The sequence below is a fragment of the Carlito syrichta genome, unplaced genomic scaffold (assembly GCF_000164805.1).
Source record: "Carlito syrichta isolate Samal-C Ts95f unplaced genomic scaffold, Tarsius_syrichta-2.0.1 Scaffold302623, whole genome shotgun sequence".
In the NCBI taxonomy this organism is placed as follows: domain Eukaryota; kingdom Metazoa; phylum Chordata; class Mammalia; order Primates; family Tarsiidae; genus Carlito; species Carlito syrichta.
The window spans coordinates 311,636-383,724 of record NW_007246719.1 but is presented as its reverse complement, the minus strand read 5'-3'; positions in this window follow the sequence as shown (position 1 = coordinate 383,724).

Genomic DNA, 72,089 nt, shown 5'->3' with positions numbered 1-72,089 from the left:
AATCATCTTGCCTGTCATGAATTTGACATAAACCAAGTTGACTGAAAAAATTGAAATTCTGTTTGAAGAAAACAAAGACTTTCTTTGTGGGGGAACTCTGTCTGCCAAGCATCCTCACATTGTAGATAGAGCCTTAAACTCCACCCCTCCCCCCCAAAAAACCTGTAGGAGCAGAGGCCTGGATCTAGCCCCAGAGACTGGGGATTCAGCTTCCTTTCTTTGTCCTGGGGTGGAGACCAGTATTTTGGGTGATTTTAGTACACAATTTTTGCTGGGCATAATCTTCAAAAACATTTATCTGCTTATCATTTGTATAGCATTATTAATTACTAAAAATTCCCTCTCAAACTTTTCTCATAATTATGATTGCATCTCAGAATATGGCCAGGGGAGTCTAATTTAGACAGATAAAACCGATTCACTCATTTAATCTTCCTGGTAAGGATTTATTCACCTTCTCGTCCTCTAAAACACCGAGCCTTCTTTTTAAGTTTTTAATGCAGCAAACATTATCCTACCTGCCCTCTTCCGTTGGGATTTCTGCATGGTTTACTCTAATTACTCCTGATGCCAGACCTTGTGTGCTATGAACAACTTCAAAGAAAAAAACTAGAAAAGGAACAGTGTGTTTTTTTCCTCTTTTTTTAAGACACAGTATCAAGGAGACAAGATAGGATTTTGTTCTCATAATGTGATGGACAAATCATATGGATAATCTATTAGGATGATGGATGGTATAAATTTTAATATGAAACATCCACTGTAGTGAATTTCTCCTAGAATGTCTTTGAAACTGAACAGTCTCTGTTTGGTCCAAATTTATAGCCAGTTCTCTAAGTTTAAAACTTCTCTGTATATAGAAAAAATGCAATTAATTTAATTATGTTCATGACAAGACCCAGTAAAATCTTAGTTCAGAACAACTGTTACAGGAGGCAGTACCTGAAAATAATGAAACCCATTTCCTGCCTACGGCCTGAGGAGTATCTTACCTTCAATGTCTACTTACCTGACCATCCTGACAACATTTATTTCCCTCATCTCTGGTTTTGTTTTTTCATAAAGTCAAGTTAAACTATGAAATCGCTTTGGTCTTGTTCTGTTTTGTTTTGCTATATACTTCTTATGTTCTTAAAATGTATTTTGTTCAAAAGACATTTCTTATGTGTCTACTATGTGCCAGTGTTTGTAAGTCTTGGCCTTATAAACAATGATTCTTGTCCTCAAAAAGCTCACTGCTGCGCACCAGAGACAAGTAAAACAACAATTAAAGTAACAAGACATGACGACTGCTTTGCTAGTTATATGCATAATGTGCTTTAGGAACAAAAACAATGGAACAATGGACTCATATGCATCACTTTATAATTCTAATCAAAATAGGATTTTCATGGAATTACAGAGCTTGAAAGTGTGGTACTGGTTAAAAGTTAGACAGAACTAGTTTCAAAATCTGTTACTTTTTAGCCAAATGACATTTCAAAATTGACTTAACTTCTCTGAACTTCAGTTATCTCTTTTATAAAGCATGAATATTAATCTATAACTTTGTAGGCAGTGATTGTTAAGTTAAGGAGCTAGTGCTTGGTCCCAATTCTACTGCCACTCCTACCACTGGCTTCCATGTTCTTCCAAGATGGCGCCATTTTTGAGCTGTGGCCAGTGCCTTACATATATAATCCAGTCAGCCTTCGTAATGACCCTCTGAGGGTCAGATTCCTTAGGCTCTCACTTTACTGGTGAGAAAGTTAAAGTGCCCAAGGTCACAAACAGCTAGTTTCAAGAACTCAGAACAACTTCAGGGTCCTATCTATAATAATGCTGGGTTAGGTCAATGAAGCTACTATTCTCTCTCTTTCTATAATCATTGCTGTAACTGTTATTATTGAAGAAAATCTAGCATCTTCTAGTTAAAGCCTTTTGTTTGTAAACTAAAGATTAAGGGATAGTGAGGTTGAGACATTTGGAGAAGCACAGCCAGTAAAAAACTGAGACTAAATTTAAAATATATATTTAAATATATATGTCTCTCTTTGTGCTGCTGTAACAAAAGACCAAAGATTGGGTAATTTGTAAATAAAAGGAAGGTATTCCTCATATTTCTGGAGACTGGGAAGTCCAGGATCAAAGTGCTGGCAGGTTCAGCTGTCTAGTAAGAGTTTTTCTCTTTGCTTCCAAGACGGTGCCTTGTTGCTGTATCTTCTGGAGCAGAGGAATGCTGTGTCCTCACATGGCAGAAGGCAGGAGGGCAAGCCAGCAGAACTCTGAGTGAAGCCTTCTTATGAGGAGCCTTCATGACCTAGTCACCTCTTATAAAGGCCCTACCTTATAATACTATCACATTGACCATTAAGTTTCCACACCTGAGACTTCTGAATAAGTTAAACACATCATATTACCACCTGTTTTCATACTGAGCATTGCTTGTTAAGTTATAAAATGATATTATAATTGTTTTAACCAGAAAATCCAAGTCATGTAGCTTGCTTCACATGAATCCTCTGAAACAACCTGAGATTAACTGAGGGTTATTCTCTTTCCAGAGGCTGACTGAGGCAGTGTCTATGAACATTCTTATCATAGGAGATTTTTGTGATCATGAAATAACATAAATGCATGGGAAGAAGGGTCTTTTCTTGGCTTCAGAGAACTCAGGATATATCTCCCACGAAATCATATGCCTTTGGCAACTAAGGGGACTTTGAACCTCACCCTGAATTAACCCCACATATTGCAGAGGCTTAAAGTGTGGCTTCATATTTGAAATGACAGAGTCGAGTCTGAAGAACTGATTGGCATTCAAAAATTAAAAACAAATTGCTACATTTCCTGAAGTGCTTATAATATCCAACAATTTAATTTCCTTACTATCTCAGTCAGTGTTTGCATCAAAGAAGCTGAGAAATTGATTTAAACTTCATTGTTATTTAGCAAAAAGAGAAAGCATCTAAAAACCAATTTTGCTTTTTAAAATTTTTTCAGCGTTATTGAGGTATGATTGACACATAGAAATTATATGCATTTAAGATATACAGCTTGGTATTTTAATATAAGTATACATTGTAAAATGATTACCGAACTAAACCTAATAAACACATCTATCATCTCACTGCTTCCTTCCTTCCTTCCTTCCTTCTTTCTGACCCTTTCCTTCCTTCTCTCTCTCTTAGTGAAAATACTAAAGATCTACTTTGTTTGCAACTCTTAATTATATAACACAGTGTTGTTAACAGTAGTTATCATGCTGTATATTAGCTCATCAGAACTTATTCATCCTGCAGAGCTGAAACTTTGGTATTCTTTGATCAACTGCCCGTTTCTTGTCACCCCAATCCATCCCCACCCCTGGCAACCACCATTCTACTCTCTGCTTTTATGAGTCTGCCTATATTAGATTCTACATATAAACGAGGTCGTGTACTATTTGACTTTCAGGGTCTGGCTTATTTCACTTAGCATAATGACGTCCAGTTTCACACATGTTCTTGCAAATGGCAGAATTTCCTTCTTTTTGGAGGCTGACTATTATTACATTTTATACACCACCCTCAATTTCTTTATCTATCCATCATTGGTAGTTTCTATATCTTGGGTACTGTTGAATAATGTGAGGAAATGGAAATGCAGATATCTCTTTGAGATCCAGAGTTCATTCTGGATATATACCCAGAAGTGGTATTGCTGAGTTATATGGTATCTCTAGTTTTAAAGTTTTGAGGAACCTCCATATTGTTTTCCATAATGGCTATACCAATTTATATTTCCATCAACAGTTTAAAACTATTCTTTTTTCTCCATGTCTTCACCAACACTGTTAACTTTTCTCTTTTTCATAATAGAGAATATCTATTTTGGTTTTAATCTAACTCCTATTTTATTAAACAAATAATATTTCCCAAGACATTATATCCACTGGGGGGAAAAAAAGATATCAGATCACAATCCATGATGTCTTTATTCATCTGCTTATGTTCCTTTATTATTATAATTGGGTCCCTACAATGTAAGTTGTACTATGCTAGACACTATTTTTGTGAAGTTTAATTAAATCCTTACCAACAACTCTATGAGGTAGGCTGTCTTATTTCCATTTTCCACTTAAGAAATTCGAATTTCCACAAGATTAAATCCTGTGCCCAAGGTCTCATGCTAATTGTCTTATCTGTGCCAGAGTCAGTACCACAACTAGGGATTTTCTAGTCCAAAGCTGGTATTCTCACTACCATGTTAAGTGGTCTCTGAAAAGCCTCTGAGTTTGAGTACTGTCCAAAAGAGAAGAAACATAACTAGGGAAGAGAGCAAGTTGTGGCTAACTCAGGAATAAAATCCAGGCTTCTAAACCCTCTTACCTAGTGATTGTGGACATTAGCTTCCCTCAGTAGGTTTTGGAGAATAAGCAGGACACAAAGCAGGACGGAGGCAGAAAGCACCTATCAAGAGCGACAACAGGTCTTTTAAACCCATGTTTCTTGGAAAAGCCCCTCACTATGGATCACTGTATCTTCATCATACCTTCCGTCTTGTAAGTCAGTAACGTAATACTCAAATATTTCTGACACCATCAGATCACCTCTGCTACTTCTGCCCAGGGAGAAAAAAAGTTGTTGATCTTGCCTTTGGTTGGTGATGTAAAAAACATTGTTCTTCTCTCCAGTCTTTGAGAAACAAAGCCCATTCTCTATCCAATACAGGTCAAACATATTCTCACTGAAATAAATTGAAATATTTCACATTTGAGGCTGCCGTAGAAAGAGTTTTGGGGTGTGTTCTTAGGTCAATTAAAGAACGTATAGGCCAGATCAGGGATGGCATCAAGGTTAATCAATTGGCATTTCTATGTTTGTATGATGAGTTTCTGAAAATGATGGATATGCATCTCATGCTGTCTAAAAATATTTTTGAACTTACAGCTGGAGGAAAAAAAAAATTTACCCCAAGTCACTGATTCTATGTTTCATGGATCAGAATTAAATTGTCTAAATATTGCTTAAGGAAGGTCACCTAGGCTCTTTTTTCACATGATGGCTCTTTAAATACTCCACCCAGTATCACAATTTTTTTAAATTATAGAAATTCAGTAGAGATGCCAAAAGGTCTTTAAGCAAAGAAGAAGTAGAAATCAATGCTAGAATTATTATTTTGAGCAGGGTATTGACAGCTATAATAAAGTTATAGCAACTGGACCTGGGAATGTAAAGTCAGTTAATGGACTTTATTTAGACAACATCAGATAAGGACATTAGTAATAACTGTTATCTTGATGGATAACCCTAAATTCAAGAAAATGTTTCCCCAAACACAAGTTGTTGTGAATTCCTTTCCCTTTTATCTTACAGTAGGCCGAAGATTGCAACCTCCCATTATGAAATAGCTTCATAAAATGCAGAGCACAGCTACCCTGACTAAAACCACCTTTCTCCTCTGCTGATACAGACAAACTAGCAGTAAATGCTTTTTGAGCTCCTGGCGTGCAGATAAATTCCTGAGGACGTCCCCAATTGGGCTGAGAGATTGAGAGACACAAGGGAAAGAATAGCTGAGGCCAGGAGAATTTAACATGGCAATTAGCAACCCTTCGGCTTTGCTAGACCTCACACCACAACACAGGATGGAAGTAACCAAAAACCTCTCCAGCAGAGGAGATGATAAATTGGTTGGGTCCCAGGGGTTGCTAGACACAGTTATTATCCAATGGCAGGCCTGGATGCTATGAAAGTCTATGTAGTGAGGTCAGAAAATGAAACAGGGCTTTAAATTCTCAAGGAAAGTTCCTTTGCTTAAGTCTCCACTGGTGTGCCCTTTCTCTTCATTCTGGAAGACTACAAATCACTTCACATCATCTGTATTATCCTCTTTATCAGAACAAATCACTTCCAAACATAAAGCCTATAAAACAATTTTAATCATTATCACCAGTGATTCTGTCCTTGAAAAGTTAGAAAATTAAAATTGAACATGAAAATATTTAAAGACTTCTAAATTTTTCTTTTTTTTAAGGCATAGGAAGGGAGTGTGGGAGAAGAGGAATTTAAATCTTTTATATCAATACCGATAGCTGGTTTTAGGCATTATTTTAACCGTCACTTACGGTTTGTAATAACTTTAGTATTGTATTGAAATTAACTCTTAACATTTCTCAATTTCTCAGGGTCTCAGATATTTCTTCAGAAAAGTGAGGCCAGTATTATAACCTATTCACAACCTTGCTGGGAAGAGTAAATGAACTAAATCATGTAAAATGCTAGAAGAGTACCAAGCATTGACTAAGCTCTCAGTATGTGTTAGTTGCAATGATGATGATGATAGTTTTTAAATGCCACTCTAGCTGGATTTTTTTTTTTTTGAGTTGGAGTCTCACTCTGTCGCCCAGACTGGAGTGCAGGGGCCGCTCCCAGCCACCGCAGCCTCGACCTGCTGGGCTCCAGCGATCCTTCCGCCTCAGCCTTCCAACTACAGGCATGCACTACCACACCCGGCTCGTTTTTTGATTTATTGTAGAGATGAGGTCTCACCAAGTTGCCCAGGAGGGTCTCGAACCCGCGGGCTCAGGTAATCCACTCACCTCAGCCTCCCAAAGGCGTGGGATTACAGGCTGAGCCACCGAACCCGACTTTAGCAGGATTTTATAATCCATATGTCTGCCTTTTTTTATGGCTAAAACTCTGGCATCTAAGCACACTGCTTGAAATGCAATTAATATTTATTGATTGATAGAATGAATGATTACATGAGTTTTTAAATGCTGAATTCCACACTTGTGTTACAATTGATTTAACTTAATTATGAGGATTATTAGGCATCATTAAAAAGGAAGTGGGAAATGGATTCAGCAAAATCGATATCATCAGGATACATTTATTGAGAGACTACTATGTGTAGGGCGTAATGCTTTGAATATCAAATTGTAATGGATATTTTTTTAAAAACTCCAAAATACAGAGGCTAGTCTAATATAAAGACAATCTTATACATGATGTATTAAAAGTGTTACAGGACCATTCTACAGTCATTTCAATTCAATTTTTATTGTAAATTTCTTTCTTTCTTTCTTTCTTTCTTTCTTTCTTTCTTTCTTTCTTTCTTTCTTTCTTTCTTTCTTTCTTTTCTTTCTCTCTTTCTTTTGCATAGGGGGTCTCAATCTGTTGGCCAGACTGGAGCTCAGTGGCGCACTCATGCTTCACTGCAGCCTCAACTTCCTGGGCTCAGATGATCTTTCCACCTCAGCCTCCCAAGTAGCTGAGACTACAGGTGCACACTACCACATCTGGCTAATTTGTGATTTTTTTTGTAGAAACCAGGTCTTGCTTTGGTTGGCCTCAAACTCCTAGGCTCATGCAATCTTCCTGCCTTGGCCTCCCAAAGTGCTGTGATTATAGGCATGAGCCATTACACCTGACCTGCAAATTTCTAATATTCTTTAAAATATCAGGGTCAAAAGTCTCTCTTTCCACTTTCCTCCTTGCCTCCTTCCTTTCTCTTTTTCTCTCCCTCACTTTCTCTTCCTTCCTCTCTTCTTCCTCTCCCTTTCCCTTCCCTTTTTTCTTTCTTGTTCCCTTCCTTCCTTCTTTCCTTCTTGTTCTTAAATACCATATGTTTTAAGCCAAAAAAAAGACCTGAAAATGTCAAATTTTTCTGTTAAATTGGCCCTTGAGATTTCCTGCTTAGATGCTATTTTAATTGAAACTCAGAGTCAATTCTATGGGAAAGGAGATTAAAAAGCCTGCTCACATTGTTCTTCCTTTCAGGGTTCTACAACTTTGGTTGTAACCTTTTTTTTTTAAATTGGAATCTCACTCCGTCGCCCAGGCTGGAGTGCAGTGGCACGCTCACAGCCACCCCAGAGGCGACCTGCTGGGCTCTGGAGATCCTTCTGTCTCAGCCTCCCAAGTAGCCAGAACTCCAGGCGTGCGCTACCACGCTCCGCTCATTTTTTGATTTATTGTAGAGACGAGCTTTTACCATCTTGTCCACGCTGGTCTAGAACCCTCATGTTCAGACAATCCTCTCGCCTCGGTCTCCCAAAGTGCTGGGATTACAGGCTTGAGCCACTGTGCCCTGCAAGCTGTAACATTCTTTACTGACATGAACCTCAGGTTGGCAGGAAGACTCTACTTATCTAGTTGTTGCTCTTGTCTTCAGAGGCCTAAGAGAAGATTTCGTAAGTTATTTAGCAATGCCAATGTTACAATTTAGTTTCTTGAGCGTTTTACCTTTTGTGACATTTTGTTCTACTACCTTTCTTTATCTTCCACTGGCATTTCAAAACACTGAATCACTAGTTTGGGAAACATTTAAGAAGTTGGAAGCCAGCCACGGATGGCTGAACACCGTCTGGTCCAAACTTAATAGTCCAGTGTCTATGTTTAAATTTCTCTTGAACTTGTAAAATTTTAGTTCTGTGCAATAGTTTCAGGAGGAAATGCCTGAAAATGAATTGCATTTCCTGTTCTACCAGAGAGTCTGAAGTTTAATGGCCATTCTTTCTCGCCTTGACAAAATGCCATTGGCCTAGCCATGCTGGTCACAAAGCCAACTAATTTTCAATTGCTTTTTGCCCCTTTCTGTTTGTTTTTGTGGTTGCTTTGTTCTGTCATGAATACGTGACTCGACCATTGCTCTATTTACTTGACAGACATTTATTAATCCATCTGGGGCTAGTTGCCCAGAGACACAAAGTGAAGCTAGCCATGATTTCTTCACTCTGCAGGCTCTCCTGGTAATCCTACAGTCTGCCTTGACCCTTCTCCCCATGTCTGTTAGCCCGCTCTTTTTTTTTTCTTTTCATATCACACATCTGCTGACGTGTTATGTATTTATTTGCTTATTGTTTGTGTTTCCACTACACGTAAGTATGCCTAGGGCAGTGTTTGGCACTCAGTAGGGACACAAAAAGCATCTGCTGAAATAATTAAAGGATATTAAAGAAACACTTTGACATGACTTGCATTCTTTGAGCCTGGGAGTGGCAGTCACAGAGATGTTTGCTTTGTGATAAATCATTGTGCTGTATACTTTTGACTTACGGGTTTCTTTGTGTATATATGACACTTTCACAATAATGAAGATTTTAAAATATCCCAAATTTATTTTAAGCTTAAAATCATATTAAATTACTTACTTCTTGGATACACGAACTAGTTCTTAATTGCCAATGTCAACATACATTGTTTAAACAAATCTCTACATTTTATATTGCCATAACTTAACATAGGTAGCCCAGTGACCGTCTAACTAGTCATTTACAGGGGAAAGTCTTTATTGAGTGCTTACTCTGTTTATTTCTCCCTATGTAAAAGTAAGTTTAGGGGCAGAAAATTATTTAGAAGATAATAGCTCCTCATAGGCCAAGTGTTATAGGGAATACTAGACTAGCAACCTAACTTTCCAGGCCCTGAGCATACATACCAAGATGTAGATTTTGGAGAGTCTCACTAATCGGAGGGAGTTGTATCCTTCACAATAGTTCCCAGAGGAAACTGGGTAGGGCAAATATTTAGTCTTTTTTATTTTTATTTTTTTTGAGGTAAAGTCTTACTCTGTTGCCCAGGTTGGAATGTGCTCTCAAGGTCACCCCAGCATCAACCTGCTGGGTTCAGGCCATCCTCCCACCTCACCCTTCCAAGTAGCTGGAACTACAGGTGTATGCTACCACGCCTGGCTAAGTTTTTGATTTATTGTAGAGACGAGGTCTCACCAAGTTGTCCAGGCTGGTCTCAAACCGCGGACTCAGGCAATCCCCTCACCTCAGCCTCCCAAAGTGCTGGGATGACAGGCTTGGACTCAAATACTTAGTGTTAGTGGGACTGATCTTTTTTCAGACTGGGAGTAGGTGCAAAACTATATCCAGATTCAAAGTAAAAAGTCACAGATGCAATGAAAGAAAATCCAGTGTGGCTTCAGTATTCAAAATAAATTCATCTGATACACGTGTGCTGCATTTTAGAATCTAAATCTGCTTTATAGATAAAATGTGGCTGGCAAAGTTGGTGGGCATGCAGCATGGAGAATGAAGTGGCACATGCTTTGAGCATTCTCATTTCGTGATGTTCCTCTTCAATGCGTCTCACTAAGAGACGACCACCAACTGCAGCCAATGTCTCCCACGGGCCTGTGTGCCAATGCCAGGATTCTATGTCTAGGGCCGTGGCTATATTTGATAAACAGGTCAGGGTCAGTTGCATTAAATAAATATTTTATAGCTTATGAAAGCCAACGTTTTAGAAACCAAAGAAAATAATTATGTCCTACTTAAGGAAGGTTTATTTCAAATCCTAGCTAGGGCCCCACGGTGGCCACTGCTTACATTTTTCAAAATTGATTTTCCACCATATAAACAGTTACTCTGAAGTTACGTGTGGCATTTCCTCTCAGTAACAATGATACAGTGTCTTTGAAACATTTCCTGGTATTTCCCTCTGCTTGCTTTCTGCGATACTCATTTCTTAACACATTCTTTAGAGGAGAATTGGTTCTACCACACTGTTGCCTTGGATGACCCAGGCAGATAGGAAATCGGGAAACTTCCCAAGCAGAATTTTACTCACTCCTTGGAAATGAAGGCTTTGCTTGCATTAGTCTTCCCTCAATAAGTCTTATTCACTTTCACATCCAGAGCATTAAGACCTGTGCTAATCGGTTCTCGCTGTATTGCTCCCCAAGGCAAACTTGGGAAGGAGAAGTTGGGTCTTTAGAGCTTATACAGGCTTTCTTCCTCTCTCCTCTCTCTTCTCTTCTATATTAGGAACATTTACTCTCTGCTTCTTCCCCGAGGCCCCATCCACTGACTTCTTTAGGTCTGGAAATCTACCCGGTCTTCCCCCATGACTTGATGTTATGGCCTAAGCCTGACTTGATGTCATGGCCCAGCTTCCTTCAAGGTTCATCTGCCTATGCCCTCATGTGTGAGACCTCTGCTGCCGATTCCCCAAAGTAGCTATGAAAAGAATGAAATAAAGTTGTTAATATCTATCCAAGGACCTATATATGTTTTTGGAAGCAGAAATCAAAGGATTTAGCCAGAGGAGGTCTCAATCTACATTGCAACTCTCTCACATCAGATCTGGGTGACAAATCTCATCGTTTATAACCTTGGTTCACTCACCTATAAAATGGGGTTGGCAATACATGCTCTGCAGTGTTACGAGGCTCACATGAGGTGAAATGGGTGAACTTGCTTACAAACTGGAAGTTTTGCAGCTGTGCAATATTGTTTGAATTCATGGTATTTGGGGAGAAATTGAATCTCTCTACTGTTAGTGTGAAAGCTGCGACCCACTCCACCTGTGGCAGCGTGCAGGCCTCTTCCTGGAGAGCGGAGGGCGGTTGGTTTTCTTGATATCAGAAATGGACACTCTGTTTCTCTATTTGAACCCCACATCCAGTTCTCTGCCCTTAGTATTTCCATCCATAAATACCTTAGTCCTAGCATACCCTCAGTGTGAAAACTCTCCAAGAAACTCAACCCTCCCTGGGTAGGTGGTTTACCTTGGGAAATCAGTGCACACACACAGTGATCATGTTTATAACCGGGAAGTAAGGACCCCACCTCTGTTCCAGGCCTATAGCCTCACTAAATAAATTCAGGGCAAGTGGCACTTGAGAGGAATGGAACACACCTTAAACTCATTAGGAACCTCTGGTCAGAGAGGCCGAGTGTAACTGAATATTGTGTGGGGCTATGGGACATCTTGAAGGAGCCAGTCGTCAAGACAGCACTCTCTATACAAGGGGTCAGAGGGAGTCCGATCACTCATGTCTAGGCCTTTCTTACTAAGATCTTCCAAAATGTTTAAGTGTATATTTTGAGATGCCAACAAAAAACAGAGAAAGGAAAAGAAGGAATATTTTTAAAGCTAAAACACTGAATGACCCATACATGATGTAGTCTTTACAGCCGTACCTCTGAATGGTACAACACATATCATGTCAGAGAGGGCAGAAACTGAGACATGTCTTCATACCACGATGCTCAGGTCAGCCAAGGAGGTTACATGGTCAAAGCTCTAGTGTTCTGCCAGGAATTCCAGTTTGAGTGGGCTTTCTGGCCTCCTGTCATATAGAATTGGCTCTGTATTTCAATTAAAAAGGAATCTACAAGGAAAATCCCCAAAGGCCAATTTCAGTAGGAAAAAAATACTTTCAATGATTTTTATTGGCTTGAGACTTTGTCACTGATACTTCTAGCCTTGTCTTGATATGATTTTGTTCTAAGAAATAAATCAGAATGCCTCAAATCTCTAAGTTGAAATTTCTTCCCATGGGTTGGATTTAAAACACATTGATATAATAAGAGCACCGTTTAAGTTTATCATGAAAGAAAGATTCGTAGAAATAGAGAATCCTGCATATCAATAAAATGATTGCTTACCAATGTATTTATTGACTTGGTTACCATCAGCGTATTCATTTCACATCACATAAATCTGTGGCAGTCTTATGGTTATTAGCATCAGATAATGGAAATAATGTGGGTAAACTCTTCTCCTGAGCTCCAAGGATTGTCAGGAGACTTCCTAACCAACTTTTTGAAATACTATGATTCCTAGAAAACTTTATTTGAGAGGCATGTGAGCAGGACAGTTGCCTCTGTTTTTCTAGCATTACTGCAGCTTCAGAGCAAGAGCTCATGGGCTCATTTGAAAATTCTTTTAGTGTTTTCTTCTGGGCTCGTGGCATCACATTATACTCTGGTGTGCAGAAAGTACAGTATGCGAGAAGGCTAATATCAAATCAAAAAGAACCCTGGAGATAGCGGTAAAGTATACCAGTTAGCAACTCGGCAGAGAAGCTTCCATCAAATAACCTGAAGTGAGGTTGCTTTGTTCATTAAACTGACCTACATGAACCATTATTGCTATTTGGCTCTGAATTATTAAAAATCAGTAGCAAGATTTAGCACACCTCTAACTCTAGGCTCTCCCGTTCTTCCAGATAAAAACAGTCTCTCTTTGTGCTAGTTAGAAAACATATGCGAATGTACTAGCACTCAGCTTCTAGTGATAACCTTGTTAGTGTCTATATAACTGCATGTAACCACTCAGCATGACATCCTTTTCCATTTCTCTTTATGAATAATTTTGTTATACCTCATCCATTTTCTAGTGCTCTTTATTATAGCATGCTACTACATTTATTAGAGTTCCCATCAGCGAATTCTTCTTCTTGTTATCCTTAATAATGCCATGTACTGCCCTCTCTTGACTGTAAACCTGGCACTGTTCAAAGCACATTTATTAGTTTATAACCCTTACATTTTAAATTTCTGCCAAGAACTTCCTAGGTGAAGAGTAAGTTTGCAATAGATATTCACACACACACACACACACACACACACACACACACACACACACACACAACCCACACACACCCCACACGCTATCACTACCACTATCACCACCACTATTGCTTCTATCAGAATTATAGTGCCAAGAGACTGCTTATTGGCCCAGAAAACACATGGGTTAATAACTCCTTCATTTAAACCCGTTGTGACCAGATACTTCAGCAAGCTCTAAAAAGCAGGTGCTTTCAACTGATTCTAGAACACGCCCTTGGCTTTGAAGCTTTGAGCTGAACTGGGGCATGTTGGTTTTTGTGCAACCACATTGCTCACTTAGACTTTTATCGCATGGACCACCTCACCTTGAGTAAAGGCAAAAACAGACTGAGGTAAATAGCAGCCTTGTTTACGATGAGTTCTCAATAATCTAAGGCAAAACCTATTTGAGATTGGCCAGATTAGTTATATGTTGGCTGCAACTTGACTTCCTTGGGTTTCCTGTAAGATCACCTTTGAAATACAGAGATATGGAAAGTGAGTTGGCATCCTGTCACTTTGCTGTTTAATCACTTATAGGTGAAAAAAAGTTTCCTCCCTAAGGGGCAGAATGGTTAACCTCTGTTTATCTTCTGATCTTTAGGAAGGGTTGAGTAAAGAGGTTAGAAAGAGAAAAGGAACATTGCTAACAGGAATAAGAAAAGTGGGCAAGATAAAGAGAAAAACAGGGAATGACCACTACTACCATCTGTGGAGTTTGCCAAATGCATATTCACACATAACCATAAAATCACTAAAAGCTTTCACCACTTTTGCTTCAAGTGGATTTACTTCTTTCTCCAAACACTAAAATACATTGTTACAGGAAGATGTTAGCACAGAGATGCCAAATATCTTATAATTTTTGCAGCTTCCAAAACCCTTATTATGCAGCTGGCTCCCCAAAGTCCTAATGGATAGCAAGAGGCAGCCATCACCAATAATGGGACCGGGTCACCAGGGGAAATTTGCTGGGCTTCAGTCATAATTAGGTTCTGTTTTGATTCCCAGAGATGTGTGTTCTCTATGACCAAGTCCAGAAAGTGCTGTACATATTATCCACGGCAGTCCTTGAACACACAGGCAGCGTGTCCTCTCTGCCTCCTGTGATTAGCTGTTATTATTATTCAACACTAAACCACCCTTTGCTGCCTTTTAACGTTTTTGCTCTTTTTGCTGTTGGCATCAAGAAAACACATGTTGTTTGCTTTGTATGAGAATGTATACCCACTGGCCTTTGCCACCGTTAATACCATTTCAAGATCCCAAGCAGAGGTGGCAGATTTAGAGACAAAATACCCAGAGGTGGGAGGAGCCTGAAACTGGATGTATCCCAGTAGGCTATTTTTATACTCATTTACAATGCCTGTCAAAATGGTGGCAGTTTTTCTTTCTTTTTTGTTCCTTGGTCATCCACAAGAGACAAACAACACTTCATGCTCCTTTTCCTTCCCCTTCCCCTACCCATCTGCTTCCTGATATTGAGTTCTCCACAACTGCATCCGTAAATACCAAGTGCGTGATGTGTTCCATTTTCTGCAAACTGAATGCAGTTTCTTAACTGTCCAGTTAAGAGAAACTGCTGGCTGTATATATCTGTTTTTTTTTTAAAGAAGTATGTCAAACATGCTCAATCCAATCCCTGCAGCTCTTAAGACATGAAATCTGGAATGTGCTCATACACGGACCTTTTGTGATATTGTAGAAGAGAGGTTGATATTGGTATCTGAGGTGCAGACATAAGAACTGGCTCACAAAATCATGGTGTCAGGAGACTTCTTTGACTGGAACTATATTGACTAAATGAGAGACTAAGTGACAGGGATTCAAGAAATGCAAGGAAACTTGAACACCTTCTACAAGATTGCTGATGCCAGTGAGAACAGAGAAGGAGAAGGCATAAACGTCAGGAAGATGAAAAGACTGGTCTTAAGATAAAAGAGCAGCCTGGGGTGGGGAGGATCAGACACTGGGGTTATACCTAGGATTCAAAGCAAAAGAAGAACCAGTCAGTGAATCGGCAGGAAGTAAAGAAGGCCAAGTACAGGTAGTTTTATTTTTTTTTTTGAGTTGGAGTCTCACTCTGTCACCCAGACTGGAGTGCAGTGGCCGCTCCTGGCCACCGCAGCCTTGACCTGCTGGGCTCCGGAGATCCTTCCGCCTCAGCCTTCCGAGTAGCTGGAATTACAGGCACGCGCTACCACGCCCGGCTGATTTTTTGATTTATTGTAGAGATGAGGTCTCGCCGCCCAGGCGGGTCTCGAACCCACGGACTCAGGCAATCCACTCACCTCAGCCACCCAAAGGCATGGGATTACAGGCTGAGCCACCGAGCCTGGCTGGTAGTTTTATTTTTAACGTATTTCATTCTGTGAAGGGACTGTTGGTATGAGTAGGAAGTGGTGACAAAGGTAAGGAGGAAAATAGTCCAAATTTCAACACAAAGTAAATCACAGCCAATTGCCACTACAAAATGGTTCAAGATAGACTGAAGATGAAATTGATTGCTATTTGCCTAAAATTGATTTGCACGTAAAGCACATTTTTCACTAGACTCACAAACCTACCCCCTGATGGGCGTGAGTTCCTTCTCAGATAAATGCAAGAGGCCTTTGACACCCCAAGGTTGTTTTATCTGAGGCCTTTTTATGGGTAGCCCTTACCACTTTGACTTCACTTTCCCAGCATGCTCAAATCGGACTAAGGGCTTCCTTCCTCTGTTTTACTCCCATCTCAACTCATTTGCTTATATGCAGAGTTTTTAACCCAGCAAAGCATTTTTTTTCCTTGGTAAAAATAAGTGTAAATACCTGTGGATCCATATTTGGCCCAGTGGCTAATGTTCTCCTTGAATGATAATTTCTCCAGGTCCTTATTCATGCTATTGGACCTGCCCAGAGGTGAGTTTGGGTCCTTAAGAAAATGAAGTACAAATTATAGTTTTGCTAGTTATTCTTTATTTTGAGAGATTGTTTCCCTCTACTTCTTGAGCCAATTGGGAAGCAAGTTAAAAAATTTTATGCTTAGATAAACATCTGAATTCCTGTGATGATTGTAAAATTTTTTCCTGTAACTACTTGCATGTGTCACTGATAGTAGTTAATTATTAGAATGGGCCAGAGAAGGTGGTTTCTCAACATTCTTACACTGATGAGTTTTGTAAGCATGACCCAAATTCTTAACCTCATCTACCACAACAAACAGATCACAGCACTGCCATATCCCTTCTCCCCATTGAGACTTACCTATCTTTTGCCAAATCCACCAAGAATCTTAAATGCCAAAATATTTCTTGTAATATGCCACACACCAGGCAAATGTTATTTATTTTTATCTCTAGTTTTCTAGAGTTCTATTATTTTTTTCTTAAAAAAAATACTTATTTCCTTAAATGAAAGCCTAATTTACTATATCTAAATCTCTTTAAATTTTATAGTAATTTCATTTATCAGTAGTCATCTTATTCTTAAATGTTGTCATATATGCATAAGTAACAGTTCTTGAAAGTATAATCTTGGGTTATCTGAATGTACTGTCACTATTTTCTTTTAGTCTTTAACATCCTGGGAATTGCAATCCATGAAAGCAATTCAAGCATTGAAAGTAAATGGAGTTTGCACTACAGTTCCATTTTAGATTTACCCTTATAAACCTTTAGCTAAGATTCCTAGTGATGACTGTGTTCTCTGATCATCCAGAGCAAACAGAGGGCTGTAAGTGGAAAGGGCCGATTCATGAATCTTCAGGATGACCAATATTCTGGCATAACTGTCACAGCTTGCAATATATAGCTATATTATTCATGGGAAAGTTTGCATGATTAAATGGAGGCATATTGACAAATATGGGATGAATCAACTCTTCTTCATGGATTTCTTATTATGAAAGTCTTTTATGTTACCTGAATCAAATAAAATAGTCCAAACAGAAACAGTTGTTTGTTTAATGGTCTGTGAAACTAGGACCAATGATTGCACTTTTAATTTCTGGCACTTAGGCTCCCAAACATTGAATAAAATCAGCACACTGCTAAAGTTCCTTCTTTTAGCTCTGCACCCTATTATGGCTCGGAGATTAAATTTCAATAATGTAATCAATAGTGTGATGAGGAGATTGTGGCTTTCTTTTCAGTATGTATTACACAGAGAAACACAAGGAACCACTTTCTCAGCTAGTATGAAAAAGGGCTGGAAGCAACAGCCATCCCTTCTCACTCTGCATAGCACTACTCAGACTTCTCCACCCCTCAACTCAGCATTCTCCAAATCCTGTTGATTGCTCACTTCTATCAGAAAAACCTCAAAATACCAAAAAGTCAAATTCTCTATATGTATTTATCAGTGCTATTACCTCATATTCTCTGAATATATTGCATATATTAAAATACATGCACAAAATACAAGTATTTTAAATGATCACCAATATCTTTTTTACTTTTATTATTTTATTTTAAAGATGTGGGGTACAATTCAGTGTTAGGTATACAAATGTTCATTATGCAGGTACCCTTGTTGGAGGTGCCCACCACGCCCCCAACAGATTCCCACTACTGCCAGTCCCACCCCGCCTTCTCCTGGCAGTTTCCCACTACTGCCAATCCTTTCCTTATAGTATTACAATACTTGTTCAAGGTCTGCTTATAAGTGAGAGCATGTGGTACTCAGTTCTTTGTTTCTGTGATAGATCTGTATTATAGATTCTAAGTCCATCCAGGTTGCTGTGAAGCCTTCTTTATGGCTGCATAATATTCCATCATATATGTGTAGCACATTTTTTTTTTTTATCCAATCCTCTTTCAATGGGTAGCATGGTTGGTTCCATGTTTTTGCTACTGTGAACAATGTATACGTGTGCAGGTATCTTTTTCACAGAGTGATCGGAGTTCCTCTGGGTATATTCCCAGTAAGGGGATTGTGGGGTCATATGAAAGGTTGATTTCTAGCTCTTTTAGGAATTGTCAAACTGTTTTCCACAGAGGTTGTATTAATTTATACTCCCACCAACTGTGTAGAAGTTTTTCCTTTTTTCCACATCCTCTCCAGCATCTGTTGTTTTTTGAGTCATTGAAGATGGCCATCCTGACTGGAGTTAGGTGGTTTCTCTGTGTGGTTTTAATTTGCATTTCTTTAATGACTAGCGAGGCTGAGCATTTTTTCATATATCTGTTGGCTGCTCGTATGTCTTCTTCTGAGAAGTGTCTATTCTTATCTTTCGCCCACTTTGTAATGGGGCTGTTTGTTTTTTCGTTTTTGGCATGTTTGAGTTCCTTGTAGATCCTAGATGTTAGGCCTTTGTCAAACATACAGTTGGCAAATATATTTTTCCCAGTCTGTGAGCTGTCTCCCTGCTCTTTCAGTGGTTTCTTTGGCTTTGCAGAAGCATGTCAGTTTGATGAGATTCCACTTGTCTATCTTATCTCTTATGGCATGGGCACTTGGGGTTTTGATCAGGAATTGGTTGCCAGTTCCAATTTCCATAAGGGTGTCTCCTGTATTTTCTAAGAATCTTATAGTTTGAAGTTTTACATTTAGGTCTTTGATTCACTAACTAATATCTTACGTCATATTTTTCATTTGGGGCTTATTGTTATATTATTGGGTGATACATCTATATTCCAAGTAATTTTTCTTGATTTTAAAAATACAATTTGGAAGAAATATTAAAAGATCCAAATATCTTCATTGCTTTTAGCTCATAGAAAAAGTTTATTCTATAAGTGGAGGTGTCAGCTTTGTACTTTCCCCATATTCACTTGGGCTTACATTACTTCAATCAGCACATTTCTTAGCCTGAAAATGTGTGAGCCATTTGTCCACTTTGGGAGAGTTAGTTCAGTTACAACCTGATGACATAATTTCTAAACTTACGTCATTGGCCATATGTAAACTAGAACATACATAATATGCTGAGAATAAACAAATGAGTTCAAGGCGACTCTAGTAACCATTTTGTCTTACAGAGTGACTACCTTCTCCCAGGGACACTTGTAACATATGGTCCTCTGAAGCATAGGCTGAGTGAGAGTCATTTAAATCTGTTTTTTAAAATTTTTGTAAAGGTTGATTGCATTCTTATTATTAACGTGGACAATAAGAATACACAGAAGAAGCTATAATATTATTTTCTTGAAACTTAATGGATCATCTTGTACAATGGGTCATATGTCTACGTGTCCAAGTTTGGAGACTACTGTCCTAGCTGATAAACCTGAAATTTGGTCTCACACATTTTCTTCTCTGTTTTTGAATACTCTCTCTGGATGATTTTACACACCTTGAAGATGCCAGATGTACCACCAGCCCAGACTTTAGTTCTGAGTTACAAACCTGTATATGTAATAACAATCTACTGGACATCTCCATATGCGATCTCTAATTTTTTGATCCATGGTTCTACCATCCATCCTTTACTCAGGCAAGCACCCTTGGCTTCTCTTTTGCTTGTTACATTCATGTCAATAGGTTCCTTTTATTCCACCTCTCAAAATCTCTCCAAGATGCCATGGCTGACTTTACCTTGGTTCCTATTTTACTGTTTCTACCCTAAATGATGGGAAGTTACCTGCTGATTTACTCCAGTTTTATTACTATTCAACAAATTCTCATACTATTGCTGGATGACCTTTTGAAAAGGCAAACATTATATTACTTCCTTTTAATAACTCCACATTGATGGTTCTTCTTTGTCCCCAAGATAAAAGTTTGCTTCTCAAGGACATGGGCTTTCTATGAGCTGGCTGCTACCCTCCTTGTCCCCCTCACTACCTGATACTCCTCTTTTGCACCATGTATTCTGACCATCCCAAGCTATTTAAAAATTCTCAAGGCACCATGGTTTTCATAAATTCATACATTCTGGCCTTTCTCATTTGCTTAGAATGGCGATCAACTTCTACCCTTGCTCATCTGGAAAGCTCCTTACTCTTCCCTGAAAAACCTAAATGCTCTATCTCTACTACTTTTCCTCCTGCAGGTAGACCTGCCTATATACAACCCCAGGTATATCTCTTTCACTTTATTTTAATTGATTTACTTATTTTCTCTTCCACTCGATGGTGAGAACCTTCTTAGCAGGAGCCATTTCTTCTTTATGTTTATAGAATCTAGCACAAAATCTAGTATATAGTAGCTAGATATTTCATTAACAACATGTATTCGCAACTGTTCTAGGTGCTGAGGATTCAGGGATGAATGAAATATATAAAAATCTCTGCGTTCTTGCAGTTATATATTATAAATTACAACAGACGTTACCCATATTTTATTTTATATAACAATATACCATTATTTATATCACATGGATTTGCGCTAAATTGTACCAAGTAGTAAAAAAAACACTTTGGTGTCACTGAGCTAATCATAGACTGAAAATTCTCTCTGTCTTCTAACAAGGAACTCATTTCTTATCATCAGATCAAGGAAAGATTTTATTTATTACACACAGTTTACATAGCATCAATTTTTTTTTTTTTTTAGTTGGAGTCTCACTCTGTCGCCCATACTGGAGTGCAGTGGCCACTCCCGGTCACCTCAGCCTCGACCTGCTGGGCTCCGGCAATCCTTCTGCCTCAGCCTTCCAAGTAGCTGGAACTACAGGTGCGCACTACCATGCCTGGCTAATTTTTTTATTTATTGTAGAGATGAGGGCTTGCCAAGTTGCCCAGGCGGGTCTTGAACCCCTGGGCTCAGGCCATTCACTCACCTCAGCCACCCAAAGCGCGGGATTACAAGCTGAGCCATCGAGCCCGGCTGGCATCAATTTTTAAAATTAAAAAGTAGAAAGAGTGGTATAAAATGAAATGCATTATCTTTCAAATGTCTTTTCAATAATGTCTGCTAACCCGCACCTTTGGAGACTAATTTTTCTGATAGATAGCCCCTGGGTAAGAAGTAAGTAGTTTGTAGTTATTTGTGAATGTGACTAAATGAGTGACAGCCAATTAATTTAGGTCAAGAATCTATATGATTTTTATAAGTTCACTTCATGAAATACAACTGCATTATAGGTTGAATAAATGAGATCTAATGCCATTTTCCTCATGTACATTTCATACAATACTCAGTTCTCCATGTTAGTCTTCCCAAATCATAGTTCCACAGGCATGATGCAGCTGGCTTTAACAATTTCAAAGTTTTTCTAGATAAAATAATGATGGGTGATTGTGTGTCAGATCCTGTATAAAGTGTTTCAGGTGAGTTGTCTCATTGAGTCTTCACAACTCCTTGAGCTAGATGCTCAGAGATGCTTAATAATCTCCCTGTTATCCCATGGTTAATAAATAATGGAACAAGAAACTGAACTCAGGGTTCAAATATTGGCCTTAACCTGAATGGACTTAGAGTCTGTAATATTAAGTGATGTATCACAGAAACAAAGAACTGAGTATCACATGTTCTTACCCATCAGTGGACCTTGATCAATTATCATAATACTGTAAGAAAAGGATTGGCAGTAGTGGGAATCTGCCTGGGGAATGGGGGGCAAACCTCATCAACAAGGGTGCCTGTATCATGAACATTTGTATACCTAACCCTGAATTGTACCCCACATCTTTAAAATAAAAAAAAGTAAAAAAAAAAAATGGCCTTGAAATATTCTAGGTCTATTCTGTGCTTCATTGAGACTCATTCAGGGCACTGATGCTGAAAATAAGGACTCATAGTCAATACAACCACCAAACCCTATCTGCTAACATACCTATAATCTACTGAGATTGAGGGCTGGGCACATATTCACAATCAAGGGAGAGAACGGAGAAGGGAAGACGTGTAAAACACAAGCTGAACATGGATGTTGTCAGTCTTTGGTTTCGAAACGTTTCAGAGAAGAACTTGTCGTGGACTCAGGAAAAACGAAGAGGAAACAGTACCCAGCGGTCATTGTTGAAATTGTTTATGGGGAAATACGTAAGCAGCTTTCTGCCTCTGCTTCATGTCAGTTTTAAATTCAGGCTGGCTGGCAGGCTCAATGTTAAAATGTCTTGATGGTGTTTGGAAGCGGCAGAGTAGATTGGATGGGAGGGCCAAAAATACATCACGCTATTTGAGATTAATGTATTTAGCATAAACTGGTCTATCAGGTTAGCTCTATTGCCAAGCATAGCCACGATGAATGAGCCTTAGACAGTTAGGTTTTGAAGGAATATTGAATTTGAATTTGGTGAGCTTAAGATAGAACTAGAAACATGGAAATCAAGGGAGATGATAAAGGACAATGATAGGGAGATGGATGGAAGGAGAGCCAGAAACAAATTCTACTTGCTTCATCAATTTCCTATTGCTATTTCTACAACTTAACAACTTTATAAACTCCTAAATCTATTCACACCTCAGAAACAAGTTCTTCAAGATGACAAAGATCATCACACTTAGAGTCAGGCTTAGACTCAAATCTAGGTTTCATTTCTGACTTGCTCTGTAAGCTTACTTACCTAAACCTCAGTTTTCCCTTCTTTTACATGGGAATAATAATATTTATCTCAAAATATTTGTGAGGATGAAAGAGATAAGGCATAATGTCCTCATGCCAGGCCTGGAAGCCTTAGGACATAGTAGGCACTCAGTATATTTCAGATCTCTTTCCTCTCACTTGGTGACCTCACTATAAAAATAAATCTGTCATCTACATACAGATTCACACACACACAAATCACTGGCTTAGAAGAGGGGAAAAAAAAAGAATACAGGCACCATTCAAGGGTGAAAAATATTAGCATTATACCCTGATTCTGTTTCTTCCTATATGTCTAAAAATTTAATGTGATCTTGAGTAAAGAGGATGTTTTTCAAAAGACACAGAACTCAAAAGGCAGCTATTCTTTTGTAAAAAATTGTTTTTAATTTTAAAGATGTGGGGTACAATTCAGGGTTAGGTATACAAATGTTCATTTTGCAGGTACCCTTGTTGATGAGGTATGCCCCCAACCTTCCCCGGACAGATTCCCACTACTGCCAATCCCGCTTCCCCGCCCCCTTCTGGCAGTTTCCTGCAGAAGAAGAAATAGCTTCCTAGGGCAGCTATTCTTATAGGAAGCAGATTGCCAAGGGGCTACAAGAAAAATGCCCTGTTTACCCACTAAGCTGGCTCTTATCTTTGGGAAATGTCATTTAGAAGAATCTTTGGATTTTTCTTTGGAATCAAACACGCCTGATCTTAAATGACAAGAGCTTTTGGTAAGTAAGATTTAAGGGTAATACCTGCTTGAGAGTTAAGTTAACCAAGATCAAACCCATGGCCACCTTGCAGTCCAATGTATATCTACTATCCCACTTCGAATTCAATTTTTTCTTTATTTCCCTTTCTGTAAGTAATATAACATTTCAAAGAATTCTGCTTCCTGTCCCTAGACTGTGACAAACAAAACAACAAAAGTGAGGTGCCCTATTCACACTCTCTGACTATACATGGTGTGTAATGACTATAATAGTCACATTTTATGTTAATTTCTAGATATTTCAGAACACTACTTCATTATCAGAAGAATGTCTAGATAAGAATTTAGAGAATTTAGCCAGCTCTCTAAGAAAATATTAAAATAGCAAATACATAGTTTTTTTAAAGAAATGTGTCCAGCACTGTTCCAAGTGCTTTCTATTCATTCCTCCAAAGATCGTTAAGTGGAGGGTAAAATCATTATCTCCATTGTGCAAATAAAGAATTTTGCACCAAAGAGGCTAAATAATCGGTCCAAGGTTAAATAGTTGGTAAATGTGGAAGCTTCTCTGTGTTCCAATCTACTGTAGTATATGACACTATTCCTCATGGTACTCAGAACCCTGGTACGATACAATTCCTGCCCCGTTCCTCCCTTACCTTAACCCAATCCCTTGAAGATGGGCAAGCAACTTTCTTACAATATGGAGGGAGGGGTATTATTGCAAAATTTACTGCCAGGTTGAGACTTTGCATGCCACACTAAATTTTTATGACAGTTATAAACACCTAAAAAATCTAAGTCTATCTAATAATAACTCTCTGACCAAGCAACATCATAAAGGAATCTAGTGACTAAAGTCAGGCAAGCAAGAACAAAGATTTGGATGATTTCTTTGGTTTAACACTTGACTTTTTCCCCTGTTCTCTGCAAGATAGTAAAAGAAAAGAAAGGTGAAGAGAGGTGGGGAATAAAGGAGGCTTTCCACAGGAGCCCAAGTAGAACAAATATTCTGAACTCAAGTTTTCTTTTAAGTAAAATGGTATTCAATACATTGTAAAGTTCTTTGGAGTTCTATTTTACTAAATCCGCTCAGGATTTAGGAGGCCAATTTAGTAAGTGATTGTAGAATTCCCACCATTCCACCTGAGCACTGCCTCAGGAGATATTCCCCTGTTGTGTGTTTCTTTCTAAGTATTGGAAGGCCTGGGGAAATACTAAGCAGAATTACAAAAACGAATTATACAAGATGTGACTTTAAAGTAATGAGACCCATTCTACAAGGCCCTCCTGAAAATCAATGATATGATCAAAATCACCCTTGCCCTTTTAGTCAGGAAGACACAATCAATGGAATTAGGAAACAAAAAGGGAATGAAAGAATATACACAAACTCACAATAGTGGTTGCCTCTGAAATGAAAGGGGACGCTATTTTATAATGTTCTATAATTTTTAAGCACTATATGTGCCTACATTTTTAAAAAGCATCTAGCTCATTTTGGACAAAAGAACACTTAAGTGAACTCAAAAAAATTGGTTGTTCAACTCTTTTTTTCCCATGAATTTTCTTTCCTTTTTATTGTATTTTAAAGATGTGGGGTACACGTCAGAATGTTATATAAGTGATACATTTTCAAAGAATGATATTTAATTCTTCCAGAAAGTAACCATTCCAGGGCTTCAATTCTTAGCCAATGCTGCATTCTCAGAGTCTTTTCATTTGAAGGTTGGCGGTGTAATTTTGTTTACTAAATAGAAATAGAGTAACTGCCATAAGTCGGATCTCATTGGTTTCTCTGACGTTCAACTAGAACCCTGTCGTATTTATCACTAGATTTCATTCGTTAATTTATTCAGTCTCCAATATACTTAACAACCCTGTCATTTGTTTCATTTATGCCAGTTGATTCATGATATTATCACCCATTGGATTGAACCTAGTGTTTGGGTATTACACACATTTCTCAGATATCCAAGAACAAAATTCACTTTCCCTTCTTTGAGAGAAGAAGCAAAGAGAAAGCATTTATTCTTACACTTGAATTTTTCATCATAAGCAAGTGCTAATAAGTGATGGTAGGGAGAACTGTATCTTCAAACAAAAATGATCTGTCCATTGGCCTGACTTTGAAGAAGTTGGATCTACACCCCAGAATACATAATTTTAAAAATATGTATCTTGGTCAAGACATGAAAAAAAAATATTTCTTCAGGAAAAATATTGGTTAACGTGAAATTAAAATAGAGCAATACTTTTCCTTTTACACTCTTACCTCCTCCCAAAGTAATTACACATGTCTACAAAGTGTTTGAAAATTTAAAAACCCACATAATTTTATGTGTTTGTGTTTTTAGATTCTATTGACATTTAGATTCTACTTAGATTCTATTGGCATTCACAACATAGACTTTTAAAAGGGGCAAATTGAAAGTTATAGTATGTCAAAGTGCTTAGGGCTGAGATGGCAGAAGAATGTTCATTTTTCCATCTCTCATATAGCTAGGTACTGTCTCTCTCATATAGCAGGTAGAAACAGAGAGCAGGAAAATAAACTTTCTTGTTCACTGATCTCCATAATGACTCCAAAACAAAAACAAAGCAAAACAAAACAAAAAATTAAAAAAAAATTACTTGGGAAAATAGACCTGAAGTACTTCTCATTTGGCACAGGAAGACATCCAAGAATATATTTACAAATGCAATTATTGCCAATAAAATATGGGTACAGTGGGCCATAATCATTGATGAGAACTTATCAAGCCCACTGCCAGTGAGTATGAAGTGAAAGACAAACCCCTGTAGAAGGACCTGGGATAAGTCATTCTTGACTGTTTATCAAATAGTGAAATGAACTCAGAATGCCTGGTTCGACTGTGCTCTGAAGCCAAATGATATTCATATGAGATATTTCTGGGTTAACACTCCAACCCAGGGAATTAAGGTATAAATACTAGCTTTAATCCTTCCAGCTGCTTGCTCCCATTTGACAAGAAAGTCTTGCAGTATTCTGTGCAGGTAGGCGCAGTATATATGCATTAGATATGAGATATCACAAATGAGATATCACAGGAAAATTAACTCCTTAAAAAAATCAAAAGGATGTGTTTTTAAATACCAATTTTGAGTTGAATTTTTTTAACCAATGAATTTTAAGAGTCAAGAAATACAACGCTTATTATTAATAGAGGTCAGAAGTATAAGAAAGAGTGCTCTGATGGTATTAAGACATCTCTAATGCTTCAGCACTTCTGATGTTGTATCTACTCTTAACAACCATTTGTCTAAATAGTAATCTACTGACTGATATGTGTGGACAGATATAAAGAAAAAAGGTTTTGGAATCACTTTTAGCTTCGCTTACTAGCTACATGTCTCTGTTCTGGTCATCTAACCTCTCTAGGTCTTAATTTCTTCATTTGCAAAATAGAGATAATGAGATTTACTTCATGAAATTATATAATACAGAGATAATACATTATTCAACTGGGACAAAGTAGTTCTTCAATAATTGACAACTTTTCATTTCTATTATTTGTAAAAGAAATGCCATTGAATAAAAACCTTACCTTCCTCCAGGAGTAAATCACATAAGGCACTAACAAGAGCAGAAAGAATACAGCACCTATTCAACTCCTAGTATATGCCAAGAATTTCATTTTTCACTTTATATACGTTATCTCATGAAATTGTCCAAGTAATCTTAAAAAGTAGGTATTCTTAGCTCTGTTTAAAGATGAGATGGCTGAGACTGAATAAGATTAGGTAACTTCTTTAAAGTCACACAGCTATAAATGTCAAAGTATCATAAAGTGAGGATTTCTGAAATGCTGCTTGTTCGTCATTGCTTCGCTAATTGAGTCCTTGTAACTTTCCAAATTCATTTTTAACCAGGAGATTGTGTCAGGTGTAATGTCTATGATCATAAAATTATAGTTCTCACTAAAGTTGTCTTCTGGCAAGCTTTGCAAAGAGCTGCAAATATGGCTTAGCGGCTCTGTGACGATGTCCAGAAATCTTAGTAATGCAGAGCTTGGAATTTCAACGTCAGTGTTCCATAGATCTTCTCTATAAGGGAAAGGTTTATTTTTCTTCATCATGGCAAAAGAGAAGACCTTGCATTTTCAAGGTTCAAAATAGACCCTCTATTTCCTGTATTGCCTTCAAATCGCCTTGGGTGACAGTTGATCAAGTATTCTGTACTATGTCAAAAACTGTTTGTAGAAATGCCCCAGGAAACTGTAAATTTCAAAACATGTAGCCTTGATGTCTTCAGAGTACAATAGCTAATAAAGTCATAAGGGCATCAACGGCTTATTTTTATCCTGTAGACCCCCACTTACAAAAATCACGATGACACACGCAAATGCACACACAGACAGTCACACATGAGCTCCTGGAATTTGCCGGATCACTGGAATATTTGTGTATTCAAAAGTATGAAGAGATTTTATTCAAAAAGACTAAACTTAGAATTGTCAGAGTGATTGTAAAACAATGTACAATATACAGTTGTTTTGTTGCTCACTGGTTGTTTAAGAACTACTTGATGGAATGAGTCATCATGAAATGTGCGCAGTGTAGCACCTTGCATTAAATTACCTTAATAAATACTTGCCCAATGAAAAGCAAATTAATTCAAAACCTAAACACATTGCAATCCATTTTCCCCTTTAAAACGTATAAAAATAATTTCTTGGTTAAGGTGGCCAGATGGATCATACCAAATACATGCTTTCAGGATGAACAAATTTATTCTCACATAACTAATTCTAAAAGAATTTATGCTTAATAGTCATACCTAGAATACATAAATGTATATGGAAACCACAAAGGAGAAAGCATACACAGTTAGTACTACCATGTATTTATAAGCATCCAAGTCTAAGGAACAATTATTATTTCATTTTCCAGATATAAGAGAAAACCCCCTAAAAACTCAGACTTATTTTCTAGAGAGTGTGCCCCTTAGAGTACAGGTTTCTCCTGCTAGGTGTGTGTTCTAGAAACCCATCAGCATCGGTATACTAGCTAGTGCTGTTGTGAGAAGCTACATTTGGCTTTACTGAATTTTTTTTTTTTTTGAGAGTCTTTCAACATTTGCCCATTTCATAATGGGTGATTTATGAACACACCTGCCTACACTGTGCTGAATGTTCAGTAGGTTTTTTTTACCAAAGGGGCATGACCCCCATGCCACCATGCCCTATCTCCCTACTCACCCAATCTAGCCACAGTGACTTTTTTTGTTTGTTTCCCCAGATGAAAAAAGTCCTCAAAAGGAAATGTTGTGCTGATGTGGAAGAGGTGAAACAAAAAATGACAGAAGCCCTAAAAGGCATCAAAATCAACAAGCTCAAAAACTGTTTGGAAAAAGCATCTCAATAAGTGTATTGCATGAAACAGAGAGTACTTTAAAGGTGACTGAAGTTTAAACATGTAAGAATAAATACACAATTTTTTATAAATAAAAACTGGGTTTTTGGGACCCCTTCCCATATAAAAAAGAAAAAGTATTGAGAGTGCTAGGAACTCAATATTCATTCATAAGCAAAATTAAGTCATTTGAAAAGCTATATTTACTTTGATAGCAATAGGAGGAATAATAACAGTCAACAATAATATCAATTTTTACTGCTGCTGCTCTTACTGAGGGCCACTTGTTTAACATTATTATCTCTATGAAGAATTCTAGATTCTTATTAAGTTGGTAGGTTAGAATTTCCAAATGTTTTGGCAAGTCCCTTAACCATTTCATTCATGCTACTTTCATTATTATAATTTTTTACTATCTCCAAAATAAAGTCTGAATTTCATAAGGTGGTCTTTAAAACCTTTTCATAATCAGCCCTTGCTTTCCTCTGATATCAGCTAGAGAGCTTTGATTTCAATCAACTGACACTGAGTATGACTTATTCAACTAACTATGGAATTTGTTAAAACGATGTGCAATGTGACATGTTGGAAAGGAAGGCTGTAGAACCAGACTCAGTGCTGGGAGGAACCAGGCCCTTCTGGAAGAATGAAACCTTGGGCGCTCCTCGACTGTTCCACATGGGGATGCTTCTGGAAACACAAGGACCTAGGAATTTTCAGTCTTTCTGACACTCTTTTTGAATTCAGTATAGTAGAAAGCAAGGCACTTGCTTAGTTTCACCCAATGGTATTCAATGGGAGAGAAGTCATTCTCTCCAAATAAAATCAAGTTCCTAGTACCATAAGGAAGTGGAATGAATGGTGGCAAATATCAAAATTGTCCACCTTTCCTTTCCAACTTATTTTCTGCTCCTTTTTTCTGTCATTCTTTTTTAAAATTTCTTGGGCACATGGAAGAAATTGCAGTTCCAAAACTCCCCTTGATTCTTCGGCACCCATTTTTCTTACTAAAACGCCCTCCTTTTTACTTTTTATTTTTCTGCCCTCTAACATAATTTTGACTCAGCCTCCAAAACTCAGCTTCTTTTCCAAGAGCATTTGCTAACATCTTTTTATTCTAGTCTTGTTCCCCAGCTGAGCTGGCATCCTTCTGCTTTTCTTTTTTTCTTTTTTTGAGTTGGAGTCTCATTCTTGTCGCCCAGGCTGGAGTGCAGGGGTACGCTCACGGTCACCTCAGCCTCAACCTGCTGGGTTTAGGCAATCCTTCTGCCTCAGCCTTCCAAGTAGCTGGGAACTACAGACGCACACCACCACACCTGGCTGGTTTTTGTGACTTCTTATAGAGATGGGGTCTCACCAAGTTGCCCAAGCTGGTCTCGAATCCCCGGGCTCGGGCAGTCCTCTTGCCTTGGCCTTTGGGAGTGCTGGAATTATAGGCTGAGCCACCACGCTGGGCCCTTCTGCCTTTCTGTATCATTCTCTGTTTACTTCCATCATACCTCTCACCACAGGTAGCATCTTAACTGCAGATTTCTCCATCTTCCCCTCTCAGCCTTGTCCCTACATTTGCCTGGAGCTCCCCAGTCTACTCCCCTCACCCTTGGTGTGGTGAGTCCTGTGCCCTTGGGAGATGAACCTGAGGAAGAGGCACTTCACACACCCAGAAAGTAGGGCTTCCCCACTGGGTGGGAAATTCTGAGTCTCAGTACTTGGTTTGTGGTCTAGAGACACAATCGAGGCACGGGGAGAGTAGGATGATCAAATTTGGGGTGAGCAGATCTCCTCAGCCTTACAGAATCCTCACCCCAGTAGAGAGAACAACAGTCACAGAGGACCAGAGAGGCCCTTTAAAGCTCAGTGCTTAGTGCTGAGTCCCTAGTGGCCTGAGGCCAAGGGCAATACTGCCTCAACTAGGCTGTAAGTGACCATGTTTAGCTTTGTAAAAACTGTAACTCCTGTAGGTCATGCGTAGCTCATGCTATAGATGAATTTTGATGAGATCTAAGTAAATGAGTTTATGAATCTTAGTATCCTCCAATAAAAAATAGAGGTTAAGTTACTTGTCCTGTCTACTTTCCATGCTTATGTGAGGGGAAAGAAATAATTGATGCAAGAGAGTTTTGGAAGGAATCAAAGTATTTTAAATATGGTGCCTACCAGGTTCTCAAACAGGTTTATAGTTTCTTTTCCAAGAGCCTTTGCTAACATCTTTTTATTCTAGTCTTATTCCCCAGCTGAGTTGGCATCCTTCTGCTTTTCTTTTTTTCTTTTTTTGAGTTGGAGTCTCATTCTTGTCGCCCAAGACAAGGTTGCCCTCCCAGAACCAGAGACAGTGAAATGATTTGCCAAGTCAGTTAGAAGAGAATTTAGGATGTGTGTGTGTGCAACATACACATGTATATATGGAGCTCAGTACAGAACTTAAGAATTGTTTTGTGATTGGGCTCAGTGACTCAGCCTGTAATCCCAGCATTTTGGGAGGCCGAGACGAGTGGATTGCCTGAGCCCGCGGGTTGGAGACCCGCCTGGGCAATTTGGCAAGACCTCATCTCTACCATAAATCAAAAATTAGCCGGGTGTAGTAGTGCACACCTATAGTTCTGGCTACTTGGAAGGCTGAGGTGGAAGGATCGCCGGAGCCCAGTAGGTTGAGGCTGTGGTGGCCAGGAACGTGCCACTGCACTCCAGCCTGGGCGATAGAGTGAGACTCCAACTCAAAAAAAGAAAGAAAAAGAATTGTGTTGTAATTGTGAATAATAATATAAATAGAATCACTAGTGTTTTCATTTCCCGTAATTTATACTTCTCTCTTTCCCTTTAAAAAATGGTAGAGAATCTATAATAAAGTCTCTCAAACAAAAAGAATAGAAACTTACCAGCTGGCATAGGACACTAATTTTTCTTAAGACACTCAAGTTCATGCAAGCTAATCACCTGAATACAGTAATTTTAGAGCTGGACTTTATTTTGGGTGTGACTATAACATGGTTTTCTTTTCTTTAAGCTGGTTTAAATAGGAAAGATTGTCATCTGGGGTATGAAGTGACCTCAATAAAGTGAAAAATGAAACAAGCAAACTAGGATTTAGTGCAAATAGGTTTTGCTTTCTACTAAACTGTATTCGTTCATTCATTCTTTCAATCAATCAGTCATTCAGTCATGATTCATTCATTGTGAAACCCATTACTGAGCATCTATCTTATTGTGGAAGTTGTGGAAGATATGGGATAAAAGACGGAATAAGACGTAAGATCTGCCCATAGGAACTTGCAGTCTTGGAGAGAAAGACAGAAGTAAGCCACACGATGCTATAATGGTAAAGATAAACCTAAATCCTGGTACAGAGATAGACATCTACTTACTCTTCTTACACTCTGAGGATTCTAGAACCTTCAGTATTTCCGACTTGATGATATAAAAGAAATCAGCCCATCTAATTTGTTCTATGCTTTATGTGTGATTAACTTTCATTTTTGCTTTATACTTCTCATTCAATTGTGTCAACAGGTTGATCAGTAGCAACTATGTCACAAGATGAGGACAACCATGGCTTATTCAGCCATGGCTTATTACATCAGCAGGGCTGGCACAGGCCTAGAGGTCAGGGGCAGTGTATTTACTTTACATCCATGAGATTGTGTCACTCAGACTCATTTCATAAGTGTTACTGGATGAATCAGGCATCGCTATTTAGTTCTTAATTGTGTTTCCAAAATTCCTATTCTATAGCCAAGAGCTTTGAAGACCATGTGATATGAGAAAAGTGGGGTTAACAGAAGCTTAGCTCATAGGCACCTTTATCCCCACCCTGAGTTCACATTAGTGTCAATGAGTTGCAAACACAGGTTGAGAGAAAAACGATAACTCATTGATGTCACAAGATAATATTAAAAAGTAACATGACTCTAGCAGTTGAATCAAATTTGGGAATTAAAACCAACAAAAACTGAGGAATAATAAGCTTTATGATATTCAAGATATTTTTCACAATTGTAGGACACCATGCTAAAAAAAACCTTAGCAAAAGAACTCAAGGAATTTCAAAGAAGAAGCAAACACATAGCCCTTTAAAAAATGATTGGCTTTGATACCCTGGTCTTTGACACTTAATGCCTGCAATGATCATGAACTCTGCTGGGCCCTTTGTCACATTGTATATGTAATATTTTCTGAGTTCCTGATACTGACCTATATTTGTTTAACATCAGTCTGCATTTACTTCCCTGCAGCCAGGGGATTGCATGCACCAGCTGTTTACACATCTTCTCGGGGAGGAAGGGGAGTGGCTAGCTTGTTCTGCACACTGTCTCATGTCAGAAAAGTTTCCAAGTCACTGAAGGATGTGTGAGACCACAGAGTTGAAGGAAAGTTCGGTCTTTAGTATTTCCTCTTCTGTCTTCTTACGTTAAAAGTACTAAACACAGGCTCATCCAGGCTTCCACTTCAAGAGCCGACTGTACTGCCTGTTTCCTGATGACCGGGACTGAGGGACATTCAATTGTTAAAACAGTAATGACTCCAAAACCTTTCATAATCTCCTCAAACTGTCTAGGATATAACTTAATATGCAACCATCCCTGGGGTTTTCGTTTGGGCAGCTTGAAAGATTTCCCCGGGGGGAACAGGAAGGAGAGAAAGAAAACATGTGGATGGCAAAAAAAAGCTAAGGGTAAGATGAAAATTATACAAAAATGACACAGTGGTGTATGGAGAGTGACCTTTAACATTGACCTCCTGGATGGCCATTCAGAGATCTTTACCCACTGTGTTCTCTTTAGGACTCTCGTCCAGGAATCACTTTTTAAAATGCCACTACTGAAAGATAGGTCAATTGTGAAAAGACAGTGCTTTTTGTTACTTAGATGGCAGACACAAACTGCGTGACATGAAGCCCTTTCATTTGAATTTAGTTTTTAAGGTCATTTTGATAAGTGCAAGATATGTACTACAGACAAAATATTGAGGTGTAGGAAATTGAAGCTGAATCTATGCACCCTGCAGGAATGACAGGTGCAGAAAACCAGTTCACCCAGACCCCACTGGAGAAACCTTGGCGGTGTAGAAGACCCTATACACTAAAGTGCAAACACAATGATGACCCTTATGCTTCAGGAGTTTTACAAGCACGTGCAAACTTACGTTAGACACTCACTTTACAAAGGGCATTCACAAAAAAAAAAAAAATATCAGCTCACGTAATCCTCTATGAAGTGGAGAGTGCAGGGGAAACAGACCCTTTACATTTAAGTCATATTTCCCAAGGCCATGAGAGTGAAATACAGGAGAGTTTCATCTGTCTTCAAATTCCAGTTCCTGGGCTCCTTGGGCTTTCAGTCAGTAACACTGAGATGTTTATACTCAGGAAGGGAGAACAAATATGTAACTACTAAGCAAACGATAACTGGATGATAAAACCCTAGGGACAGGGTATCCCATTTTGTTTCTTTTTTTCTGTTCATCTGTACAATAATGTTGACTGATTAGAAATAAATGTTAAAGGGGGAGACGGGTGGAGGAAGAAAAAAAAAAAGAAATGAATGCTGCTACTTCTATTATATAATCACTGTCTTATTTGGAAGGGAGAATTTCTTGACACATGTTCACATGCTTAGTTTTGCTCTATGAATTAAAATGATTGGGTATTTACTGAGCCTTTTAAATGTATTTATTTATAATAAAAACATAGGACTACCATCATGAATCTACAGAAGCATGTCCCGTGGAAGACATTCGAAATCCAAGGAAAAGATACACATAGGGACACACACAATCCCATAATGCCTTGCTAACGTCCTGCCAAATTCTTCTACAAGTTATGTGCTGAAGATGTAAACTCCCCAATAGCAGAGGATAAATCATAGTTCTCTGCCTGTTTTCCATTTGGTATGCCTGTATTCGCAAACTTGATGGCAATAAGTAAACCTTCTGTTTCTTTTTCAAACATTTTATAGGATGCTCTCATGTCCTTTTCTTCCCCTATTCCTCCTCCCACAATTCAGCTCCCTTGGAAAATGCTATAAAGTTTCAGAGAAGAGGTTTGCTCAAAGCAACTACAAATAAAGTGCATGTACATAAATAACTTAGACTGACTTTTTGTTTAATGTCCAAGATGATTGGAACAGATTGTATCATGAACTACTTTCCCTTTGGCTAATTAAATAGCAGTCCCCACTTACCATAAAGCATATTCTTATTAAAACAAGTATCTATAGTCACTCTGCTGGATAAATTACTCCCAAGTAAGTGCCATAAAGCCCATTACATTCCTGCTTTAGGAATGGAGCAGATCCAAACAGACAATCAAAGGATTTCACTGGGATTATTTTAGATTAGGAAAACTAAGGGAGACATGCAGCACTGACAAGATCGTAAAGGCATAAAGGATAAATTAGCGGTTCTAACCAAACAAAGTGCTCAAGAGGTATCACAGTATAACCAAAAGTAAAAAAAAATTCCTACTGTATTAACCTTCGCCAAAATGGAAATCTGTTTATGCAGAAATAAAAATGCCATGAACAACTGTTATCTCCCGTGCAAATCAAAATGACTGTTTTGAATAATAATTTTTAAAAATCCTTTCAAACCAGCAACTATGGAAATGTGCCATAGGAAAGAAAATGTCTTCATTTCAATAAATTTCTTTTTATATTTAATAGAAAAGGTTATGTTATGCTTTATCATATTAATAAACCATTATTGCATAACCATATTTTTATTGCAATATATTACCTGCTAAATGATGCCTTTTTTTCAGGGGGAAAAAAAATTCATAGAACAGATTCTATGGGAGTTTTTCTTGCTGCCAGTCGTTAAATCTTTCAAAAGCTGTCAGCAGCTTCAGAAATCAAGTTCAGAATACCATAGCCAACGTGAGCATAGACATAGGCTAGTCTATTTTTAAATTGTAATACAAAACTGCCAGAGAAATACCTAAACACAAACGATTATTTAAAATGGGACCATCTTATCTAACTTGTCAATGTAAAGGACAAAGTCAGTGAAGTGAAATTTAACCCACAACTTCTATAAATATCACTAGACATTTGAGAGTCATGTGATTTTTTTTCAGGCTAATTTTCCTTAAACTCATTATGTGCTAGAGACTTCGTGCACTAATCCCTCACAGACCCTGTCCAGGCTGGCCACAGGGAGGGCAGGACACTTGCCATCCCAGGCAGTCAACAGACTCCATTCCCTACCTTGCCTCAGTCAAGCAAGCCCTTTTTCCTTAAGCATGAATGGATGGCAAGACATTGACATTTGCCCTGGAAACTTCCACAGGAAAGGAGCTGCACTCGTTTGTGCAAGTGGCATTCTGGGTTTATTCTGTATCTGTAAGCAAACTGATTCCCCATAATGCTTCAGAAGGACAAGTATGTCCTTGGCATTGCAACCAGAGCAGCATTAGCTGGGACCCCTGAGACTGTTCCAGGCTGTGACAGTGAACTAGTTATCTGATGGAAACAGAGGTGGAACATTTGGGTGTATTTTCCTGCTCAAGCTGCTATTGCTGTCATATTTTTGGTGGTGAAGCCCTGAAGAAACAAAGGCATGTGTTGTCATTTCTTAAGGTGCTTTCTGCCTTTGCTATCAGTTCATGAGTGTGCTCACCTTTGGCTGCTGCTGATAGATGTTACAGCCTGTCATTCATTTCACACATATTTTTTTAGAGTATAGTATGTGACAGCGATGAATTAGGTGCTGGAGACAAAAGGGAACAAGACAGGTGAGGTTCTTACTCTCAAGGAACTTTAAGTCTAGGGAAGGAGACAAACATTAAATAAGTATTCAAAGAGATTAGATATTTGGAATCTGTAAAAATGTGATTGAGAGAAAATTCCTACCCAATTTCCCCTTAAAAAATTATACAAATAATATACAAATGCATGTATGCTGCAAAATACCTAAAAAATGCAATATTGTGAAAATTCTCCTTCTTCCTCCCTGTAACCTTCACCCTTCCTGTAGGTAACTATTGTACTTTTATTTGACAATAACATCCAGACAAATACCTAGCTACATAGTTGTATGTATACACTTCAGACTTACTTCTATTATTTTTACATAAATGAGATTAAACTATAAATATTAGGCAACTGCAAATTATGTCTGAGAATATTTTCCATATAAATATAAAGACACACCACATTTCATGGAATTATTAAGTTCCCGTATATGAGCATAACAATTTATATAACCAGTTCCCTTTGGTGGGTTTATTTATTTGGCCACTCTAACAAACTAGAACAAATTATATGCAGCAGAAATGTATTCTTTCACCGTTCTGTAGACCAGAAATCTGAAATTGGTATCTTGGGGCTGAAATCAAGGGACTGACAAGGCCACCCTCTCTCAGGAGGCTTTACGGGAGAATTCCTTTATTGTTTCTTCCAGCTTTTGATTTTCATGTCTTCCAGTATGCCTTGGCTTGTGGCTGCATCAGTCCAGTCTTCAAGGCCAACGTCTTCAAATCTCTATCTCATCATCCTTCACATTGTCTTCTCTGTGTGTGTCAAATCTTTCTTTGACTCCTTATAAGAACACTTGTGATTACATTTAGGGCCCACTTAGATAATCTGAAATAGTCTCTTCATATCAATATCCTTAAATTATTTCTTCAAAGCCCTTTTTTAAAAATTGAAAGTAACATTCACAGATTGCAGGGATTAGAACCGAATAACTCTGGGGGCTATTTTTAAGCCTACTACAGTAGACATATAAGCTGTTTCTATTTTTTAATGCAAACAATGAAGCTATTATGATCACGGAACATTTATATTTGTGCACTTGTGTAAATATTTTGGTAGGTATGATTTCTAAAATGAAATTTCATAATCAAAGAATCCATTCAACAATTTTTTTTTTTTTGGAGTCAGAGTCTCACTCTGTCGCCCAGGTTGGAGTGCAGTGACACTCTCACAGCCACCCCAGTGTCGATCTGCTGGGCTCAGACAATCTTTCTGTCTCAGTCTTCCAAGTAGCTGAAACTACAGATGTGCGCTACCATACCCAGCTAATTTTTTGATGTATTAGTAGAGACGCGGTCTCTCCAACTTTTCCAGGCTGGTCTCGAATCCCTGGACTCAGGCAATCCTCTTGCCTCGGCTACCAAAAGGGCTGGGATTACAGACTTGAGCCACTGTACCTGGCCAAAATGTTATTAAATAATGCCAGCATGTTCTCCAAAAAGAAAATTTACCACCTCACTGTATACATTCCAAAGCACATAATGGAGAAGTTCATTTTCCCATATTTCTGTTGACATTACATATTTTATCTTTGTTTTTATCAATTTGAATATTAAATTCTGGCAGCTTATTGTTGATTTGAGTTGACTTCATTATTAATAGGACTTAAAAATTCCTATTTGTAAAAAGGGGAACAGCAGGGGAAATAATTGAAAGATGGATTCAGAATAGCTGAGCAAATTGTGCATCTTCCAACCACTTTCTCTGCTACAAAGAACACAGAAGGCAGTGATTTTCCTTCTAACTCCTAGAGGAAAGGGAACAGCTCTCTATACAGTGTATCATCTTTTCAGGGTTGGGGAGCACAGAGTGTCAGTGCAGGCAGGTGCAAGTCATACAATGAAGCTTGAGGTTTCAATTGACCTCCATATCAGATGCTGAGGAGACAGGGGCAGAGAGAGAGTCAGCTCTGTCTAGCAATTAATTAAGTTCATAGAACTCTCCGTCCACATGATTAGATTGGTCCTTCTTATTCAGGCTATTGTAATATTCTAATAACTTCCTATCTCTAACAGTCCTTGCCTGGTCAAGGTCCATGGCCAGCCCTCTCTCTTAAGGAAGAAATCTATTGGGAAATGGATTTCTACAAATCTAGAAGGAATCTTACACAAGCTACCTATACTAATTAGTAGTAACTCACTTATAAGAATAATCCACAAGCAAGAAAAAATAGTCAGTTGAGAAAAATGAACACATGATAGAAAACATCTAGACTGAAAAAACAAAAAATAATTGTTAGTAGAAATGGCAGAGAAAAATGAACACATGATAGAAAACATCTAGACTGAAAAAAGAAAAATAATTGTTAGTAGAAATGGCAATAATCCAAAGAAAAGATGAAAAATTTAAATAATTTTCTAATTAGAATCCTCAGAGTTTTCATTGCAATGTATCTGTAAAGTAATATGGATCTGATAATGCCATAAATTACAGTAGGCCTAATAAAATGGAAAAATATGCAGCTGCTGAAAAGTATAAGATGCACCTATTCTTACTGACAGGTAAGAAGTCTAAGACTTGGTATTAAGTGAAGAGAGTTAGTCGCAGTATGTTGTGGAATGTATAATTCCAGTTGTTGAAAACCTGCATATAAGTGGAAGAAAGTGCGGAAGATATGCACCAAACTGTTCAATATAGGGCAAGGAGAGAGAAGAAAACTGGATTTGTTTCACTGTTTCTGTGTAGTTTGAATTACTTTGCAATGTGTATTGATTATTTTTGCAGTTAAAAATTGGACTAAAAGTTAGAAGAAATCATCATATTTTTCATGGGTAGATAGGTCACTGTTATTTGATAAATTTGAATGCACTGGAAAGCACGGAGACTTTGAACACTGGCTTTCATAATAGCTTGTAAATCACAATGAACTTAGTACACAAGAGATTCTCCATTCCTCCTCATTCATTTGAAGCCCTTTCAATCATACATATGGGTGTCATGGCAGGGTACAAACAAGACTAGCAGCATTGATGACACCACACCTCTACTTTCCCCTTTTTTCTCAAACAACTTCATCCCCACCTGATAAAGATAAATTAGTGGGAGTTCAAAGATGTGCAAACAATTGATCATCGGTCTGAAGGAAGTGACTTATGAGGAAAGATTAGAATGACTGAATATGTATCTGGCAAAGTAAAGAACAACTAGATGGGGTGGGAGAAAAGAATGTGATTAGTATTCAAAGACTCCTTGAAAACAAAACATTCCAAAAAGAGCAAGTCTGAATTCTGAACTGGGAGCCAGCAAACGATTAACATGCTTAGGTGAAAACCTCCCTCTGTATTCACCCGTGGTAGACCTATTTATTTTTAGATTCTGCCTCAGGTTGTTGGCAGGAGATATTCTCAGAGATCATCTCTGAAAAGGGGAGAAGCAGGGTCTCCATGACCAGGAGCCCCAGCGTGTCTGAGTGTTGGAGCCCTGCATGAGTGGATTGTCCCCAGTGTTACCTGATAGGATGACTGGTGGATGGCTCAGCCTGAGAATGGGGCCAGCCAACCTGTGTCACCACTTCTGGAAGCTTTTCCCCCTGTCTTTCCACCAGTGCGCCCATAGTGCTTTCTTAGGTTGCAAGTGTAGCACTTAGCTTATCATATTATTCTGTTTTCATTTCTCCCATGACTAGTAGGAATTTTTTTCTTAAATATGGCCACATCTGAAAAACATCAAGCTTAGAGCCAGAGCATGTAGAAAATACTCCCCCAAAATGTTTGTCAATTGAAGAAGCCAAGTAAAGTTGACTGCTTGCGGCTTTGAATAAGTCAAAGCAGAATAATGGCAAAAACAACTTATGCAGGGCTTGGCAGGCAGGTTTATTCTCTCTTTTCAGACCTGTGGCCTCTGTTACAAACGTGCTCCACCATATCCTCGTGAGGCCAAGAAACATCCAAGCTTGACACCACTCTGTATTTATTGAAGCTGTATGTACTGGGACAGCACTGCAAGTCTTGAGTCTGCCATTGTTCAATCCAGATGTTAGTTGAGCAAGACAGAAAAAAATAACCCAGAACTCTGGAACAAACTGGGTCCCAATGACCAATGTAAATTCTCCTCGATGGAGGTAGATTCGAGTAAACCAAAGAAAGACGGGCCAGGATTCTAAATGAATGTTTCACTCTGATATTGCTTACAGTGAAGGCCTTCCAGAAGCCATCCACACAATTTTCCATGTAACAGGAAACATTTCTCCTCTAAATGCATGAGACCATGTTGATGCATTGTGTTGAAGATTACGCTGATTAATACATATCTAAAACTTGATTTTTAAGAAAAAGCAAAGGATAAAAAGTAGAACTATGAAAGGATCTATTCTAGGACAGACAGAAAATGACCAAAAAGTTTTCAGGAAAAAAATGATAGCTATGCCAATGGCAATAAAAAGAGTGAAATATAACCACTTTAATTTGAAATACACAGACACATGGAATCATTACAGCCTATTGTTTTTGTAATCTATTTTTCATGTCTTTATTTGTATATAGTGAACATCTTAGCGCAGTGATTAAAAACACAAGCCCAGGGTCAGGCTCGGTGGCTCAACCTGTAATCCCAGCACTTTGGGAAGCTGAGGCAAGTGGATTGCTTGAGCCTGCGGCTTCGAGACATGCCCCAGGCAACTTGGCGAGACCTCGTCTCTACAATAAATCAAAAATTAGCTGGGTGTGGTAGCGTGTGCCTGTCTTTCCGGCTACTTGGAAAGCTGAGGCGGAAGGATCGCGTGAACCCAGTGGGTCGAGGCTGCGGTGACCGTGAGCCTGCCACTGCCCTTCAGCCTGGGCTTAACAGAGTGAGACTCCAACTCAAAACAAACAAACAAACAAAAACTAAAAAAAAAAACCAACAAAAAAACCCCCCCAAAACGCCAGCCCTGGAGCTAGATAGGTTGGGTTCAAATCCCAGCTCTGCTATGTACTGTGTGGCCTTGAACAAGATACTTAATTTGTCTAGGCCTAGATTTCTCATCTGTAAAACAGAGATTAATACCAATACCTATCTCATGGAATTGCTATGAGAACTTGATGATAATAGTGAGTGATCATTAAATAACTAGAATTGACGGCAACTAATTTCATGGCCCTGGTCCTTCTACCTTACCACCTGTTCGACTACTTTCACCCATGAAATACCTGCATACTTCATAATTTTTCTTTACCTTTTACGGCCTCTCACTCAACTATCAATTGAGTCCAATAGCATCCTTGCAAAGAAGGGTTCATTCACATTGAGCAGGTCTCAGCCACTGTATTCCTTCTTAGGACTGATATTCCATTGTGTGGATATGCCACGTTTTATTTATCCATTCATTATTTAAAACGATGACTATTGTCCTTTGAGATGGGGTTTCCCTGTGTCGCCCAGGCTGGCCTCAAGCTCCTGTGCTCAAGCATTCCTCCCGCCTCAGCCTCCCAAGTACCTGGGATTATAGGAGTGCACCACCATGCCCATCTCCATTCATCATTTGAGGGGCATTTGGGTTGTTTAAACTTTTTGACTACTCTGCATAATGTTCTGTGAACATCCCTGTACAGGTTTTTGTGAGGACATGTTTTTTCATTTCTCTTGGTATATGTCAAGGAACGAAATAGCTAGTTCGTATGTTTAACTTTTTGAGGAACTGCCAAACTGTTTTCCAGAGAGACTGCACTATTTTACATTCCCACCAGCGATGTATGAGGGTTTTAACTTCTTCACATTCTTGGCAAAAGTTGTCAATATCTGTCTTTTTTGGTTATTGACATCTTAGCGGCTGTGAAGCAGTGTCTCGTGGTTTTGATTTACATTTACCTAATGATTAGTGATGTTGAGTATCTTTTCATGTGCTTATTGGTCCTTAGTGTATCTTTTTTTGTAAAAGTTTATTTAAGTTCTTTGTCCATTTTCAAGTGTGCTGTCTGGCCTTTTATAATTGAGCTGTAAGAGTTATATTCTGAATAAAACTCTCTTTTGCAAATATTTTCTCCCATTTCCATTTTATGAGCTATCTTTGACTTTCTTCATATTGTCCATTGGAGAGCAAATTTTTTTTCTGTTTTTCTTTTTCTTTGAGTCAGAGTCTCACTCCATTGCACTCACGGCCACCCCAGTGTTGACCCGCTGGGCTCAGGTAATCCTTCCACCTCAACCTTCCAAGTAGCTGGAACTACAGGCGCGTACTACCACACCCAGCTAATTTTTTCATTTATTGTAGAGACAAGGTCTTGCCAAGTTGCCCAGGCTGACCTTTAACCCCTGGGTTCAGGCAACATTCTCATCTCAGTTCTTTTCATTTTTTATTAACTTTAGTTTAATTAAAATTTTTTTGATACTTGTGCTTTTGGTATAGTATCTAAGAAATCATTGTCTTACCCAAGTTCAAAAAGATTTATACCTACACTTTCTTCAAAGAGTTTTATAGACTTTATATTTGTATTTAGGTCTATTATCCATTTTTAGTTCATTTTTGTGTTAAGTGTTAGCTAAGGGTTCATCTTCATTCTTCTCCATATGGATATACAGTTGTCTGAGGATCATTTGTTGAAAAGACTATTCTTTCCCCCACTGAATTGTCTTGGCACTCTTGTTGAAAATCAATTGACCATAAATGTAAGATTTGCTTTTTGTACTTTTGATTCTGTTCCATTGGTCGATTATGACAGTGCCCTGTTGTTTTGATTATTGTGACTATGTAGAGTTTTGAAAGAAGAAATGTGAGTCTTCCAACTTTGTTTTTTCCTTTTTCAAGGTTATTTTGGCTATTCTGGGTTTCTTGCATTTCTGAGTGAATTTTAGAATCAGCCTGTCAAATAAGGCAACAGAGATTTAATAGAGAATGCATGGACCCTATAGATCAGTTTGGAAATTATTTCCATCTTTACAATATTAAACCTTCCAATCAATGATTATGAGATTTTTAGAAATTAATTAGGTCTTCTTTAATGTATTTCTGTATTATTTTATATTTTTCAGTATACAAGTCTTGTGTCTGCTTTATTAAATATATTCATGAGTGTGTTATTCTGTTAGATACTACAATAAATGAATTGTTTTCTTAGTTGCATTTTTTGAATGATCATTGCTAGTGTATAAAAATTCAGCTTCTTTTTGTCTATTTTTCTTATATTTTTCCATTTTATTGAGTATATCTATTAGTCCTAATAGTGGTTTTGTGACTCCTTAGGATTTTCTATATATAAGTCTATGCCATATGTGAATAGAGATTGTTTTATATACTCCTTTTGAAACTGGATGCCTTTTGTTTTTTCTTTGATTAATTTTTCTTTCTAGAACTTCTAGAGTGATGCTGAACAGAAGTGAAGAAAGTAGACAACCTTGTATTGTTCTTGTTCCTGGAGATAACACTTTCAGTCTTTTGTCATCAAGTGAGATGTTAGCTATAATTTGTTTTTCTGTCGATTATTTTTACAGGTTGAGGAAGTTACCTTCTATTTTTAGTTTATTGAGCATATTTATCATAAAAGGGTGTTGAATTTTGTCGAAAGCTTACTGAATTAATATAGCATAATGCATTAATTGATTTTTATATGTTGAAGCAACCTTGCATTTCTGGAGTAAAATTTACATGATGAACTGATCTTTCATTTTTTTATTTTGGAAATCTGAATTGTTTTTTGTTTTCTCTGTCAGTCTATTTATAGATTTGTCAATTTTGCTAGTCTTTACAAAGAATCAGCTTTTTTTCCTGCTACCTCAGATTGGATAATCTTTATTGACTTATCTTCAAGTTCACTGATTTTTTTTCTTCTGCTAGTTCAAATCTGCTGTTGAACTCATCTAATGAATTTTCATTCTAGTTATTATACTTTTCAACTCCAGAATTTTATTTGGTTCAATTTTATTACTTCTATGTCTTTATCAATATTTTCTGACTAGACATGATTCTCAAACTTCCCTTTAATTCTTTAGATATTATTTCCTTTCAATTTTTAAAACATATTCGTATTAACTGGTTTAACATCTACTTAGTAAGTCCAATGTCTGGGATTCTTTAAAGACGGTTCCTATTAACTGCTTTGTTGTCTCTATAGGGGCCATAATTTCCTTTTTTGTGCATTATTTGTATTTTTGTCTTGTTGTTCTTATTATTGTTTGTTTAGTGACTTTTCTTTACTGAATTAACATTTAAGGCCTGCTTTCTTTGTTTTTGGCCATTGAAGCCTCTGCTTCATTAACTTAGTTGTACAGATATTTTCTTAAATGTTTTGAGCAAATAAGTCTGTCAACCTTTGCTAAAGGGCTCCATGTATATGTTAAGGTCAATGCTTGAGCAAACAGTTTACAACTCTGACTTAGCTTTCATTTCCTGCTTGTACTGAGTCTCAAGGTCAGCCAGAGATGAGACATTAGGGCTTTCTCAGGTCTTCTGTCAGCAGGTGCATAGCTCTACACATGTGTGTGCCTTTTTAATTGGAAGGAAAGTGTCAAAGCTTTTTAAACTATCTGTGGACATCTCATTCCCCAGCTTTTTGTTTTAAGTTTCTGGTCAGCTTCTTGTTTGCCCCAATCATTATCATTATTTCAGCCATATGTGCTCTTAAACAATTGCCATTAATCGTTTTCAACAAATGTCCATGGAAAAAGTTTATTCTCAGTGAGTAAATACTGAGTCTGGCCTATTAAAGGTAAGTCATGTGAGTGGGTATTTCTTTTTTTTTTGAGTTAGAGTCTCACTCTGTCGCCCAGACCTGCTGGGCTCCGGTGATCCTTCTGCCTTAGCCTTCCAAGTAGCTGGAATTACAGGCATGTGCTACCACGCCTGGCTGATTTTTTGATTTATTGTAGAGATGAGGTCTCGCTGCCCAGGCGGGTCTCGAACCCGCGGGCTCAGGCAATCCACTCACCTCAGCCTCCCAAAGGCGCAGGATTACAGGCTGAGCCACCGAACCCAGCTGTGAGTGGGTATTTCAAAGGAACTTCTATACAGCCCTAATAATCAAAATTCTCTGGAAATAGGGCTCTTAGGCCATCTCCTGTGACTGCTCAGCTACTTGTTTTCTTGGTCATCATGGTTACAAGGCTGTTGGTTTTCAAGGGTACCATGAAGCAAAGTAGAAGGGTGAGACTAGGTTAAGTTGTAACACATAGAGCTTGCTGCTCTTGTTGAGACTTAGAAGGTTTTCCTGAATAAATACTTGCAGGCTTTTTGTAAGCCTTGATTAATATCCACAGTTTTTTTTATCATTTTTGCTAATATTCTCATTTTTATATTGAAGAAAAGAATTTTGGAGGTCTTATTCTGATATCCCAACAGTGCTCACCCTTACTGACACATATAAATGGTTTAGGTAAATTTATAAACATAAGACAACTATAAAGTCTAAATAAATTATAAATAATTTTTTGGTCATGTCAATACTACTCCTGGTCATGAGATAAAAATGAATGAAATAGCAATATAAGCTAACAGTCTTGAATGTTTATTGATAAGAGTAGCTAAAATTTTAAAATCTCTTTCTCACCACAGTAGCAGCTGCTTTAAGTATTTTTGTTTTAAGAAATAAAGTTGGGAGTATTTATTAGTCCCCAGTCCTTTGAAGGACCCAAATCCACACAATTAGCCACAGTTTCAGAGAGATACTGACATTTCATTCTTTTGGTCTTGCCTTGGACCCTACTGGGTACTTCTTTCTATGTGTCTATTGCTAAGCTTCTCTTGAATCACAATTTTTGGTTATTAAGTGAATCTACTAACATATCAGTTGCTGGTATAACAATTAAGAGCGGTGAAAATATGTACATTGGGGATATTTCAATGTCAGACTCCTGTGAGGAACATCTAGGAGGCATCATGTAAGAGACTCAGAAGGAGAAGAGAAAGGTACATATATAAAGTTAAAAGCCTAACCTAGAGTAACAAATGATATTGTAAACAAGCAAGAGAAAACCTTTATTGTAATTTTTCCCTAATACCTTCCTTCATTCTTAACAATTCCTTTTTTATGAATTCATAGTTTAAAAATCTATATATGGCCGGGCGTGGTGGCTCATGCCTATAATCCAGTATTTCGAGAGGCTGAGGTGAGAGGATTGCCTGAGCCTGCAGGTTCGAGACCAGCCTGCGTAAGTTGGTGAGACCTCATCTCTACAATAAATTAAAAAAATAAAATTAGCCAGGCATGGTGGCACGTGCCTGTAGTTTCAGCTACTTGGAAGACTGAGGTGGAAGGATCGTCTGAGCCCAGCAGGTTGAGGCTGTGATGGTCGAGAGCATGTCACTGCCCTCCAGCCGGGGTGACAGAATGAGACTGTAACTCAAAAAAAAAAAAACTATATGTGTCCTATAGGGTCACCTCAATCAAGTCAAAACGTACTAATAGAGTTCTAGAATCAAGTTGTTGGATGATATTCCTTGATGTTATTTATAAATTTGCTAGAAATGATTCTAGGTTTACTCCTAAGCCCTATGAAGAAACTGAAGGGTAATAATGCCAAATACCTTTTTTTAATTGAATTAAGTATAACCTGTGATACATTCATACCAAAACCACCCAGGTTTGGAAATGCAGGTGCATCTTGATACACATTATCCAGGAGAGCAAGTACACTCTGACTTTATTAGTTATTCATTGTTATGGTCTGCTTCACCTGTGTATGGTTCTATTGGAGAACATGACCATTATGTGATGACAATAACCTTTAAGATAACTCAGCTTCATTACTCATTAAACATATTTCCCAAATAGATTTGTTTTAATATGTAAGACAATTCCACATAGCCAAAAGAGGTAATCTCATCAAATATATCTGCTCTCTTAAATTAACAGATGGGCATTCTGAAATATAAATCTATCACTGTGAATGTTGTTGACAGTCTTTATTTTGACCTTTTTTTTCCACTTAACTGAACTCAAATTTATAAATGGACTGATTCTATTGTGTTCTTTATCTGTGTATGAGACACTATATACATGTTAATCCCACCAGATAATCACTTAATTTTTCTGTAGAAATGTATTGAATGACTAAATGGGACACAGAGATCTGAAAGCCAGAATGTAACTGCTCTGTAGGCCAATCTAATCACTTATTTTTCCATCTCTCTTTCTATCATCCTCCTGTCCTACCCAATTCCTGTTCTCCATGATAACCTACCTTACCTTACATCTTCCAAATGTAAAATTGTCATTTGGCTAACATAGTTCTTAAAAATTACACCCACCATCACTACTGTTTCATTCTCACGTGACTAGAGCTCTTGTTTTAGTTGCTATCAATTCATAAATATATGCCTATCTAAAAATCAGAGCTCCATTTTTGCCATTTAACTTAGAAACTTAGCTTATATCGGTTTGGGTTTATTATTTCGTTTTACATTTTCTCATAAAATAGATTCTGCAGTCATCATTTTAGCATAGCATTTAACAAACAGTTGTAAAAGATAAACATTAAAATGACAGTTTACTACACAAGCAATTGGAAGAAAGAGTGAAGGAAGCTACCATGGGATGGGAACCCATAGCCCCACATAGCTGTGTCTCTGGTATATCTTAGTCTTTAATAAAAGAGTTTTTATGCACCATCCTGCTTATCTGTGTGTTCACAGGTGTGTGAAAGACTATCCTCTGCAGAATTAAATGCCCTGTGGCACCATGACAATAAAAAATGGTGACTCTCATCTATCTTTGCCTGAGGAAAAGGAGGCTAGAGAACACATAGAAATAGAACATGGAAGAAAAAGAAAAGGCCACGAGCAAAGTTTAAATTGTTTTCAATTTGGGTCAGCAAAAGGGAATGCCCCACATTGAGCTAGGAGGCATTGACCTTGCAATTCCAGCAACTGAACCCATAGATGTGACAAGACGGCCCAGGACAAGGCCCCAGTTGGCACAAATATAGCTGTGAACTAAATTAAGGAAGCAGAAAGACACATTAAAAAAGCAAGATAAGAACCTAATCGCATCTTTCTGGGAAGAGAGAGAAAGATATTGTTAATAGAATAGATTGGGGGGGAGGACAAAAGTACAAAGAAATATCCTGAAGAGTAGACAAGTTACCTTTAAATAAAACTTAAGAAGTCTAGTTCTATGGGATAAATTTGACCAAGTGGGCTAAGAGTTCATTTATTTTGCTGCTATAATAGCTTTATCCTCTCTGGTGTGTAAAACAATCCATTAAATTGTATGAGGTCCTTTATTTTTTAAAGCATGAGAAAAATTTTATCTTAAAAAAGTGTCCTTTTAATGGTCCAAATTATTTTAAATCTTTCTTTATACTAAAATATTATATGAAATACTCAAATTCTGAACTGAAACTCAGAGTTCTTCTTTCATTGTTGGCAAACCAATGTCATTTTCAAAACGTGGCAAAGTAAGAATACAGAGGTGAGGACAAAAAAAAATCTTCTCAATGTTTCCATCTAATTGGAAGTCCTAAAGCATTGTTCCCTGAATTTCCTTCCTAGTGGCCAGAGGAAAAGTGTCCCTGTCACTAGAGTGCTGGGGAGGCCTGACTGATATTATTTCATTTAGGAAGACAGTGGCCACCTGAGCAGACAGACAACCAGAATTGGGCCTGGTTTGAAACAACACGGCTTCTCCTCAGATGCTTAGCCTCCTGGTAAACCAGCTACCTATTAGACAGGTTCTTACAGTCCTGGCATCTCTTTTCAAAGGTTTCATCAATTCAGAAATGGGAGAAAAACACACATTCTCAGACATAAGAAGCAAATTCGAACACACTGGAGGGCATCTATTTCCTTATACCTGGAATTCTTATGTTTTTCGGTCAAGCATTCTGAGTACAAAAGAGAGGTGCATCGGTGAAACAGTGGGGTGTAATGATTTTCACAGCAGTAGAGTAAGGTTTATATCATTCTGAAGAGCATTCAAAAGAGAACGGTCTATACATGTGCAGGGTGGACACATTTTACTAGGTTTCTCCTTCTCCAGTATTTTACCTTCCCAAGCTTGAATTTATAGGCTTAGCTTTCGTAGTGTAATTACCGGGTTTCATATCAGAGAGGAGAGCAGCTTTGGTTTTTAGAGTATGTTTGGTGTTTATTCAAGGGAAACAATCTCCAATACAGTTTCATTTTCTTTTCATTTTCACGGGGGAGGGAAGAGGGGGATGAATACTGATATTTATGGAGTTTAAGGGTCTGGCAGCACTGGGAACTGCAGAACTTTGTTTATCCAGAGTCCAGTTTCAATCCAGAGGGTGCCAATGCAAACTTCTCCAGACCACCACGCCAAAAATGTCAGCCCTGTCTTGGAGGAATGGCCTTCCCGAGTTGGGAGAGGTACTCAGAGCCAGCTCGCTTTGAAACTGAACTATGGAGAAAGCTTGGGCACTAAACCATGCTGTCTCAAGCACAGCAGTTTAAAAATATGCTTTGTTTTATCAGATTTTCTTCATATTTTGCCTCATTTTTGTTTTATCACAACAGGAGCCTGCCATCACCAGCCAAGCCGATTGACTGTGTCCTCTACCAGCATCCGCCTTGATATTCATGTCTTCAGGAAAGCTGCATCCTTTTCACTTACACTCTTGCTGGGGTCTCTTTATGCACCCACTATTTCTACAGTTATAGCATCTGTCCTCCAACTGGGAAGTAAGCTTTAGCTCATCATGATCACCTGCATGTCTATTAACTGTGGGTGCCGTCAGAAACGCAATGTTGGCAGCGCTGGCTTTCCATTCTTGAGACATTACATCTCCACAGCCCTCGGAGGTCTCTAACAGCTGGAAATTCCTGATTTTCAATACAATTGGCTTCTTCCTCTTCATATTGCTTAGTATTGGGGCCAACTTTTTAAGGCAGTTTTTAATGAACCCATAACCAGTGTGTTAAATATATTAGTTGAGTTTTTCCATAAAGCTAAGCTAATATAACATGATTGTTTTCTTAGGCACCCTGAGGGGAGTAAAAGAGGTAGGGGGTAGGAAAAGTGGGGGGCGTGTAATTGATATAGTTGGTGTATTGCCAAATTTGCCCACTTTTCAGGACCCCCCAGCCAACAGTGAGCTGGAGGACTTCGGGTGAACTGAGCTTTCTAAAATAAGAAGCTCCTCTATGAACTGAAGTCAAGAAGGACTCGAACTTCAAAGTTGAATGCTATGCTTGCTGCTTTCTTTCTTAGAATTCTTGACATTGCAAAACTGTGTCAGAAGATCACCACAAAATTGCAATGTCAGTCAAATGCAATACAAATAATGATATAGCTATATTTAGTTTTTGATAACTTGTATTGCTTATGGCATTTTGTCCAGTTCTCATATGCAACAGATTCTCAAGTGTTGAGATGGTTTCTGGATATTCCTTTGTGATCTTTCTATTCAGTCCTGTGAAATCTGGCAAATATATGTCAGTAGCCAGAGAAGCTAATAAACTTAAACCTCCAAAACTGTGAAATGAGAAGATAGTATTAAACATTAAAAAAAAAATTAAGTACAGTTACTAGTTAACTAGACTCTGGAGCGAGACTTTTTGAGCTTTAGTTTCAACCATTAACTGTCTATATGACATTAGACGCATATCCTAACCTTGGTGTGGCTCAGTTTTCTCATCTGTAGCATTGAGAATAATAATAGTATTTACTCATTGTATTAGAATAGAAATCAATTGAGATGATGTCTATAAAGGGTTTAGTGCTTGGCACATAGTAAGGGCATTTGGGTATTTATTGAATAAAATACTCTCAAGTTGCAGTCATTGATTAGAGGATATTTTTCCTTGGCAGATTCAAAAGCACCATAGATGGAAAGAACACATATATTCATATAGTTAATGAATTTAGCTATTAATTTATTTATTAACTATAAACCCATTAATTATAAAGTGTTTCAGTACTTTGGTAAATATTCAAATTAAAATAAAGTATTGGAAACTAAACATTGACAGTCTTGGCAATGATGTTAATTTAAAGAAATTGGATAAAGGTTGGAGACAAATTGGAAAGGTTTTGAATTCCAGCTCTGACATTTACAAATGTTACTAAGATTTCTACAGCCTACTTTCTTTATCTGTGAAATGGGTTTTTATAGTATCCCCTGCATCAAATTGTGGTAAAGACCAAATAAATTAATATTTTTAGAGTGTTTAACATACTGTCTAACATATAGTAACCACACAATAATATGAATTTTTTTTTTCAATTAGTAGGCCATAAAACATTTTTGGCCATGATATTCCAATCACTTGTCTGGCAATTTTTTAAAAACAGGGCTTGAAGCACATACAAATCCCAGAAATTTTAAAGATTCAAAAAGCGAAGACAAGGCTTAAAGATTAACTAAAGCTTTACATTTTGTTATTCTTTTGTGGCATACTTTTGAACTAGTAGCTACCAAGAGATGACACCATTGAAAAGGAAAGTATTTTTGCTGTTGTTGCTATTGTTTTTTAGACCAACCACTGAAAAAAAGGAAGTGGTGAACAAGATATGAGAGATAACAATTGTTCATGGTTAGCAAAGCTCTGTGTATTTTTCACATATTGCTAAAAAAATGTATATGAAACTGGAAATTACTGAACGGGAGTGCATAGCATTCTAAAAAGATGTTAAATAATTACAAGTTTCTAAGGAATTTAATCTGGAGTTTGTATTTTTATTTCAGTATTTTTAGAGTCACATAAGTTCCACTTCCTTTCAAAATTGATATGTCTCTATCCTCCTTCAGACTCCTCACATTTACAGAATTCAAAGTCATATAATCTTAGAGTTAGATGATGCCATATAAATCATCTGGTCCAATTTCCTTGTGAGGAAACTGAGGCTGAGATTGGTGAAGCAACTGGCTGAAGGTCAGAGAGATGGTTCGAGGTAAAGGCAGGCTTAGAATCTAGGATTCTGGTGTTTTTTCATTCAATTCAGTGGAGTGAAAGAATTTTGTAAAAGTCGCAGCAGACGTGACAACAGCCATCACTTTTAGGTTTTGTTTGCAAGGTTTGCATGTGTAAGGCTGTTTATTTCCTTCCAGATACCACATCTACAACTTGGGTATGTGTCACCAGGTGAATAATGGTACCTAGGCTGCAGTCTTCTGTGTAAGTGGAAAGGGTTTCCAAACAGACTGAGCATCGGATTTTAGTACCTGTTTTCACTTGCGTGTGTGTGTGTTTGTGTTTGTGTGATTTATGCACGCATGTCTGTCACTTTTTGCTATTTTATCCTTTTGTTATTTGAACATCCACAAAATTACAAATATGCATATAATGTGCAACTTAAATAAATATAGTGCACAGGTGCAAAAAATATTACCAATAATCCCAACTGGATCCAACCTTTATCTTCTGTTCAAATCGAAAACAACATTTTTAAATAACTTTGAGCTTAACCTTAGAGCCCATTGGGGTAAATACATAGTTATTGAGTCTAGCATTTGGGAGACTTCAGTTAAAGGTGTTTAATTTTTCTTTGGGATTCTATGGATCTCAGTTTACAACTCATCATAAATACAGTATAACATTTCCTTGGCAGAACTATCTAACAGTTTTCTTAATACGTAAGCTATCAGTTCTAATATCTTATTTTGAAGAAGGGAAATACTGGTTTGTTTTAAACACACACACACACACATTATTATAGCAATGTGTGTATCGTATATCTATCTATCTATCTCTATCTATTTATCTATCTATCTATCTATCTATCTATCTATCTATCTATCTATCTATCTATGTAAAAAGAGATTTAGTCCCTTACAGCAATCTTGTGATATAAGTTCTGTTATTATTTTCATTTTATAGTTGAGAAGACCGAGGTACAGAAAGATTAAGTAAAATCTAGTCTCAGTAAGTAATAGAACTGAGATTTGGGTCAAGATGTTAGAACTCCAGAGTTCACATTGTTAACCACAACACTTCCAAACTCTCCAATAAGCCAGCTGACTCTCTAAGAATAAGAGTCCTATTTCCAGCCAGGCTCGGTGGCTCAGCCTGTAATCCTGCGCCTTTGGGAGGCTGAGGTGAATGGATTACCTGAGCCCGCGGGTTCGAGACCCGCCTGGGCAGCGAGACCTCATCTCTACAATAAATCAAAAAATCAGCCGGGAGTGGTAGCGCGCACCTGTAATTCCGGCTACTCCAAAGGCTGAGGCGGAAGGATCGCGGAGCCCAGCAGGCTGAGGTTGTGGTGACCAGGAGCGGCCCCTGCACTTCGGTCTGGGCTGACAGAGTGAGACTCCAACTCAAAAAAAAAAAAAAGAATCCTATTTCCTTCCACCTGAAATGTAGTGAGAAAATCAATTGTTTACCAGTCTTTATGGCCCCCAACTCATTCTTATACCTACTTCAAATTCAAAGAGCAAGCTTATACTCTATTTAATAAATTATGAATAATTTTAATATCATATATTATTAATATTATATATTTTATAATACATGTAGGCACAATATCACGGAATTTAAAAATGTGTATATAGCTACATATGTGGTTTTGTCAAGGATATCTTGCGTTATTAAACTTTGGATATACATATATTTGGGTTTTAAAAATAGTGTTTTTTGAAAGTTGAGAGTAACTAACCTTGCTACATTTAAAAAAATTTGAGCAACCCATTCTAAAAACTAAACATAAACAAAGAGAAAATAGTATATAATTGATTTGAAAAGTTTGATGTGAACTATGCATAAGATTATGTGTAATTATTGTATGGTGGTGACGTTTAAAAAAACAAATAGCACATGATAATTGCTATAATAATCATTTTTCGTATACAGTAAACTCATGTTTTACAATTTTTCTTCCCATTTTGTTAGCTCTCAGAATCTATAAGCATCATCACTTTCAGTACATTTTTCTAATAAGCGTAAGTAGACCCTCTTTGCCTACTCACATCGACATGCACATTATAAGATGATGTCTTGAACTTGACATATTAGTATCTGGAGTGTCTCTACATGTAGGGTTTGCTGAAACTCAAAGAGAGTATTCTGGGCATTATTCCTCTCACTGTCCTTCTAGGACTCACTCTGTAGGCTGCCTGGGGTCCAACATGGGGTCACTTCCTGTCCAGGTTGTAAAAGACATCTACTAAGGATTCTGTGTCCCCAGAGCCTCAGGCCAGGAGGGTTCTGGACCATCGGTATATTGAAAAGGAAGTTCTAAGCAGTGCCAGCGTCACCTTCATGCTAATCCAATCACCATCCTGCAAGGATGAAACTGAACCACTGAGTGTGGGATGGTAAAGGCAGTATGGAGAAGACGTGAGAATAAACATCCCAGGGCCTTTCACAAAGTGGAGGTCAGCACTACGTGGGAGTGGCAGTGTGGAGGAGAGGGAAACTGAAAACTTTGAAAGAGAGAAGAGAGTGAATTGGGAAAAGCAGTGGTTGACGTGGAGTCCATAAACGGGGGATGGGCTGGAGAAAATTGGTAATAGTAGTGGTTGTAAAAGTGTGCTCTGTCCTGGGAAAAGGATCTTCAAGTCTCTAGTCTTTCAAGCAAGAAACCAAGGATTCCACTACACTTTTCTACTATGGAACATGCTCTTTTCTAGTCTCCCAGAAATCTTTCAATGAGTTCCTATTGTTTCAAGGACAAGGGGATGCAAATCTAAGATGATTGTAGGTAGGGTTATTGCTCTTAGATTATCTCTGAAACCTGAAGGGATAGAAAGGCACACAAAAATTTCTCGTCTTTCTAGGCAGCCTACATTACGAGTAACTCAACTCCAGAGGGAGCTTGATGAGGACAGATGTCAGGTAATGCCCCAAACCCTAAAGGTCTCCCTGCTTTCACTCCAATAGACACACAAAATGCCTCCCTTATTTGATAACCATGAAATACTTTATTTTACAATTAGAGAGAAAGCTTAAAATGCCATTGCCCCTGGAAGCAGCTGCTATATGATTTATAATCTCATGAAATGATTGTACCTCCTTCTGCTGAAATTTTAGTAAAGATGAGTACATAAATGGGAGAACATGGGATAACAGAGCTGCTGTAACAGATGTGAGGAGGTACCCGAAAAGGCGTGCTGGATATCTTAGATAAAACGTAGCTATTCTACACTTGCACCTCAGAGTGTTTGCTCAAGGGACCTGGTAAAGATCAGCTATAATCACAACCAAGATAGGTAGGAGCTCTAGGAAAGGGCTCTGGAGTTCTCTTATCGCCATGAAACTCCATTTTCTTATTAGTAAAATCAGGGAATTTTAGTAGAAGACTTCTACCAAAGTAAATTCTCTTCAAGTTCTTGTATTATAATTGCCTACAGTTTTAATTTACTTTTATTTTTATTTTTGAGATGGGGTCTTGCTATATTGTCCAGTCTGGTCTTGACCGCCTGGGCTCAAGTGATCCTTCTGCCTCAGTTTTTCAGGCAACTGAGACTACAGGAGTTTCTATCACTGTGCCTGGCAATCCGTGATTTGTAACATTTATTTCTAAGTCAGCATTTTTTTCCAACAAAATCTGACATGATAAACTAATAAATAAAAAGTACTATTTTAATTAAAGATGGAATTGGGAATCCCCAAATTCTGTGTGCTCCTCTCTCCATCTTCTTAGATAAGTCTGAGGAATTTTCCAGAGGTCATAAGGAGGGGCCTGTAGTTAATATTTATGGAACCCTGGGTAACACTGCAAGTGAGGCCATATGTTTAAATACCACAAAAATAAATCATTATAAATGAAATGAAGCAATTATTCAATAAAACACATTCTGTCTTCTTAAATATGTCTTCAAATGATGGAGAAGACTATGTTTAAATCTAGAATTCTTGTACTTCTCAGAGTTTGTGATTTTAAAAAAATCTGAAAATAGAAAGACCAGCTCCTGGTCCTTGCTTCTGGGACCCAGTCTGCAATCCGTCCAGCTTTTCCTACCATTTTCAGTTTCATACTCAACAGTGGGACTTCACATGTACTCTCTGGACACTCTACCCACAACTGGAAATATCGTCCATGATCTCTGCAGACTGACCTTATGATACATCTTTGGGTGGTAAAACTTGAGTGAAAGCACTGTTCAGGTTTAGATCACTTTTTCAGAGAAATCCGGGATATCCCGACTGTGGTCTAAAGCAGGGGTGTCCAAACTTTTGGCTTCCCTGAGCCACACTGAGTAAAGAGAAATTGTCTTGGACCACCCATGAGTTATATAATATAGTTAGTGTATATATACATAATAAGATTTTTTTTATTGCTATCTCTTTATTATAAAGTTTAGAAAAATGAAAACAATTTAAAATTAGTGGACAATTTGACCTTGTCTTCGTAAAACAAATCTATCAGTGTCTGGCTCGTTGGAAGTGATGGCAATTCTTTGTCAGTTCTCAAGGCGCTCGTCAGAAATGTTTGTTCAAAGTTTACTCTTCATGTGTCTCATACTTGAAAACAGCTGCTCACAAATGTATACGCTGCTAAAAAAGCAATGTCATGACTAAGGCGTGATTGTGAACTGCAAAAATAGAGCTACATATGGGGTCATGAAGAAAAGAAACACTAAAAAACACATGATGTTAAGAGGCTTTGTGGATTCGCATTAGCTGTCCTAGGCCACATGCAGTCCAGGCTGTGGGTAGAACATGCTTGGTCTAGACAGCAGGTGGACACATCCTTTCAGTCCCTCAGACCACAGGCTATAAACCAAGGGGCAGGGGGGCTATAGCCATTCAGGTAAGCTGTTCTAAAGTGTGGATTCCTGGCCCAAAGTCTCTCTTGCCCAAGTCTGAGAGAAGTACTGACTAGAGTTTGAAAACTATCCATATGAGTCTCTGAGGGTCTCCTTTGAATGCCCTTTGGTGGAGCACAGCGGGTATCTAAGTCAGGTCTATATAATCAATCCCATTGTCTGTGCCTCAAGACTGCAGTGTCAATTCCTGCCAAATTTTCAGCCTGCCAGCCGGCCCTACAGATTTCAGACTCGCCAGCCCCCACAATAACGTGAAAAAATTTCTTAAAATAAATCATGTATATCTCCCATTGGTTCCTTTTCTCTGCAGAATCCTGAAAATACACTTCAGACATCTAGTCCAAATCATACTATTGATGTAGACATCTGAGGGCCTTCTTGGTGATTGGCTCTTAGCAGGCTGGTTTTAACAACAAATAAAATAACCAACAATAAATAATATTTGCAGGATTTGGTTAATTCACACAGGAATAGTCCAAACATGTAAGGTATTTGCTGTCATGGTGGGAAGACCATGGCCTTTGGAATGTGATAGACCTGAATTCAAACCCTCTGTTTGGCGCTTACTCTGTTATGTGACACTGGGGCCAGTTCCTGACTTCTGTGACAGCTCATTATCTAATTGGCATCATCAGAGTAATAATAGCAATCTCCGAGCTGGTGAAAGGGTAAGGAGAGATAAAGTATAGCAAGCACAAAGTATGAGCTTGACATAGAATAATAACTTCCAAAAAACAACCACCTCTTATTACTATTACCATTAACACTGGAACAAAAGCTATTAATTACGCTGGAAGTAAGTTAACAACATAGAAACACAAAAACATTCATTCAGCATAGCGTAGTGACTGAGAGATTGATTTTGGACTAAGGCCCCCGTTGTTGGCATGTTTATTTTACCACCTGCCTATTGAACATCTTGGGCTAGCTACATAACTTCTGTGTGCTCCAAGCTTCTTATTTATCAATTGTATGTCGTAGCGTTTTAACAGGAAAAAAAACCCAACAAGACGATGCATAGCAGTACTGAGAACAGGGTCTTGTGTCTTTTATGTACTCAATATGTGTTGCCTATTATTATTATTGGCCTAATAAATATTACTAATTTTTTTGACAAATGTCTATTAACTATCTACAATATGCCACAGAAGAGTCCCCACCCCCACGGAATTATGGCCTGATTTACATGAATGTAAAACTCATGAGCACCTGCCATGACTCATAGATCCTACCACACTGATAAAGTCTATTTGTAGTGTAGGCTCTTACACTTGAAAAGTACAAGCAGCTCTCACATAGAGAGTACAGTCATTAAATAGTAAGAATTTGGGGGTGATTTGGCAAATCCCATCTGGCAATGACAGAATTATACAATTCTTGGACAATAGCGAGGCAACTTGGAGAAAGAGAAGTTCATTGTCTCAAACCATTATTATACTGATAATTCAAAGCGACATCACAGTCAGGATGCATGCAAATTCACAATGTTTCTAACCCACAGAATCTCGCTACATTTAATTTGGAAAGTAATTTTGCTGATGACTTTTCAGAGCTGCCCTACTGAAAGAAATAAAGTTTAAGTAAAAGGATTGCTTTTTCCTGACTACTAAGAGACATTTAAGGGTATGACATTTAATATGATAATGGCATAAATTTCTCTGTTACTTATCAATTGAAGGTTATTTTTTAAACATAAACATTACATTTATAGGAAGGAAAGCAAGACCAGGAATGACAATTGTCATTTTTATGGAAGCCAGATCTCTCTAAGATAATTGCATGTGTACATTCAAGGATAGAGATTTATAGCTGAAGCACACTTTGTAGATTTCAGTGACAGATACAGACCTTGAAATACATCTCCAATACAGGAGATCAAACAGATTTTTTTTTTTTTTAGTTAAAGCTCATGATAGCACAGTAAGAAAATGAGCTGACAACTTACTGAGTTAATCTCTCCCCTTTCACCTCCTGTACAATAGATTTTTCACAGTTCCTACCACTTTTATTGTCTCTTATCTCAGACATACTCCCACATCGCACCTGGAATTTGTGGTCACTGAGTCAGGCCCCCAAGTTTTTCCCTGTTGGTGGGAAGCTCTGGCACTGAAAGCTGCCCTGCTTGTAAGAGTAATAAGAGCTGCTAACAGGGAGGATTAATCTAAAGCAAGCCCTGGGGTTCTCTAACCCCTGGAAAAACTGGTCTTATCCCTGGAGCTGCACCCTTGTCTGTAAGTGTTAAACCTTCCAACAACCTGGGGAAACATAACAACTGCAATTCACTGAACCTCTGAGTTCATCAGGTGTGGAGTGTCAAATTGCTGTGAGCACCATATATTAACATACAGAAGAGCTGAATCAACACCTGAGCTTATTTCTCTGAATAAGAGATTCATAGAATCTCAGTCATGCAAAGGACTTTTAATAGTGAGAGAAAAATTGTGGATAAAGAAGGATAAAAGGGGTAAGAATGACACACAGAGAAAGAAATAGACAGGTGCAAAGCACCTGGAAAATGGTACAGTGAGAAGTGAAAATCCAAGCTGTACAAGTTAAATCTTACCATATCAAATAAAATCTTCTATTTCTCCCCCACCTCAAATGTTTTCAAGTCCTAGCAAATGCCTCACTTATGTTAAGGAAGGTTTTATATCATAAAAGTGACCTACAGCAATGGAATTTATATGACCTTGCAGTGTGAATAAGGACTGCAAAAAAGAAAGATATATTGGGACCAAAAAGACCCATGTTCAAATCTTATATCTACTAATTCAAAGCCGGGCGATCTTGGCTAAATCATTTAGTTTCAGTCTTAGTTTCCTTACCTATCAAAAAGAAATAGTTTATTATAGAGTCTATATAATGGGTGCACTGTAAGTGACAGCTATTATTTAAAAATGACTAATTTAAAAAACTACTGGGTTATAAATATCAGCAAAACATACTAGGTTAAGCAGTCAATACATCTCAGTTTGCTCAGGACAGCCCCAGTGTGTACCTTTTATCTTGGCATAACTAACAGTGCCTCCTTTCACTCTGATGATACAGTCACTTTGGCAATAGGCCAAATACTCACCGGTCAGCCAAGGCAGAAATGGCCAATTGATCAGGTGACCAAAGATACCCTGTGAAGGCAGTAGCATGGCCCTAGCAAACCTAGTGCATCTGATGCTCAGCTCTAACCTAGGTCGGTCAACTACTCATTAGAGAGTCAGAATCCATAGAGAAAACGTCCTCCTGTATAAAAGTTTCTGGAAATAGCTTTATTTTAATAAAATATTTTTGGGTATCAACTAGGTGCCAGGTGCTGCCTTAAAAATGTCTACCTTCCAAAAAATGGTTTGTATGTTACCCAAGAAAGAACCAGCACTTTTTTTGCACTGTAATTGTTAAATTTATTTCATATTATAGTTGTTAAATTAGAAACCTTATTAAAAATCAGTGGGGGAATTTCTTTAAAACAAAACAAAACAACAAGAGCAACAAAACTTGTAACTTTGCCTAGAAAGAAAGAAACAATGGAGAGGCTTAGAGTCTGGCTTTGAAAATTGGGTAGGTATTTGCCAGATAGACAAGGGGGAGACCACTGTTTTCTCCAGAGTAAAATGTGTGAAGACAAAGACATAAAAAATGACTAAACTGTCCAGACAATTCTGCGAATCAGACACGAGAACAGAGTAGTTTTGATGAATGACAGACGAAACTGAAAAGGTTACCTGAGTCAGGTGAGAAAGGCCTTGCATGAACCAGAATAACCCTGAGCCAACTAGGGATTATTATATGTAATGAAATTACTGAAAAGGGATGAGAATTTCAGCATATTATCACAACCAAACTCTTTGGTTTATTTTTAGTATAATTTCTGAAAATGGATATTTGAGAGGGAGAGAGACTTTAGGGAATGTCCCACACTGACAGATATTTGTTCAAGTTAAATTTCACAGCCACTAACAATAAACAGAATTGGTTCTTCACTTTGTTGCTTTCCATGTCTCCTTTATTTTTCAGAGAGCTCATTTTCTGAATCTGGAGACCCCTTTTTGTCTAAGTGTGAAACACAATGCTCCCCTGCCTTTAGTGGATAAACAAAATTCTCTCTAGATTGCTGTCAGAAAATAAGTATAAACCATGGTGTAAACTTGGGAGTGGATAGAATTAATAACTTTCTGAGATTTTTGTGTTTCATTTAGCATTATCCATCTGTGGTACTAGACAAGTTGATTAACAGAATCTCAGACATCTAGAGATAATAAATCTTACATGAGCCATATGTCTAAATAGAGGTATTAATCAAAAGTAGGGTGTGGCGAGAAAATCTTGTCCAGTCATCTAATCCTTTAATTAAAGCATTTATTCAACAAGAATCTACTCTGGACCAGGGAATATTATGGATGTCATGAGGGATTCAAAGCTTGACGAACTATGGCTCTCACCTTAAAAGAGAAAAGAGACCTCATATAAGCCCAGAAAAAATGATAGAAAGTAATATATAGCAGCATTCTGGGACAAACTGGTGATGTTAGGAACATATAAAACACCCTTCTCTTCTCCAAGTGCTTAGAAATGCCAAGTAAAATAGTTAATTTTTCTCTTTGAAAATATATAGCTGAATTTGAGTGTAAGAAAGAGAAACCTTCAGGTATCAGGTTAGTTTAAGAAATTTATTCTAGTAACTGGAAGTCAAGGGACTTACAAAGGAAAATCTTAATGGTGGGTTTTAACATTCACATAGGATAACAGCTGAAACTGAAGCCAGTGTGTAGAGGGAGGTGAATCAGAAATCAGTCTAAACAAGCTAACTTCCATAAAGGGAAATGAGAATATCTCTGTTCTCTGGCTAGGTTGAAACCTAACGCTAACTGCCCACTTTGGTCCACAAATATAAATAGTAGTCTGTGACAGATGGAAATCCACACTGGGGAATTAGACTTGAATTTGAGTCATGTAGTGTGGAAATGCTCAGAGCAGAGGCATTAGTTAAAACACTGTAGGATTTAATTACATAGCAACTGCAAAAGTACCCCATTGTGTGCTACACATGAAAAGTACCCCATTCTAGGCTACATATGAGAGAAAACAATCATGGAATGTGAAGAATTTCACTATCACTGAAAGACAATGTATAACAAAGGGAAAAACTTACACCCAAGGAATTAGAAATAATAGATAAATTATAACTGTGAAACATAAATAAACGGCTATGCAGACATTAAAAAAATAAGTAGAGATAACAATGAATCAGTTTAAAAAATCCGTAAGCTAAAGGTTAAAAGATATAGCTAAAGAGAGAATTAATTAATTGAAATATGGAACAGAGGAGATCTTCTGTTCAATATAGAACACAGAGGATCAAGAAATAGAACCAATGAAAAAGTTGAAAAAATTGAAAAATAAAATAAGCTTCAAAAAATACCTAGTAGCTTAAAATATTTTATTTTAAAATAATTATAGGCTTGCAAGAATTGGAAAAAGTTAACACCTTAGAGTCCAACAATTGCACTTTTGGGTGCTCAATGTAGAGAGATCCTTATACCTGTAGAGTGCAGAGACAGCAATATAACATTTTAGGATTGTTTGGATGAGCAAAAAAGCTACCAAAAAGCTCATAGATAGAAAAATGCATTAATAAATGTATTAATAGATGAAGAACCACTATACAAATGTTTAAAATAAAATCAGCCTGGCTATATCTTATTTACAAAATTATTTATTTCCTGAGTGTGCAGGGAAAAAAACAAGAGGCAGGACATTATATCTGTTATAAGATCATAACCAAAAATGCCAATTATTATTTATGAAAGCATATATGTTTGTTTTGTTTTTATATTAAAATATGGATGAAAAAGGATCACAGCAAATTCATGATAATGGTTGCCTTTGGGGAGAGGGGAATACATATTATTTAATATTTAATTAAATAAATAAATGAATAATAAGTAATATATATTTGTATAATGTATATTATTATGAATAAGTTGTTTTATTTCTTGAAAATGTTAATAGAAAGTAAGATGAAATGTTACTGGTATCAGATAGTTTGAATATGGGCATTTGTTTTGCAATGTCTCTATTAGACTGATGCACATGTTCATAGCGTTTGTTTTTTGGCATGGCAATAGTGTGGTGTTGAAAGCTTGCTTGTCGTTTGTCATTTGGAGTGACAATGCTGTGCTTGTAAATATGCCATGCATTTTGCAGATTTGAAGAAAGTGTGTGCTATTCGTGGGCTAAAGAAGATGGAGTGTCAAGTGGGGAAAAAAAATACCCCAAAACGAACACATCCAACATATTCTTCTGTTTGAGTTTAACAGAGGAGTAAAGGCATTGAAGGGCAGCTTGAAACATTTGTGCTGTGTACAAGGAGAATGCCACTAGGGAAAGCATGGCAAGAAAATGGTTTTGTTGTTTCAGTTAGGGCCACCATGAGCTGAATGATTCTTCACATTCAGGAAGACCACCGGGCTTTGATGAAGACAATTTACAACTGCAAAAAAACACTACAAACTTATGTATCCGCCCATTATTTTTTCTTATCTCTTAACTTTCTCAAAATAAGAATTGAGAGGGAACTTCTAAATTGGAGGAGAGAAGATAGAAAGACCCCTGAGCTCGGGCTTAATGACATTAGAGAGAAAGAAAAATACCTGCTAGGAAGAAGCTAACATGAATATGACAAATCATTTACTGTTGACTTTCCAAGGTGATTTATTGACTCTGAAGGCAGGAGGAGGGTGTAGCTGCCATGGTATGGCAGAGCTCATGTGAGCAAGGCTTTAGGCATTCAACCTCATTTCAACCCCAACAGTTCAGTTTGTTCCTGTTTTATAAAGTTGCATTTGAACATAGGATTCCACTGATAAAGAATTTGTAACCCTATACTCCAGACCAATTCTTTCATTGATTTGCTAGGGAAACTGGTTCAAGGGAGCATTGAAAACGGATGATAGAAGCCAAGTTAAATGTCCCAATCTTCCCTCTGTGGCTTATTTTTGCTGACTCCCCTCCGAGTTGAGAAGTTAATCAATTTTATGGACTGCACTTAGAGTTAATTCCTAAAATGACCAAGAGATGCGAAATTCTCAGCTTTCAATATGTTGTAGCCCATGAAGGACCACCAAGGTGTTAGTGGAGTATTTATTGATTTTTTTTTTTTTGGCATACAGAAAGCCACAAATTTTGTTTTATGATCTTGTTTAGAAATAGTGGCACTGTAGCCGGGCTCGGTGGCTCAGTCTGTAATCCCGCGCCTTTGGGAGACTGAGGTGAGTGGATCACCTGAGCTTGCGGGTTCGAGACCCGCCTGGGCAGCGAGACCTCATCTCTACAATAAATTGAAAAATCAGCCGGGCGTGGTAGCGCGCGCCTGTAATTCCGGCTACTCAGAAGGCTGAGGTGGAAGGATCGCCGGAGCCCAGCAGGTCGAGGCTGCGGTGGCCGGGAGCGACCACTGCACTCCAGTCTGGGTGACAGAGTGAGACTCCAACTAAAAAAAAAAAGAAAGAAAGAAATAGTGGCACTGTATAATTTTGGTTGATTGATATCTTTAAGGTGATAAGGCACATTGTTTGCTAGTGCAAATAACTCTAGCAAATTTTGTTTAGGCATTCAAATGGACATTCTTTAGTCCTTATGACGGCCAAAGAACAAAGACTATGAATGTGTAACTTTTTGCTTTAAAACAATATTTATCAATGTTTTGTACACTTATTTTCTATTTATACAGTGTCTTCACATACATTTCTCCTGTGATCCTCATAACATTGGTAGGGATAGGCATTAATTTCATCTTTATTTTATGCACAAGGAAAGCAGAACTCAGAAGGACAAGTACCACCCCTTGAATACGATTTCTACATTGGAATTTGTATCACCCTTACAGTTAGCAAAAAATTAGCCTATATGTTATCTCATGTGATCTATGTAAACAGATCAGACTGGTCTAACAGAGACTGTCCTCTGAAAATAAGCTAATTGCTATGTGGTTCAAGATCCTTTCGCAAGAAATTTTAGGAGAAGTTATGGTTTTGTGAATCAGAGTGGTCTACAAAACACAGCTAGGGAACTGAATCTGAGGACTGTGTTAACTTCAAGTCATTGTTCAACTTTTTAATGTGCTTTTTGAGTTTCAGAAGATATATATATGTATAATATATATATACACACACATATGAAATCTTGCAAAATTAAAGAACATCTGATACCACATGGAGAACTCTGAAATATATTTTGCTCAAAAGCAAGCAAGTAGGATACAATATAACTTTCATTGACAGAGTTTCTTTTAGGCTAAACATTGTCCCCCAGAAGCTTTACAGATCAATATAATAGAAGACAACGGCAGAAAGCATATGGTCCAGTGTAAATTACTAAAAAAAAAAAAAAAAGAGTTCTAAAGGTATTATATGATGAATAAATTAAAGTATTCAGTCATAAATCCAATATGAAAGAAAGAAATGAAGAAGCAGTGAATAGACAGAAAGGGCTCAGAATTAGCTCTGAGATGAAATGAAGGATACACGTGACAAATGTGTGTCTCTGAGAGGCAGCAGAAAGGAAAACGGAGTATGCGAGCCTTGAACACCTTCAGTAAGGCCTCTAGGAGCCAGAGTGAAATATTGGCAAGAACAGGGCCCAGCCAGGAAAATAAATATTGGGTCACTGCCTAGGATCTAAAAGAAATAAGGCTAAACCTAATGAAAATCAGACATCAGTTCTAACGAAAAATGTATGATATTCTGTTCTTTCTTTCTTCCATTTTGATTGGTTTTGATAGGTACATGTGTTTATGGGAGGACTCTAATCTGTGCATGCAGATGTTTGTTTTCTTTTAAAACCCTGAGATGGCAAGGAAGAGAAATGGGAGAATACTGTGCTGGGAAATTGGTTTAAGCCAGTGCAAATTTTGCAGGATGTTAAATGTTGGCATTCAAAGGATATTCTTAAAGTATTTGTATATTCTTTATATGTTTTGGAACACAGAGAGCCAGGATTTTTTCTCTGAGGCCCACAGATGAGGCAGGTGAGCCAAGAACATATTCAGAACATTTGTTAAGTCCTTTATTTCAAAAATATCAGGAGGCTGGAGTACTAGTATGAAAGAGGAGTGTGTGCAGGTGACCAGACCCAGGTTTCAGTGGTGACGCTACACCGAGGAGGCAAAGCAGATTAAAGTACCAACAAGAGATGGTTGTACGATGCTCATAACTTTACTAAAATTCATGGGCAAGTATCTAATGAATCAAAAGTACCAAATTACTAAATACCTAAAACATGATGTAGAAGAAACCTTAAAACCAACATCAACGTGCTACACATAGGTTCCAAAATTACTTTTTTTATTTACTTGTTCATTCTATCACTACACATTTATTGAACATATGCCACATCAGGCACTGTGTTCAAAGGTGGGCATACAGAGATTAAAGAAGATGCTGCCGGGCTCGGTGGCTCAGCCCGTAATCCCACGCCTTTGGGAGGCTGAGGTGAGTGGATTGCCTGAGCCCAGGGGTTCGAGACCTGCCTGGGCAGGCGAGACCTCATCTCTACAATAAATCAAAAAACTAGCCAGGTGTGGTAGTGCACGCCTGTAATTCCGGCTACTCGGAAGGAAGGATCGCCGGAGCCCAGGAGGTCGAGGCTGCGGTGGCTGGGAGCGACCACTGCACTCCAGTCTGGGCGACAGAGTGAGACTCCAACTCAAAAAAGAAAAAAAAAGAAGATGCTGTCACCATCACTGCGCTACTTGGAATCTAGAGAAGCTATTTTCAAGCAGAAAGCACTGAAAAGAGGAAAGGAAGATTTTTTTTTCTAATAGTGTGATTGAACGTGAAAAAGAGGTCAGCTCTAATTGAAAGTTAAAAAACTAAAAATGTGTCCAAAAGCATTAGAATGCAGGAAGAGACATCAACCACAATGGAAAGTGAGTTTAGGGGTATGAAGGACAGGCCTGCTCTTGCTGTTAAAACACGGAGAAGGTCGAATTGTCACAGCATGAGATCAGCCTGTGGAAAAGGAGAGTTACTTGCCTTCCCTGCTTTGCAGCCTGATGGGAGAGTACCACGGGGACAATGCCGCACACTTTGGCTTGAGTTCTAGAGCTGAATAGAATGTCTAGTTTAGGGTAGTTTCTCACCCCCTCCTCATTCAACCGAAATATCCACATGGATCCTGCTCTCGGTGGGTCATGGTGGCAGGAAGCAATGGCTGGGGAGAGGAAGATCAGTAGCATTTTCCTGATGGCCACTGAGATTCTCCAGAGGGCCAATTTCTGTCACACCCAGCATGCATCCATGTTTTGTCTAGTAGTGCAAAGGTTCATAAACACACAGGGTCAAAAGAGGATAATGGAAAGAGAATGATCGGACTGCTATAATCTGACACCTTTCCTGGGGCTTCTTTACTCTCTGCAGATCCTTTTTTAGAGCAGCTCTTTGTTAATACAAACTTGTTTACATTACTATTTATCAGTGCCCCTTTTCGTTCTCTGTATTCGGCAGCTTATTCCCTTTTCCAGTCAAGATTACTTTAGAAAACATAATTTAAGTGAAAAAAAAAGCTATCAGGAAAGATAGAAATAGAGAATATGAAAGATCTCCATCTTTAAATTTAAAAATTGAAAAAAAAATCTCAAAAATGGTTGCTAAATGGAAGCAAAACAAGTAAGGAAAAGAAAGAGAAAAATGAAATATGAATAGTATTAAATTCATATTTAATTCACTTAAGGCAATATATGCTAACATCGACACATAGAAAGGAAATCAAATCAAATGATTTTGAACATTTTCTTAGATAGTAGAATGACTAAAAATCATTTTATATTAAATTGTAACTGTTTTTGTTCTTTCCTCCAGAAATCTGAGTGAACAAGTTGACACTGAACATTAAAACAAACAAACAAAACAGGCTTCTGAGACAGCTCAATACTTTTGCTGTTTGCTCTTAGGAAGGTTTCCAGCAGTGGTTTTTCAGTATTCACTGTTTTGGACAGTAACAAAGAAAACATGCATTTGCGTTCACTTTTCCAGGTTTCAGGAAATGTTTTTCCTCTTTGCTCCTTTATCGAGTTTTTTTTTTTCACTTGCAGAGGTCTCTCTGCTCATACCTCCAGCGTGTCTCCTAGCTCCATCTCCTTTCATTCATTCTAAGGAGCTCTTCATCAGTGCCAAACTCCATTGATCTATGTGGAAGCATTTTGAAAAAGGATTTCTTTTGGGGGTCTAAGGGGAGAGCACTACATTATGAAACAAAACATTTGACTACAAAACTGATTTACAGCAAACAAACTACAGATTACAAACTCCGATGATCTTCAATCACATCGCCACTTAGTCCTGCCATGGCTGGCCAGATACCATTAACCCATTACTGTGAGCTATGGCAGTGCTCACGCCCAAAGTGAGACGAATGTTCTAGGAATAATTATCCTTATGGCCGTTAGACTCATTTTGGAGAGCAGCTTCTAAAAATGTCCAAGGGTCATCCATGCTGTACTGGAGGCCACAGTCAAATTAGAATGGGCTGGGGAGGAATGACTCGCAAGAAGAGAGGAGAAAAACACAACCAACCAACATGGTTTTCTCTGAAAACCAGACAATATTGCCAATGTCGAGATGCCTATTTAATTATTCCACTCAAGTTCATTCTTAGAAGGGTCTTGTCAATAAAGTCGAACCAGGCTCTTGGTGTGTAACAGCGTTTTTGAGGGGTTTTTTTGAGAGCTTCATTAAAAGCAGACAGTTTTTCTAACCTTTTAGCAGAACCTGTTATCTGATGACGTGAATTAAAGTCTCTCAAATGACTAATAATCATATCAGGGCTGCCATGTCAGCTTGTAGATTTGAATAAGAGGGTCTGAAAACATTTGCATGCCTCGATGTGCCAGTGCTAAGAAGCTAATGTGATAGTGCTGTCATAAAGCACTGGAAAGACATGACTTAATGTAATCTGTCATGTCATATGCTAATCTTCAACCATTACTTGAGTGCTGTAAGTAAGTAGAAAGCATTTGGGAGAAATCCTTTCCAATTTCTCTGAGTACCACTTCTGCTGCTGGTCAGCTCAAATGGGTTTTGTGCATTTAATGCAGAGCTCAAGTCAAGTTGGTTTAGGTCACACTTAATTAACCAGCACATGGATGGGCTGGGCTGCAAGAGCTCTATGGAAAATGGTTATTTCAGAGACGGCCTAACAAGTAAATATTTCATATGCTGAAGGAAACAGGAAAAGGACACTTTCTTTAGTCCTTGATAAAGAATATTCTTTTCGGAGAAAACACTATGAATCTTAACAAGACATCATTTTGGTTTCTACTTGCTTTCATCTATATTTGAGTTGAGTTTATAGAAAGCAGATAATAAATAGTTAAAGGCATCCTTCTCACCCTGATACCAAGAACTCTGTTCAGTAAGATGTGGACTCACACTCAAACAATAGAGGTTGTTTCAACTCTAAGTTCACAGAAACAGAGGACAAGTGATCAAAAGGAGACATCCACTTGGCAAGCTCTTTAACAAGATGACAGCATCTCTTAATATACAATCATTAAGAAAAAGACTGGTCTCAGGGCTAAATACAGTTTGTGAGATAGACAATGAGTGAGACTAGAGAGACTGACAAATTCTTGTCCAATTTTTTTAGGAAAGTGTGCAAGGGATTGTGATTCAAAATATAAAGTTTATTTTTATCAGCCACACTGAGTCAAGTCAAAAAGATGCTTAAGAACTTGAAGAACTGCCTTCTGGAATTGCATTTTTTGAAGATGCTGAGCAGATGGCATGAGATTGGCCCCAACGATACTGCCTGAATTTTCCCAGCATTCCTACGAGGCCTGCTATTGGTAACCCAAGGGAACTTTCGTGCATGTGGGAACTGGCTTTTTATAGGTCTAATTAGAAAGCACTGGCAATTCCTACCTACTGCATTAAAAAATACTTCTGTGAAATTATTTTTTCTTAAAAAATGTGTGTCAAATTCATAGAAAAAATTAATATGAATCAAAATTAATAGATATGTTGTAATACTTTCCTAACAACCATGGATTCTGCTAAAATTTGGGGGTGCCTCTCAAAAAAAGAATAAAACCCTTATTACAGTAGTGATGTGTATGTGTACAACTCTTCCAGAATATCATGGCCATTGATCATGAACTGATGGTCACCTAGCATAGCTTAATCCTCCTTTATGTCTGCTTATAAAATCCCAACTGACGTTTTAAAGAGGTAAAGAGTGATTCTTGGTGCTAGTAAAATGTGGCTAATCTAGTTTTTTTTGCTTGTTGTTTTGGGCTTCCTCCCCACTCCTGACACAACCTAATCATCAGGGGACCCTTCATCTAAATGTTTCAGCTCTCATTTAGTTTTGAAAGCTGGTCAGATGACTGTTTGGCTGGTTAGAAGCTGGTCTTATTGGCACAAATTTCCAGGGCCAATCATCATTTGGACCATCTTTTTTGTAGAGCACTTTCAACTCAGTCCAAGCATCTTGCATTTGTACATTGCTAGCTCTGGAAAAGTTCGTTATGATTATTAAGAGAACAAAGTAACACATTCCTAGGGTTTGAGGTCAACAGCTTCACCTTCCAAATGAGGGCAGTAAAATGTCTTCCAGGTTCTCTAGGGACTTATCAGCTTGAGTTTAACATCACAGAAATCTGTATGACTAGGTCCCAGAAAATGATTCTTCCTAATATTTAGCCAAAGCAAGTTCTTTTTTAAAAAATATATGCCTATTCCTAAAGGACTATCCAAACAATCTGTCTGGGTTTATTTCACCAAATTGCTATAACTTCCTGATGGCCTCTCAAACTTCTGACTCCCTGAACTTAACTTATTCTCTACCCCAAGCTCTTTTGGAAATTCATCTTTCCAATGCTCACAACTTTCTGGGACTCATGATCTTCCTTCTTCCTACATCCTTCCTTAAATTTCCTTCTCAAAAACATTTTTTAACTAACTTTTCCTCCTTATGATTTTTTAGATAACTTTTGTCTAAGCAGTCTCACGCTTTGTGAAGCTTCAAACTATGTGCCTTCTCAACATTAAACTAATATTTCCCCCAATTTATCTGGGAAATAGTCCTTGGTTAATGTAGCCAATTATTCATATTATCCTTGACCTTGACTGATCATTTTCATACATTTGTTCATGCAACACATCTGACTGAGTTCCTCTACTGTGTCTGGTATGGCACTAGCCAGTGGTGTTGGTCATCAAATAGGAAAATGGTTCTTACTTGCATATTCATTTTGTGTTACAGCTTATGAAAGTCATATAGATTTTGCTGGCTGCATACTATTCCAAAGGACTTTTTATGTTATGCTTCTTGAAGTTCTTATTCTTTTGCTCCTTCTCTACTTATTACCTTCCAAAACAGCCTAGATAGTTTTCTCCTGGAGGTGCTTAGTTCAATTCAACAAGGACTTGTTGCCCTTTAAGAGCCTGTTATATAAATATCACCATGTAAAACAATATGGAAAACAAAAATGAATCCTGATGCATGTTTCTGACATCCAGTGGTTTATAAAGATTTGTAGAAGACACTGCTTTATATATTAGATAGTGGAATGAGCCAAAACAACATAAAGTGCTATCTGAATATGATTCGTTTGGGTCAGTAGGCATTACAGACATGGGACACCCACCTGAGAATTATAGGTGGAAGGAGACATGAAAATTGGCTAGAACTTTTCAGAAAAGTCTCGCAGAATATTGGTGAAAGGCTACATAAAGTAGCCTGTAGGTTTCTGCGAATTTGTCATGAGTTGAGTTGTTTGATGGGATATATGGGAATCATGAATATCTGGTATGGGTCCTGGTGGGGTAGAGAGGTATCAACAGAAATCAGCAGGAAGAGCTCTTTAATGGAGGGAAGCAAAGGTAAGGAGAAAGCAAATTGAAAGCACTGGATAAGATAACACCACTCCCAA